The sequence below is a fragment of the Nerophis ophidion genome, linkage group LG23 (assembly GCF_033978795.1).
Source record: "Nerophis ophidion isolate RoL-2023_Sa linkage group LG23, RoL_Noph_v1.0, whole genome shotgun sequence".
NCBI lineage: Eukaryota > Metazoa > Chordata > Actinopteri > Syngnathiformes > Syngnathidae > Nerophis > Nerophis ophidion.
The window spans coordinates 37,824,712-37,885,659 of NC_084633.1; the positions used below are offsets into that span (position 1 = coordinate 37,824,712).

Sequence of the window (60,948 nt, forward strand, 5' to 3'; positions counted from 1 at the left end):
ACATCGCACCTTCAGCCGGCTTTCCTCCGCCCGCCAGTCATGTGACTCCGACTCCACAATGATGACGTCGTCTTGCTTGGGAGCCTCACCCCGCCGCCGTCTCAGCACCCGGCCCCCGCCATCGGGAGAGAGGGCGTCGCTGACGGCCCGCAACCTCCTGTTCACCTCGCTAACACGCCTACGTTAGTATTGTCTGTGTGTGTGTGTGTGTGTGTGTGTGTGTGTGTGTGTGTGTCACTCACTTGATCTTCTTCTGGAACTGTCGGGATTGTTTCTGCACAGGAATGTCTTCTGGGGGAGGAGACAGTGGGCGGGACCCTCCCCTAAAAGCACAGGTGAGAGTTTGTTTGTCTGTACTTCCTGTTTGAGTCAAACTGAGGTCTCAGTCTCCGCCCATCAAGATAATGATTGTGAACGGACAAGAAGAGGGCTCACTGTGTTCAGGTCATTCTGTGGTTATAGGCGCTCAGGTGAGAGTGAGACCTCGTTCTTCCTGTTTGAGTCAAACTAAGGTCTCAGTCTCCGCCCAACGAGACAAAGATTGTGAACGGCCGAGAAGAGGGCTCACTGTGTTCAGGTCATTCTACGGTTAAAGGCCCTCAGGTTGAGAGTGAGACTTCGTTTTTCCTGTTTTGAGTCAAACTAAGGTCTCAGTCTCCGCCCACCGAGACAAAGATTGTGAATGAGCGAGAAGAGGGCTCACTGTGTTCAGGTCATTCTAAGGTTAAAGGCTCTCAGGTTGAGAGTGAGACTTCGTTTTACCTGTTTTGAGTCAAACTAAGGTCTCAGTCTCCGCCCACCGAGACAAAGATTGTGAACGGGCAAGAAGAGGGCTCACTGTGTTCAGGTCATTCTGCGATTAAAGGCGTTCAGTTGAGAGTGAGACCTCGTTCTTCCTGTTTGAGTCAAACTGAGGTCTCAGTCTCCGCCCGCCGAGACAAAGATTGTGAACGGGCAAGAAGAGGGCTCACTGTGTTCAGGTCATTCTGTGGTTATAGGCGCTCAGGTGAGAGTGAGACCTCGTTCTTCCTGTTTGAGTCAAACTAAGGTCTCAGTCTCCGCCCAACGAGACAAAGATTGTGAACGGCCGAGAAGAGGGCTCACTGTGTTCAGGTCATTCTACGGTTAAAGGTCCTCAGGTTGAGAGTGAGACTTCGTTTTTCCTGTTTTGAGTCAAACTAAGGTCTCAGTCTCCACCCACCGAGACAAAGATTGTGAATGAGCGAGAAGAGGGCTCACTGTGTTCAGGTCATTCTGCGATTAAAGGCGCTCAGTTGAGAGTGAGACCTTGTTCTTCCTGTTTGAGTCAAACTAAGGTCTCAGTTTCCGCCCAACGAGACAAAGATTGTGAACGGCCGAGAAGAGGGCTCACTGTGTTCAGGTCATTCTGCGGTTATAGGCGCTCAGGTGAGAGTGAGACCTCGTTCTTCCTGTTTGAGTCAAACTGAGGTCTCAGTCTCCGCCCACCGAGACAAAGATTGTGAACGGGCAAGAAGAGGGCTCACTGTGTTCAGGTCATTCTGCGATTAAAGGCGCTCAGTTGAGAGTGAGACCTTGTTCTTCCTGTTTGAGTCAAACTAAGGTCTCAGTCTCCGCCCAACGAGACAAAGATTGTGAACGGCCGAGAAGAGGGCTCACTGTGTTCAGGTCATTCTACGGTTAAAGGTCCTCAGGTTGAGAGTGAGACTTCGTTTTTCCTGTTTTGAGTCAAACTAAGGTCTCAGTCTCCACCCACCGAGACAAAGATTGTGAATGAGCGAGAAGAGGGCTCACTGTGTTCAGGTCATTCTGCGATTAAAGGCGCTCAGTTGAGAGTGAGACCTTGTTCTTCCTGTTTGAGTCAAACTAAGGTCTCAGTTTCCGCCCAACGAGACAAAGATTGTGAACGGCCGAGAAGAGGGCTCACTGTGTTCAGGTCATTCTGCGGTTATAGGCGCTCAGGTGAGAGTGAGACCTCGTTCTTCCTGTTTGAGTCAAACTGAGGTCTCAGTCTCCGCCCACCGAGACAAAGATTGTGAACGGGCAAGAAGAGGGCTCACTGTGTTCAGGTCATTCTGCGATTAAAGGCGCTCAGTTGAGAGTGAGACCTTGTTCTTCCTGTTTGAGTCAAACTAAGGTCTCAGTCTCCGCCCAACGAGACAAAGATTGTGAACGGCCGAGAAGAGGGCTCACTGTGTTCAGGTCATTCTACGGTTAAAGGCCCTCAGGTTGAGAGTGAGACTTCGTTTTTCCTGTTTTGAGTCAAACTAAGGTCTCAGTCTCCACCCACCGAGACAAAGATTGTGAATGAGCGAGAAGAGGGCTCACTGTGTTCAGGTCATTCTGCGATTAAAGGCGCTCAGTTGAGAGTGAGACCTTGTTCTTCCTGTTTGAGTCAAACTAAGGTCTCAGTCTCCGCCCACCGAGACAAAGATTGTGAACGGCCGAGAAGAGGGCTCACTGTGTTCAGGTCATTCTACGGTTAAAGGTCCTCAGGTTGAGAGTGAGACTTCGTTTTTCCTGTTTTGAGTCAAACTAAGGTCTCAGTCTCCACCCACCGAGACAAAGATTGTGAATGAGCGAGAAGAGGGCTCACTGTGTTCAGGTCATTCTGCGATTAAAGGCGCTCAGTTGAGAGTGAGACCTTGTTCTTCCTGTTTGAGTCAAACTAAGGTCTCAGTCTCCGCCCACCGAGACAAAGATTGTGAACGGCCGAGAAGAGGGCTCACTGTGTTCAGGTCATTCTACGGTTAAAGGTCCTCAGGTTGAGAGTGAGACTTCGTTTTTCCTGTTTTGAGTCAAACTAAGGTCTCAGTCTCCACCCACCGAGACAAAGATTGTGAATGAGCGAGAAGAGGGCTCACTGTGTTCAGGTCATTCTGCGATTAAAGGTGCTCAGTTGAGAGTGAGACCTTGTTCTTCCTGTTTGAGTCAAACTAAGGTCTCAGTCTCCGCCCACCGAGACAAAGATTGTGAACGGCCGAGAAGAGGGCTCACTGTGTTCAGGTCATTCTACGGTTAAAGGTCCTCAGGTTGAGAGTGAGACTTCGTTTTTCCTGTTTTGAGTCAAACTAAGGTCTCAGTCTCCACCCACCGAGACAAAGATTGTGAATGAGCGAGAAGAGGGCTCACTGTGTTCAGGTCATTCTGCGATTAAAGGCGCTCAGTTGAGAGTGAGACCTTGTTCTTCCTGTTTGAGTAAAAACTAAGGTCTCAGTCTCCGCCCAACGAGACAAAGATTGTGAACGGCCGAGAAGAGGGCTCACTGTGTTCAGGTCATTCTGCGGTTATAGGCGCTCAGGTGAGAGTGAGACCTCGTTCTTCCTGTTTGAGTCAAACTGAGGTCTCAGTCTCCGCCCACCGAGACAAAGATTGTGAACGGGCAAGAAGAGGGCTCACTGTGTTCAGGTCATTCTGCGATTAAAGGCGCTCAGTTGAGAGTGAGACCTTGTTCTTCCTGTTTGAGTCAAACTAAGGTCTCAGTCTCCGCCCAACGAGACAAAGATTGTGAACGGCCGAGAAGAGGGCTCACTGTGTTCAGGTCATTCTGCGGTTAAAGGCTCTCAGGTGAGAGTGAGACCTGGTTACTGTCATGACAACCTGGTGGTGCATTCAGATCTTACTGGTCTGTGCCGTGGTCCACCAAAGGCACTTCCTGTTCGTCCTCAGAGTCGCTGAGTGTGAGCACGTCTGCTCGGGCGTGCTCTCGACAGGACATCTGGGACCACAGACTGTTCTGGTCTGCAGGGACAAACGGGTCACTTGGGGGAAGCTCCAGCTTCAGATGCAGACTGCTGTTGACCTGGGAACATCAAGGAGGTCACTACATGTCCCAGTGGACCCCCCCTCCCCCCCAGCTCACCTTGTTGGAGTAAACGGGCACAGGGACGATGGCAGAGGAGTCCAGGATGCGACGGCGTTTGGGCGGCGGCTTCGCCACACATACTGTGATGTCAGAGAGCTGGCGAGCATACGGGAAGTCAGCAATGCTGTCACAAATCTGCCTTGTCAAACGTGTTAGTCTGCCACCTAGTGGCTGTGGGCGCTAACAACATGACATCACTGTCTTCTGACAAAGCTTGGCGAGTTTTGGGTATTTAAACCTGCTCAAAATTTTAGTACATAAACTGAAATCTTTTAAACAAGTTTCATATGAAAAAAACCCCCACAAACAACACATTGAAAACTGCTCCCATTGTAGGAGAAACATTATTCTAAAAAAGCCAAAAGCAGTGAAGTAGTCAGGTTGTGTAAAAGGTAAATAAAAAGAGAATACAACAAATACTTTTCAACTTATATTCAATTGAATGGACTGCAAAGACAATATATTTCATCCCCACACTGACAAACTATTATTTTTTGCAAATATTAGCTCCTTAGGAATGTCATGCCTGCATCATGTTTAAAAAAAGCTGGCACAAGTGGCAAAAAAGAAAGAAAAACTTGAGAACGGCTAATCAAACACTTATTTGGAACATCCCACAGGTGAACAGGCTAATTGGGAACAGGTGGGTGCCATAATTGGCTAGATTACAATAAAATGCAGAAATATTACAAAAAAATGCACAAATAGTACAGTAAAACGCACAAATATTACAAACCCCGTTTCCATATGAGTTGGGAAATTGTGTTAGATGTAAATATAAACAGAATACAATGATTTGCAAATCTTTTTCAAGCCATATTCAGTTGAATGCGCTACAAAGACAACATATTTGATGTTAAAACTCATAAACTTTATTTTTTTTCAAATAATAATCAACTTAGAATTCCATGGCTGCAACACGTGCCAAAGTAGTTGGGAATGGGCATGTTCACCACTGTGTTACATCACCTTTTCTTTTAACAACACTCAATAAACGTTTGGGAACTGAGGAAACTAATTGTTGAAGCTTTGAAAGTGGAATTCTTTCCCATTCTTGTTTTATGTAGAGCTTCAGTCCTTCAACAGTCCGGGGTCTCCGCTGTCCTATTTTACGCTTCATAATGCGCCACACATTTTCCATGGGAGACAGGTCTGGACTGCAGGTGGGCCAGGAAAGTACCCGCACTCTTTTTTTACAAAGCCACGCTGTTGTAACACGTGGCTTGGCATTGTCTTGCTGAAATAAGCAGGGGCGTCCATGAGAACGTTGCTTGGATGAAAACATATGTTGCTCCAAAACCTGTATGTACCTTTCAGCATTAATGGTGCCTTCACAGATGTGTAAGTTACCCATGCCTTGGGCACTAATACACCCCCATACCATCACACATGCTGGCTTTTGAACTTTGCGCCTAAGACAATCCGGATGGTCATTTTCCTCTTTGTTCTGGAGGACGCCACATCCTCTGTTTCCAAATATAATTTGAAATGTGGACTCGTCAGACCACAGAACACCTTTCCACTTTGCATCAGTCCATCTTAGATGAGCTCGGGCCCAGCCAAGCCGGCGGCGTTTCAGGAAATTGCTGATAAATGGGTTTAGCTTTGCATAGTAGAGTTTTAACTTGCACTTACAGATGTAGCGACCAACTGTAGTTACTGACAGTGGTTTTATGAAGTGTTTCTGAGCCCAAGAGGTGATATCCTTTACACACTGTCGGTTTTTGATGCAGTACCGCCTGAGGGATCAAAGGTCCGTAATATCATCGCTTACGTGCAGTGATTTCTCCAGATTTTCTCTGAACTTTTTGATGATTTTACGGACCGTAGATGGTAAAATCCCTTAATTCCTTGCAATAGCTTGTTGAGAAATGTTGTTCTAAAACTGTTTGACGATTTGCTTACAAAGTGGTGACCCTCCCCCCATCCTTGTTTGTGAAAGACTGAGCATTTTTTGGGAAGCTGTTTTTATACCCAATCGTGGCACCCACCTGTTCCCAATTAGCCTGCACACCTGTGGTGTTTGATGAGCATACCTCAACTTTATCAGTATTTGTTGCCACCTTTCCCAACTTCTTTGTCACGTGTTGCTGGCATCAAATTCTAAAGTTAATGATTATTTGCAAAAAAAAATGTTTATGAGTTTGAACATCAAATATGTTGTCTTTGTAGCATATTCAACTGAATATGGGTTGAAAAGGATTTGCAAATTATTGTATTCTGTTTATATTTACATCTAACACAATTTCCCAACTCATATGGAAACTGGGTTTGTACAACAAAACGCACAAATATTACCATAAAGCGCACAAATATTACAATAAAACGCTCAAATAGTACAATAAAACACACAAAGTGCAATAAAACGCACAAATATCACAATAAAACGCACAAATAGTACAATAAAACTCACAAATATCACAATAAAACGCACAAATAGTACAATAAAACGCACAAATGTTGCAATAAAACACATAAATAGTACAATAAAACGCACAAACAGTACGATAAAACGCACAAACAGTACGATAAAACGCACAAATAGTACGATAAAACGCACAAATAGTACGATAAAACGCACAAATAGTACGATAAAACGCACAAATATCACGATAAAACGCACAAATATCACGATAAAACGCACAAATATCACGATAAAACGCACAAATATCACAATAAAACGCACAAATAGTACAATAAAACGCACAAATAGTACAATAAAACGCACAAATAGTACAATAAAACGCACAAACAGTACAATAAAACGCACAAATAGTACAATAAAACGCACAAACAGTACAACAAAACGCACAAATAGTACAACAAAACGCACAAATAGGACGATAAAACGCACAAATAGTACGATAAAACGCACAAATATCACAATAAAACGCACAAATAGTACAACAAAACGCACAAATAGTACAACAAAACGCACAAATAGTACAACAAAACGCACAAATAGTACAATAAAACGCACAAATAGTACAATAAAACGCACAAATATTGCAATAAAACGCACAAATAGTACAATAAAACGCACAAATATCACGATAAAACGCACAAATAATAAAATAAAACGCACAAATAGTACAATAAAACGCACAATTAGTGCGTAAAAGTGTACATTTGATCAAGCCAATTGAAAATGAGCGCAAGTTAGCGCACTAAGGCTGCAGATGTTAAACGTTTAATTTAAACACAGTTAATTATTCCCTCGCCGTGTAAATTGTTACATTTTTTACAAGATTAAATCTAAGAAGAATTGCAGTTTTAAAGCAATGATTTTGTGAGACTGCTAACACATTAGCTTTAGCTACCTACTTTTACCACATTGTCGAGGCGCACGTCGGAACAAACTACATTGATGCGTTTTGGCTGACAACACATTTAACGACAACATTTCACAGTTCCACATCTTTGGCAACTTTCTCAATTTTTATCCCGCAAAGCCGCAGATGTGTGAACTTACCGCGTCCGCCATGTTTGTTAGTGTGTCGCTGCTGCATTCAGGGACCATGGGATAAATGCACACTGTCCAGTACCACGACGCTGCCTTCAGGAACCATGGGATGGATGTAAACATTCTAGTACTATGTCCCATGTCGTTGCCTTCAGGGACCATTGGACATACTGGACATCAAGACCATCTCTTTCCCCAAACTGGGAGAAAGTATTGATGATGACTAACTGACTGAGAGAAAATATCGATGATGACTAACTGACTAAATAGTGTAGGTAAGTAAATAGTGCAAGTAAGAAAATAGTGCAGGTAAGTATAGTGCAAGTAATGAAATAGTACAAGTAAGTAAATAGTGCAGGTAATGAAATAGCACAGGTAAATAAGTAGTGCAGATAAGTAAATAGTACAAATAAATAAGTAATGCAGGTAAGTAAATAGTACAAGTAAGTAAGTACTGCGGGTAAGTAAATAGTACAAGCAAGTAAATAGTGCAAGTAAGTATAAAGTACAGGTAAGTATATTGTGCAGGTAAGTAAATAGTACAAGTAAGTAAATAGTGCAAGTACCATGAGTACATAGTACAGGTAAGTAAATAGTACAAGTAAGTAAGTACTGCAGGTAAGTAAATAATACAAGTAAATAAGTAATGCAGGTAAGTAAATAGTGCAGATAAGTAAATAGTATGAGTAAGTAAGTAAGTACTGCAGGTAAGTAAATAGTACAAATAAATAAGTAATGCAGGTCATTAAATAGTGCAGGTAAGTAAATAGTACAAGTAAGTAAATAGTGCAAGTAAGTATATAGTGCAGATAAGTATATTCTGCAGGTAAGTAAATAGTGCAAGTAAGTACATAGTACAGGTAAGTAAATAGTACAAGTAAGTAACTAAGTACTGCAAGTAAGTAAATAGTACAAGTAAGTAAGTACTGCAGGTAAGTAAATAGTGCAGGTAAGTAAATAGTAAAATTAAGTAAATAGTGCAAGTAAGTAAATAGTACAGGTAAGTAAATAGTACAAGTAAGTAACTAAGTACTGCAGGTAAGTAAATAGTACAAATAAGTAAGTACTGCAGGTAAGTAAATAGTGCAGGTAAGTAAATAGTAAAATTAAGTAAATAGTGCAAGTAAGTAAATAGTACAGGTAAGTAAATAGTACAAGTAAGTAACTAAGTACTGCAGGTAAGTAAATAGTACAAGTAAGTAAGTACTGCAGGTAAGTAAATAGTAAAATTAAGTAAATAGTGCAAGTAAGTAAATAGTACAGGTAAGTAAACAGTACAAGTAAGTACTGCAGGTTAGTAAATAGTGCAAGTAAGTAAATAGGACAAGTAAGTAAACAGTACAAGTAAGTACTGCAGGTTAGTAAATAGTGCAAGTAAGTAAATAGTACAGGTAAGTAAGAAGTGAAAGTAAGTAAATAGTGCAGGTAAGTAAATAGTGCAAGTAAGTAAAAAGTAAAGGTAAGTAAGTAGTGCAGGTAGGTAAATAGTACAGGTAAGTATGTCATCCAGGAAAGTAAATAGTACAAGTAAGTAATGCAGGTAAATAAATAGTGCAGGTAAGTAAATAGTACATGTAAGTAAATAGTACAGGTAAGTAAATAGTACAGGTAGGTAAATAGTACAGGTAAGTAAGTAGTACAGGTAGGTAAATAGGACAGGTAAGTATGTCATCCAGGAAAGTAAATAGTGCAGGCAAGTAAATAGTACAAGTAAGTAATGCAGGTAAATAAATAGTGCAGGTAAGTAAATAGTACAGTTAAGTAAGTAGTACAGGTAAGTAAATAGTACAGGTAAGTAAGTAGTGCAGGTAGGTAAATAGTACAGGTAAGTAAGTAGTACATGTAGGTAAATAGTACAGGTAAGTAAGTAGTGCAGGTAGGTAAATAGTACAGGTAAGTAAGTAGTACATGTAGGTAAATAGTACAGGTAAGTAAGTAGTGCTGGTAAGATGCAAACATGGTAAATACAAGTTTTAGTGATCTTGAAACAACTTTTCTTTTATTTCCTTTTGACACCAAAGCGAAACAAAAAAGGATCTTTGGGAATTAAGATGAGAAAAATCACATTTATTATTTTGTATGAAATACAACACCGCCGCCCCCAAAGGGACAAGCTGTAGAAAATGGATGGATGGATGAGATACACTTCACCTCTAACCACATCTTTGGACAGTCTCTCTCTCACACACACACACACACACACACACACACACACACACACACACAACACATCACTTCTTCTTGTTCTCCTTGCAGGCGACCACGTACCGCTGCGCCACGTTGAGGGGCGGTGAATAACCGTCAGCGTACGACGTGTCCTCGAACAGCACCGAGTAGTCGTCTTGTGGCTACACACACACACACACACAACCTTGTCAAGGTATGAACACATCACGCATGTATGTGTGTGTGTGTGTGTGAGTGTGCTCACCCGGTAGGGGCGTGTGTGTATGAGTGCGCGGTAGAAGCAGGTGGTCTGTGGGTAGAGGGCCAGCACCAGCTGGTCTTTGTTGAAGAGAGCCTCAGGGTCCGTCTCAGGGTTGGCCTTCCACTGAGGCAGAGGGATGATGCGGCGCCGGCTCAGTGTGTGTCGCCTGCACACACACACACACACACACACACACACACACACACACACACACAGGAAGTGACCTCAGCTATGCACACAGTTACTTCCTGCTGTGAAAGTACTCACTCTTTGCCTTCTTCATCGATGTCATCCACCTCGTACCTGTAACAGGTGACATACTGTAAGTGTGTGTGTGTGTGTGAGTAAGACACAAAGAAGCAAAGAAGGAAAAGTATCTTCCATATGAGGAGGTGTGAAGAAGTTAGGACATAAATCATGGTCCCAATAACATTGCATCTAATAGGAGCCAAATACTAGTGTCCGTGAACATTGCTCCAAAGTCTGGATTTTTTGTTGATTCAATGTGCATACTAAAGTAAACATTGACAGGTGCAAATGCATCAATATATGATAAAACAAGACGGCAGCTAAAGAAGGACTTCCCTATTTATCCCCGAAAAAACCCGCCGGGTGAACAGCTGATTTTACTGCTTCCGGTGCTGACGTAAGACAGGCCATACGTGACCATAGGATGAACAAATACACAACGCTACTAAGACTATAGCGGACATTAACAGTTAGCTTCTACAGCTGGGTTGCCCAAAGTGTGGCACACGGGCCACTCCTTTGTCATCGGCCTTAAGCACATTAAAAAAAAAAAAAAGAAAAAAAAAGAGATCTCATTAGTGGTGAAATCTACCAAAATGAGGGTGGTTCCAAAATGGAAGGATTTTTCAAATTGATTGTGTGTCGCTTTTAAAAGTGCTCCCCCTCTGGTCAACGTATGAAATAACAAGTGTGTGTCAAAATGTGAAGTGATCCCCCTCTGGTCAACATATGAAATAACAAGTGTGTGTCCAAATCTGAAGTGCTCCCCCTCTGTTCAACATATGAAATAACAAGTGTGTGTCAAAATGTGAAGTGCTCCCCCTATGGTCAACATATGAAATAACAAGTGTGTGTCCAAATCTGAAGTGCTCCCCCTCTGTTCAACATATGAAATAACAAGTGTGTGTCAAAATGTGAAGTGCTCCCCCTCTGGTCAACGTATGAAATAACAAGTGTGTGTCAAAATGTGAAGTGATCCCCCTCTGGTCAACATATGAAATAACAAGTGTGTGTCCAAATCTGAAGTGCTCCCCCTCTGTTCAACATATGAAATAACAAGTGTGTGTCAAAATGTGAAGTGCTCCCCCTCTGGTCAACATATGAAATAACAAGTGTGTGTCCAAATCTGAAGTGCTCCCCCTCTGTTCAACATATGAAATAACAAGTGTGTGTCAAAATGTGAAGTGCTCCCCCTCTGGTCAACATATGAAATAACAAGTGTGTGTCAAAATGTGAAGTGCTCCCCCTCTGGTCGACATATGAAATAACAAGTGTGTGTCAAAATGTGAAGTCCGTCCCTCTGTTCAAGATATGAAATGACAAGTGTGTGTCAAAATGTGAAGTGCTCCCCCTCTGTTCAAGATATGAAATAACAAGTGTGTGTCAAAATGTGAAGTGCTCCCCCTATGGTCAACATATGAAATAAGTGTGTGTCAAAATGTGAAGTGGTCCCCCTCTGTTCAAGATATGAAATAACAAGTGTGTGTCAAAATGTGAAGTGCTCCCCCTATGGTCAAGATATGAAATAACAAGTGTGTGTCAAAATGTGAAGTGCTCCCCCTATGGTCAACATATGAAATAAGTGTGTGTCAAAATGTGAAGTGCTCCCCCTATGGTCAACATATGAAATAACAAGTGTGTGTCCAAATCTGAAGTGCTCCCCCTCTGTTCAACATATGAAATAACAAGTGTGTGTCAAAATGTGAAGTGCTCCCCCTCTGGTCAACATATGAAATAACAAGTGTGTGTCAAAATGTGAAGTGCTCCCCCTCTGGTCGACATATGAAATAACAAGTGTGTGTCAAAATGTGAAGTCCGTCCCTCTGTTCAAGATATGAAATGACAAGTGTGTGTCAAAATGTGAAGTGCTCCCCCTCTGTTCAAGATATGAAATAACAAGTGTGTGTCAAAATGTGAAGTGCTCCCCCTATGGTCAACATATGAAATAAGTGTGTGTCAAAATGTGAAGTGCTCCCCCTATGGTCAACATATGAAATAAGTGTGTGTCAAAATGTGAAGTGCTCCCCCTATGGTCAACATATGAAATAAGTGTGTGTCAAAATGTGAAGTGCTCCCCCTCTGGTCAACATATGAAATAAGTGTGTGTCAAAATGTGAAGTGCTCCCCCTCTGCTCAAGATATGAAATAACAAAAGTGTGTCAAAATGTGATGTGCACCCCATCTGGTCAACATATGAAATAAGTGTGTGTCAAAATGTGAAGTGCTCCCCCTCTGTTCAAGATATGAAATAACAAAAGTGTGTCAAAATGTGATGTGCACCCCATCTGGTCAACATATGAAATAAGTGTGTGTCAAAATGTGAAGTGCTCCCCCTATGGTCAACATATGAAATAAGTGTGTGTCAAAATGTGAAGTGCTCCCACTCTGGTTAACATATGAAATAACAAGTGTGTGTCAAAATGTGAAGTGCTCCCCCTCTGCTCAAGATATGAAATAACAAGTGTGTGTCAAAATGTGAAGTGCTCCCCCTCCGGTCAACATATGAAATAACAAGTGTGTGTAAGAAGTTGAAATGCGCCCCCTTTGCCCAAAATTTATTTAAAAAAATTAATAAATATGTATATAGAGACATACTGTAATAACTTGAAGTAAATACAGAAGATTAAAAAACAATTACAAACAAAAAATAAACTAAAAGCTTACCTTTTTTATATGTGCATAGTATGTATATATTATCAATGTTGTAAATACACTTCTTTATATATCTAGAAAGGCTGCTCCTAAACAGGTAGGAAATACAAGTGTGTGTGTGCGTGTGTGTATGTGTGCGCCCACACGGGGTGAAAGGTGATATTCGTACTTGTTGGCGGCGTGGCTGTAGCTGACCACCTCGGCCAGGATCCATTGCTCGTCTCCGTCCACGGCCTTGACCCTGGCCGCCACCTTGTCGCCCTGCTTGGCCACGTAGTCGCCGCTGGCGGGCGTGGCCCCGCACAGAGGGGGAGGGCTGGACACGGCGAGGGAGAGGACGGGTGTTACAGTGTTTGGGACATTGCATCAAAGGGCGCCGTACCTTTCGCCGGGTTTGCCGATCCACAGAGGAAGCGTCATGGCCGACTGCTGGAGGAGCGTCATCAGAACGCCGCGCCTCATGGTCTTCCTGGGGGGGTCGCTGTCGTTGTACACGCCTGCCATCTTGGCGGCTGCAAGATACAATGTCGTCGGCGAGGAGTCACGGGGCAAGATGGCGGCAACGTGCGTACTCACCGATCCTTCGCTCCTCCAACAAGGACTTGATCTCAGCAATTTTATCCAGAGAGCGGCGCAGGATGCTGACAACACGTCACATGTTACTATGGCAACGAGATGTTTACAACACGCAGTTCGCATGTTACTATGTCAATGAGATGATTACAATACACTGTTAGCCTATTACTATGGCAACGTGATGTTTGCAACACACAATAAGCATGTTACTATAACAACGTGATGTTTACAACACGCAGTAAGCATGTTACTATGACAACGTGATGTTTACAATACGCAGTAAGCATGTTACTATGACAACGTGATGTTTACAACGCGCAATAAGCATGTTACTATGACAACGAGATGTTTACAACACGCAGTTCGCATGTTACTATGTCAATGAGATGTTTACAATACACGGTTAGCCTGTTACTATGACAACGTGATGTTTACAACGCGCAATAAGCATGTGACTATGACAACGAGATGTTTACAACACGCAGTTCGCATGTTACTATGTCAATGAGATGTTTACAATACACGGTTAGCCTGTTACTATGGCAATGTGATGTTTGCAACAGGCAGTAAGTATGTTACTATGACAACGTGATGTTTACAACACACAGTAAGCATGTTACTATGACATGGTGATGTTTACAACATACAATATGCATGTTGCTATGGCAACGTGACGTTTACAACGCACAGTTCGCATGTTACTATGTCATTGAGATGTTTACAATACACGGTTAGCCTGTTACTATGGCAACATGATGTTTGCAACACACAATAAGCATGTTACTATGACAACGTGATGTTTACAACACGCAGTAAGCATGTTAATATGACAACGTTGTGTTTACAACGCGCAATAAGCATGTTACTATGACAACGAGAAGTTTACAACACGCGGTAAGCATGTTACTATGACAACGTGATGTTTACAACACGCAATAAGCATGTTACTATGACAACGAGATGTTTACAACACGCAGTTCGCATGTTACTATGTCAATGAGATGTTTACAATACACGGTTAGCCTGTTACTATGGCAATGTGATGTTTGCAACAGGCAGTAAGTATATTACTATGACAACGTGATGTTTACAACACACAGTAAGCATGTTACTATGACATGGTGATGTTTACAACATACAATATGCATGTTACTATGGCAACGTGACGTTTACAACACGCAGTAAACATGTTACTATGACAACGTGAAGTTTACAACGCGCAATAAGCATGTTACTATGACAACGAGATGTTTACAACACGCAGTTCGCATGTTACTATGTCAATGAGATGTTTACAATACACGGTTAGCCTGTTACTATGGCAATGTGATGTTTGCAACAGGCAGTAAGTATGTTACTATGACAACGTGATGTTTACAACACACAGTAAGCATGTTACTATGACATGGTGATGTTTACAACATACAATATGCATGTTACTATGGCAACGTGACGTTTACCACACGCAGTAAACATGTGACTATGACAACGAGATGTTTACAACGCACAGTTCGGATGTTACTATGTCAATGAGATGTTTACAATACACGGTTAGCCTGTTACTATGGCAACGTGATGTTTGCAACACACAATAAGCATGTTACTATGACAATGTGATGTTTACAACACGCAGTAAGCATGTTACTATGACAACGTGATGTTTACAACGCGCAATAAGCATGTTACTATGACAACGAGATGTTTACAACACGCAGTTCGCATGTTACTATGTCAATGAGATGTTTACAATACACGGTTAGCCTGTTACTATGGCAATGTGATGTTTGCAACAGGCAGTAAGTATATTACTATGACAACGTGATGTTTACAACACACAGTAAGCATGTTACTATGACATGGTGAGGTTTACAACATACAATATGCATGTTACTATGGCAACGTGACGTTTACAACACGCAGTAAACATGTTACTATGACAACGTGAAGTTTACAACGCGCAATAAGCATGTTACTATGACAACGAGATGTTTACAACACGCAGTTCGCATGTTACTATGTCAATGAGATGTTTACAATACACGGTTAGCCTGTTACTATGGCAATGTGATGTTTGCAACAGGCAGTAAGTATGTTACTATGACAACGTGATGTTTACAACACACAGTAAGCATGTTACTATGACATGGTGATGTTTACAACATACAATATGCATGTTACTATGGCAACGTGACGTTTACCACACGCAGTAAGCATGTGACTATGACAACGTGATGTTTACAACGCACAGTTCGGATGTTACTATGTCAATGAGATGTTTACAATACACGGTTAGCCTGTTACTATGGCAACGTGATGTTTGCAACACACAATAAGCATGTTACTATGACAACGTGATGTTTACAACACGCAGTAAGCATGTTACTATGACAACGTGATGTTTACAACGCGCAATAAGCATGTTACTATGACAACGAGATGTTTACAACACGCAGTTCGCATGTTACTATGTCAATGAGATGTTTACAATACACGGTTAGCCTGTTACTATGGCAATGTGATGTTTGCAACAGGCAGTAAGTATGTTACTATGACAACGTGATGTTTACAACACACAGTAAGCATGTTACTATGACATGGTGATGTTTACAACATACAATATGCATGTTACTATGGCAACGTGACGTTTACAACACGCAGTAAACATGTTACTATGACAACGTGATGTTTACAACACACAGTAAGCATGTTACTATGGCATGGTGATGTTTACAACACACAATATGCACGTTACTATGGCAACATGACGTTTACAACACATAATAAGCATGTTACTATGACATGGTGATGTTTACAACACAGTCAGCATGCTACTATGACATGGTGATGTTTATAACAAGCAATAAGCATGTTGCTATGGTAACGTGATGTTTACAACAAACAGTAAGCATGTTACTATGTCAACGTGATGTTTACAACACACAGTAAGCATGTTACTACGACATGGTGATGTTTACAACACACAATATGCATGTTACTATGGCAACGAGACGTTTACAACACGCAGTAAGCATGTTACTATGACATGGTGATGTTACCGCGGCAACTTAATGTTTATAAATCTCACCCGCACTCGGCCTCTGCATCCGCCTTGGCGGTGGTGTACAGTCCTCTCAGCTTGGTGCGGTAGTACGGGGACGCTACAGACATCAAAGAGCACGCCAGTCACATGACCAATGCACGTAAACAAACATGGCCACTCACTTTTGTTTTCTGTCTGCATCCTTTCATGTGTCTTCTGGATGTTAAGCAGATTGTGTTCACTGCGAGACCTCTCCTCCTGCAGCGCACACACACGCACACAGTCATATGATGTCTATGCTGTCCGCGCACAGGTGTGCTCACCTGAGTCTGTTTGATGAGCTGATGGAGCTCAGTGAGCAGCTCAGCAATCTTTGTGTCTGCAGACATCAGCACCACCTGCTGGTAGAGGAGACAACACAATATTCACAATTAGATTTAATAAAAAAAAAAATGTTTGGAAAAAACAAAAACCCTCAAGAATATCGAACAAAGTCCATCCATCTTCTTCCGCTTATCCGAGGTTGGGTCGGGGGGGCAGCAGCCTAAGCAGGGAAGCCCAGACTTCCCTCTCCCCAGCCACTTCGTCTAGCTCTTCCCGGGGGATCCCGAGGCGTTCCCAGGCCAGCCGGGAGACATAGTCTTCCCAACGTGTCCTGGGTCTTCCCCGTGGCCTCCTACTACACATGTAGACTGGTTGGGCAAACTCCCATGCACCCTCAAGAACCCTGCCAAGAGTATAGAGCTGGTCCACAGTTCCACGACCAGGACGAACACAACACTGTTCCTCCTGAATCCGTGGTTCGACTATACGGCGTAGCCTCCTTTCCAGTACACTTGAATAAACCTTACCGGGAAGACTGAGGAGTGTGATCCCACCATAGTTGGAACACACCCTCCAGTCCTTCTTCTTAAAGAGAGGAACCACCACCCCGGTCTGCCAATCCAGAGGTACCGCCCCCGATGTCCACGCGATGCCGCAGAGTCTTGTCAACCAAGACAGACCCACAGCATCCAGAGCCTTAAGGAACTCCGGGCGGATCTTGTCCACCCCCGGGGCCTTGCCACCGAGGAGCTTTTTAACTACCTCAGCAACCTCAGCCCCAGAAATAGGAGAGCCCACCACAGATTCCCCAGGCACTGCTTCCTCATAAGAAGACGTGTTGGTGGGATTGAGGAGGTCTCCGTAGTATTCCTTCCACCTATCCACAACATCCGCAGTTGAGGTCAGCAGAACACCATCCGCACCATACACGGTGTTGATAGTGCACTGCTTCCACTTCCTGAGGCGGCGGATGGTGGTCCAGAATCGCTTCGAAGCCGTCCGGAAGTCGTTTTCCATGGCTTCCCCGAACTCCTCCAAAGTCCAAGATTTTGCCTCCGCGACCACTGAAGCTGCACACCGATTGGCCTGTCGGTACCTGTCCACTGCCTCCGGAGTCCTATGAGCCAAAAGAACCCGATAAGACTCCTTTTTCAGCTTGTTGGTATCCCTCACCGCTGGTGTCCACCAACGGGTTTTAGGATTACCGCCCCGACAGGCACCAGCTACCTTGCGGCCACAGCTCCAATCAGCCGTCTCGACAATACTGCAATTGCAACAAATGTTAGGGATTTCAACATCTACGCTCCATAATATCATCAAACGGTTCAGAAAATCTGGAGAAATCACTCCACGTAAGCAGCATGGCCGGAAACCAACATTGAATGACCGTGACCTTCCATCCCTCAGACGGCACTGTATCAAAAACCGACATCAATCTCTAAAAGATATCACCACATGGGCTCAGGAACACAGCAGAAAACCACTGTCACTAAATACAGTTTGTCGCTACATCTGTAAGTGCAAGTTAAAGCTCTATTATGCAAAGCGAAAGCCATTTATCAACAACATCTAGAAACACCGCCAGCTTCTCTGGGCCCGAGATCATCTAAGATGGACTGATGCAAAGTGGAAAAATGTTCTGTGGTCTGACAAGTCCACATTTCAAATTGTTTTTGGAAATATTCGACATCGTGTCATCCGGACCAAAGGGGAAGCGAACTATCCAGACTGTCATCGACGCAAAGTTGAAAAGCCAGCATGTGTGATGGTATGGGGGTGCATTAGTGCCCAAGGCATGGGTAACTTACACATCTGTGAAGGCACCATTAATGCTGAAAGGTACATACAGCTTTTGGAACAACATATGCTGCCATCTAAGCGCCGTCTTTTTCATGGATGCCCCTGCTTATTTCAGCAAGACAATGCCAAGTCACATTCAGCATGTGTTGAAACAGCGTGGCTTCGTAAAAAAAGAGTGCGGGTACTTTCCTTGCCCGCCTGCAGTCCAGACCTGTCTCCCATGGAATATGTGTGGCGCATTATAAAGTGTAAAATACGACAGCGGAGACCCCGGACTGTGGAACGACTGAAGCTCTACATAAAACAAGAATGGGAAAGAATTCCACTTTCAAAGCTTCAACAATTAGTTCCCTCAGTTCCCAAACGTTTATTGAATGTTGTTAAAAGAAAAGGTGATGTAACACAGTGGTGAACATGCCCTTTCCCAACTACTTTGGCACGTGTTGCAGCCATGAAATTCTAAGTTAATTATTATTTGCAAAAAAAACAAATAAAGTTTATGAGTTCGAACATCAAATATCTTGTCTTTGTAGCATATTCAACTGAATATGGGTTGAAAATTATTTGCAGATCATTGTATTCTGTTTATATTTACATCTAACACAATTTCTCAAGTAATATGCAAACGGCGTTTGTAATATATATGGTGTCAGTATGTAATATATGACTTTAGTATGTTTAATATGACGTCAGTATGAAATATGTGATGTCAGTATGTAATACATGACATTACTATGTAATTAATGACATTAGTATGTAATACATGACGTCAGTATGTAATACATTAGATCGGTATGTAATACATGACATTAGTATGTAATGCACGCCGTCAGTATGTACTACATGACGTCAGTATGTACTACATGACGTCAGTATGTACTACATGACGTCAGTATGTAATATATGTTGTCAATATGTAATACATGACGTTAGTATGTAATACATCACGTCAATATGTAATACATGACATTAGTATGTAATATATGACGTCAGTATGTAATATATATGGTGACGTTAGCACTATATATATATACATATTTGTATATATATATATATGTATTTTGCATTCATTAGCACTTTGTTATGCTAGCGAGTGTTAGCCGCGACCACACGTCCAACACTAAAAGCACGTGACCTCGTGAGACAGACGAGACACTACAGATGACACATTATTCATACATTATTCACACATTATTGACACATTATTGACGTTCACACGACATATTTCAGGCAACTTACGGAAAGAAGGGAGGTGTTGAAACAATCTACTTGCTAGCGGCTTAGCTTCTTCTTCTTCTTCTACGTCTCGTTGCTGCAGCGCACATTGTCGCCCCCTGGAGGCCGGAAGCAGCATGGAGGCAAACAACGACGGGCAGATATGGATTTCACCTGCCAATAATATCAACCTTTATTTAACATCACATCTTGCCAATAATATCAACCTTTATTTAACATCACATCTTGCCAATAATATCAACCTTTATTTAACATCACATCTTGCCAATAATATTAACACATCAACCTTTATTTAACATCATATCTTGGCAATAATATTCACACATCAACCTTTATTTAACATCACATCTTGGCAATAATATTCACACATCAACCTTTACATCACATGACTTTACACGACGACGATGCTTGACGTCATGCAGGGAGAAAAACGTAAGCAAAAATGGGTGACTACAGTCAACGGATAAAGGAAATAGTCAAGGAGAAATGACATGCCTTATTAATTGAAAACTTACAGAACAGAACAATATAAAGTTCAAAACAAAACATAAGACAGAAACATTTAAAGAATAATATGAAGTTCAAAACAAAACATAAGACAAAAACATTGAGAGAACAATATGAAGTAAAAAAAAAAACATAAGACAAAAAAATTAAAAAACAATATGAATATAAAACAAAACCTAAGACAAAAATATTGAGAGAAACATATGAAGTTAAAAAAAAAACATAGGATGAAAACTTGAGGGAACAATATGAAGTTCAAACAAAACATAAGACAAAAACATCGAGAGAACAATATGAATATAAAAAAACACAAGACAAAAACATTGAAAGAACAATATGAAGTTCAAAACAAAACATAAGACAAACGCATTTAGAACAATATCAATATAAAACAAAACATACGACAAAAACATTGAGAGAACAATATGAAATAAAAAAAAACATGAGACAAAAAAAATGAAAGAACAATATGAATATAAAACAAAACCTAAGACAAAAATATTGAGAGAAACATATGAAGTTCAAAACAAAACATAAGATGAAAACTTGAGGGAACAATATGAGGTTAAAACACAACATAAGACGAAAAAATCGAGAGAACAATATGAATATAAAAACACATAACACAAAAACATTGAAAGAACAATATGAAATTCAAAACAAAACATAAGACAAACACATTTAGAACAATATCAATATAAAACAAAACATACGACAAAAACATTGAGAGAACAATATGAAATTAAAAAAAACATGAGACAAAAAAAAATGAAAGAACAATATGAATATAAAACAAAACCTAAGACAAAAATATTGAGAGAAACATATGAAGTTAAAAAAAAAAAACATAAGATGAAAACTTGACGGAACAATATGAGGTTAAAACACAACATAAGACGAAAAAATCGAGAGAACAATAGGAATATAAAAACACATAACACAAAAACATTGAAAGAACAATATGAAGTTCAAAACAAAACATAAGACAAAAACATTGAGAACAATATCAATATAAAAAAACATAAGACAAAAACATTGACAGAACAATATGAATACTAAAACAAACCTAAAACAAAAACAATATGAATATAAAACAAAACCTAAGACAAAAACAAAATGAAGTTCAAACAAAACCTAAGATGGGACAAAAGAGAGAAGATGTACAAGATGTGTTGTAGAAGATACAACGTACTATAAAAGTAGTATGTGGATAATGTGTATTATATTATTGTAATGTTTAACAATCACAGCCATGGATCAACACCAAAGTCAACTTTTATCCTTACAAAGTTCTGTAACTTCATCCCAAAACTATCAAATTTGTTCTTTTCATCTGTTGTACATGTAACATTGTGGACAGTTGTGTGAATGTACTATTGTACATGTAACATTGTGGACAGTTGTGTGAATGTATTATTGTACATGTAGCATTGTGTACACTTTAGTTGATGTACTGTTGTACATGTAATATTGTGTACACTTGTGTGGATGTACTGCTGTACAGGTAATATTGTGTACACTTGTGTGTAGGGGTGTAACGGTACGTGTATTTGTATTGAACCATTTCGGTACGGGGGTTTCGGTTCGGTACGGGGGTGTACCGAACGAGTTTCTAAGCTAAAGTCTTAACAAGCTGCTTTGCTTCTTCTGCCTCTGTGTCAGCACCCAGCATTGTCCCACCCACACAACCATCTGATTGGTTACATTTATAGCGGTAACAGCCAATCAGCAGTGCGTATTCAGAGCGCATGTAGTCAATGCTTCAGCGTCGAGCAGATAGGTGTTTGGCAGGTGAGCACAAGGCAGCGTACTCTCCCCAAATGATAATAAACACCTCACAGTCAACTACTAGTAACATCAGTATGAGCCCGTTGACCTTCTAGAAACTTAAACTGCAGCTCAGCTCGCTAGCAGTTCTGGCTTGAGGTGAAGGCTAATTAGCTTTTAGCGTAACGTTAGCTCATTTTGCGGTGTGTGTGTGTGTTTTACGAACAGAAAAGCTTTGAATGGCAGGGTCCCTGCTATCACATGTTGATAAAAATATAAGATTTTCAGAGTAAAAGTCAACTACAGGCTTCCCAAATGCTGTAATAAATTAAGCATGATGAGTTGACTTGAAACTGTTTAATGTTGCACTTTTTATATGTAGAAGAAAAGTTTTGTCATTTTATTTAATCAAAGCAACAACTTGAGGCAGTTTAATGTGGATTAACGTGGGCAGAATTATTATAGTGTTCCCAATGTTAAAAGGATAAAGCCGTTGTTTACAAATTTGGTAAATAACCTAAAAATGTATATTTTGTTGTTTTCTTATTGTACCGAAAATGAACCGAACTGTGACCTCTAAACCGAGGTACGTACCGAACCCACATTTTTGTGTACCGTTACACCCCTAGATGTGTGGATGTACTGTTGTTCATGTAATATTGATCTTTGTGCTCAGTGTAAAGATCACCTTATCTTGTACCACCTTGTTCACACACACACACACACACACACATACACACACATGCAGACAAACACACACGCGCGCGCACACTTCAGTGCCAATGTCATTAATGCAAGAGTAACAAAGTGTCATGAGTGTAATGAGGTGACAAAGATAAGACCAGATAAGCTGAGAATGAGGTCGTGCGTGTTGACCTCGGTAAATGTAGGTCAGCTGGAAGGTCACGCTGACAGGAGCATGAGAAAACACATTTTTGGAACACAACACACTCCTTTATAAGAAGGATACGAACAGTGCGGTGAAAACAACACACTCCTTTACAACAAGGATATTTAGTGTCCGCATGAGAAGAGGAGGTTTGTGTGATGTGACTTTTGTGCAGACACACACTCTCCACACACTCTCCACCTGTCAGTGTTTGAATCTGCGAGTTCAGCACACAAATGGAGAACATTCTGCAAAGACGACTCTGCAGAATGAGGAAAATAGCATTTATTTCTCCAAATGTCAACAAAAGAAATGTAATGTGTGCAGAACACTAACACAATTAAATTTACACACACGCACACACACCCACACACACACACAGGTGCGCACACACACAAAAAATAGAAAAGCTGCCAAAAAAGAATTATATATATATATATCTATTTATATATAGATATATATATATATACATACTGATCGCTAATGCACTCATTTTTCATGAGTTAAATTCAAACATGTAAAACTTTGAATATATACACTGAAAAACCTCAAACATTGTACACAAATCTGTCTAAATCTGTGTTAGTGAGCATTTCTTCTTTGCCAAGATAATCCATCCCACCTCACAGATGTGGCATATCAAGATGCTGATTAAACAGCATGATTTTATATATATATATATATATATATATATATATATATATATATATATATACATACATATATATATATATATACATACATATATATATTTATATATATACACTCACATACATACATACATATATATGTTTGTATATATATATATATACATAAATATACATATTATATATGTACATAAAGATACAAATATACACATTACAAAACGTGATAAAACTGCACATTTCAGAGTATATATATATATATATATATATATATATATAATATACTATATAAATATACATTATATACTATATATGTATACATACATTATATAATGTATATATATATACATAAATATATATCCATCCATCTTCTTCCTCTTATCCGAGGCCGGGTCGCGGGGGCAGCAGCCTAAGCAGAGAAGCCCAGACTTCCTTCTCCCCAGCCACTTCGTCTAGCTCTTCCCGGGGGATCCCGGGGCGTTCCCAGGCCAGCCGGGAGACATAGTCTTCCCAACGTGTCCTGGGTCTTCCCTGTGGCCTCCTACCAATTATATATATATACATATATATATATATATATATATATACACATATACATATATATACATACATATACCTGTGTATATATATATATATATATATATATATATATATACACACAGGTATATGTACACATATACAGTATACATATATGTGTGTGTGTCTAACTAACTCATACATGTATTACACTAATTACTTCTACTGCATCACAAGTACTTTTACTTTCTTACATGTAGTTCTACTTTTTTACAAGTACTTTTCCTTCCTCACAAGTACTTGTACTTCCTTACAAGTACTTCTACTTTTGTACAAGTACTTTTGCTAACTTACAAGTACGTTTACTTCCTTACAGGCACTTTAACTTACTTACAAGTACTTTTACTTCCTCACAAGTAATTTTACTTCCTTTCAAGTACTTCAACTTCCTTACAAGTACTTGTACTTCTTCACAAGAACTACTTCCTTAAAAGTACTTCTACTTCCATAAAATGACTTGTACTTCCTCATAAGTACTTGTACTTTCTTAAAAGTACTTGTACTTCCTTACAAGTACTTGTACTTCCTTACAAGTACTTGTACTTCCTTACAAGTACTTGTACTTCCTTACAAGTACTTGTACTTCCTTACAAGTACTTGTACTTCCTTACAAGTACTTGTACTTCCTTACAAGTACTTGTACTTCCTTACAAGTACTTGTACTTCCTTACAAGTACTTGTACTTCCTTACAAGTACTTGTACTTCCTTACAAGTACTTGTACTTCCTTACAAGTACTTGTACTTCCTTACAAGTACTTGTACTTCCTTAAAAGTACTTTTACTTCCTTAAAAGTACTTTTACTTCCTTAAAAGTACTTTTACTTCCTTAAAAGTAATTGTACTTCATTACAAGTACTTGTACTTCTTCAAAAGTACTTGTGGTTCCTCACAAGTACTTGTACTTCCTCAAAAGTACTTATACTTACTGAAAAGTACTTGTACGTCCGTCCCAAGCTTTTTGGCAAGTGCAACTTTCTTGATGAGAATGAAAAGTGTGTGGAATAAAGTACACAAACAATACACGACGTGTACAGTCAAGTTCCAAGCAGTGCAGACAACAATTCGATAAAAAAAATTTATTTCATGCACTTCCTGTTTTGCTTCACGTAGTTAATTATCATCTTCGTCTTTCAAATCTTTTCGTTCCAAACTTTCTTCTTGCTTTCAAACTGGGCCTGCTGCAAATATTTGTTTAATGCAGGCAAACAGCAGAGATGATGCAAGAGCAGGGGGGAGGAGCCTGAGAAAAAAGAGACGTGTTGGGGGAGGAACCTGGGCAAAGGCGGACACATCGGGGGAGGAGCCTGGGAGAAGGCGGACACAACGGGGGAGGAGCCTGAGAGAAAGCAGACACAAGAGGGGAGGAGCCTGGGAGAAGAAGTACACAAGTGGGGAGGAGCTGGGAGAAGGCAGACACAATGGGGGAGGAGCCTGAGAGAAAGCAGACACAAGGGGGGGAGGAGACTGGGGGAAGGGGCACACGTCAGGGGGAGGAGCCTTGGAGAAGGACTGCACAAGTGGGGAGGAGCCTGGGAGAAGGACTACACAAGTGGGGAGGAGCCTGGGAGAAAGCAGACACAAGAGGGGAGGAGCTTTGAAGAAGGCGGACACAAGGGGGTAGGAGCCTGGGAGAAGGCAGACACGTCGGGGGAGGGGCCCGAGCGTTCCCTCAAAAGGCAGAGAGCGTTTCCCCCTGCAGCAGACGACACGTTGCAGTTGTTGGTGTTGACACAAGCGGCCATCATGAGTCACGTGGACGTGAAGAACCTGAAGCCCAGCAGCTTCGAGGACGAGTACTACGACCAGTACGACTACTACAGCGTCAGCGACAAGTACACAGGTGAGCGTGTGTGATTGTTGTTGTTGTGGTGGTGGTGCGTGACGGCGTGTTGTCGTGGCGACGCAGAGGGGGCGGCGCGCAAAGGCCGCACCAAGAAGGAGGCGAGCGCCAACACCAACAGGCCCAACCCCGGCGGGCACGAGCGCAAGATAGTGGAGAAGCTGCAGAACAGCGAGAAGAAGGACAAGGCGTGAACGCGCAGGTGATGTCAGGTGACGCCGCCGCCGCCGCCAGGTGCGGGCCCCCAGGTGACCTTTGTCTTCTCGCGCCAGGACCGCTCTGACGGCTCAACGGGAAATGACCTCGGCCTCGATGGCGCCCCGGCCGCACGTGCAGTGCAGGTGGGGGGCTCGGCGAGACCACCCTGCGGCGAGGGCGTGCACGTGATCACAACATGCACGTGCACTGTGATTGACGGGATTTGTTGACTCAAATAAAGTTTGTACTTTGTTCAGTACACTTCAATAAGTATACTGTCTACTCTCTACTAGCCTCCACTGTGTAGTACTGTCCCAAATAAACTACTGTCTTTGGAAGTACACACACTGTACATGACTTACTGTAAAGAACTGCAATATTACTGTAAATAACTACCAAAATACTGTAAATAACTACATTACAGCAAATAACTGCAATATTAATGTAAATAACTTCAATATTACTGTAAATAACTGCAATGTTACTGTAAAGAACTGCAATATTATTGTAGATAACTGCAATATTACTGTAAAGAACAGCCATATTACTGTAAATAACTACATTACTGTAAATAACTGCAATATTACTGTAAATAACTACATTGCTGTAAAAAACTGCAATGATACTGTAAAGAACTGCAATATTATTGTAGATAACTGCAATAATACTGTAAAAAACTAGAACATTACTGCAAATAACTGCAATAACACTGTAAATAATTAGAACATTACTGTAAATAATTACAATATTACTGCAAATAACTGCAAAATTACTGTAAATAACAGCAATATTACTGTAAATAACTAAAACATTACTGTAAATAACTAGAAAATTACTGTAAATAACAGCAATAATACTGTAAATAACTATATTACTGTAAATAATTACAATATTACTGTAAATAACTGCAGTATTACTGTAAATAACTAGAACATTACTGTAAAGAATTACAATATTACTGCAAATAACTGCAATATTACTGTAAATAACAGCAGTATTGCTGTAAATAACTATAACATTACTGCAAATAACTTCAATATCACTGTAAATAACTGCTATATTACTGTAAATAACTACAATATTACTGTAAATAACTGTAATATTACTGTAAAAAACGAAAATATTACTGTAACTACAATACTTTCGTAAATAACTGCAATGTTTCTGTAACTACACTATTACTGTAAATAACTACAATATTACTGCAAATGACTGCAACAATACTGTAAATAACTGCAATATTACTGTAAATAACTGTAGTATTGCTGTAAATAATTGCAATATTACTGCAAATAACTGCAACAATACTGTAAATAACTGCAATATTACTGTAAATAATGGTAGTATTACTGTAAATAATTGCAATATTACTGTGAGTAATTACAACATTACTGTAAATAACTACAATATTACTGTAACTACGATATTACTATAAATAACTGCAATATCACTGCAAATAACTACAACATTACTGGAAATAACCACAATTCTGGAAATAAATGCAATATTACTGTAAATAACTACAATATTACTGTAAAAACCTGCAATATTACTGTAAATAACTGTAATATTAATGTAAATAACATTACTGTAAATAATCGCGAAACTACTGCAGATGAATACAATATTACTGTAAATACCTAACAATACTGTAACTACATTACTGTAAAGAACTGCAATACTACTATAAATAACCACATTACTGTAAATAACGGCAATTTTACTGTAAATAACTGCAATATTACTGTGAGTAATTACAACATTACTTTAAATAACTACAATATTACTGTAAATAACTGCAATATTACTGTGAATAACCACATTACTGTAAATAACTGTAATATTACTGTAAATAACTACAAATGTTCTGTAAATAACTTCAATATTACTGTAACTACAATATTTCCATATAAATAACCACAATATTTATGTAACTACAATATTATTGTAAATGACTACAATATTACTGTGGATAACTGCAATATTACTGTAAATAACCACATTACTGTAAATAACTGCAATATTACTGTAAATAACTACAATATTACTGTAAATAACCGCAATATTACTGTAAATAACTGCAATATTACTGTAAATGACTGTAATTTTAATGTAAATAACAACATAACTGTAAATAACTGCAATATTACTGTTAATAATTGCAATATTACTGTAAATAATTACAACATTACTGTAAATAACTAATATTACTGTAACTACAATATTACTGTAGATAACTGAAATATTACTGTAAATAACCACATGACTGTAATATTATTGTTAATAACTAAAACATTTCTGCAAATAACTTCAATATTACTTTAACTACAATATTTCCGTAAATAACTGCAATATTTCTGTACCTACAATATTACTGTAAATAACTACAATATTACTGGGAATAACTGTAACATTACTGTAAATAACTGCAATATTACTGTAAATAATTGCAATATTACTGTTAGTAATTACAACATTACTGTAAATAACTACAATATTACTTCAACTACAATATTACTGTAAATAACTGCAATATTAGTGTAAATAACTGCAACATTACTGTAAATAACCACATTACTGTAAATAACTGCAATATTACTGTAAATAACTGCAACATTACTGTAAATAACTGAAATATTACTGTAAATAACTGAAATATTACTGTAAATAATTGCAATATTACTGTAAATAACCACATTACTGTAAATAACTGCAATATTGCTGTGAATAACTACAATATTACTGTAAATAACTGCAACATTACTGTAAATAACTGCAACATTACTGTGAATAACTGAAATATTACTGTAAATAATTGCAATATTACTGTAAATAACTGCAATATTACTGTGAATAACTACAATATTACTGTAAATAACTGCAACATTACTATAAATAACTGCAATATTACTGTAAATAATTGCAATATTACTGTTAGTAATTACAACATTACTGAAACTACAATATTACTTCAACTACAACATTACTGTAAATAACTGCAATATTAGTGTAAATAACTGCAACATTACTGTAAATAACTACAATATTACTCTAACTACAGTATTTCCGTAAATAACTGCAATATTTGTCTAACTACAATACTACTGTAAATAACTGCATTACTGTAAATGACTACAATATTACTGTAAATAACTGCAATATTTCTGTAACTACAATATTACTGTAAATAACTGTAATATTACTGTAAATTACTGCACCATTACTGTAAATAACCACATTACTGTAAATAACTGGAATATTACTGCAAATAACTAAAAAAATACTGTAAATAACTGCAATATTACTGTAAAAACTACAACATTACTGTAAATAACCACACTACTGTAAATAACTGCGAAATTACTGTAAATAACAAACATTACTGTAAATAACTTTAATATTACTGTAACAACAATATTTCCGTAAATAACTGCAATATTTCTGTGAATAACTGCAACATTACTGTAAATAACTGCAACATTACTTTAAATAACTTCAATATTACTGTAATTACAATATTTCCGTAAATAACTGCAATAATTCTGTAACTACAATATTTCAGTAAATAACTGCAACATTACTCTAAATGACTACAATATTACTGTAAATAACTAAAATATTACAGTAAATAACTGCAATTTCTGTAACTACATTACTGTAAATAATTGCAATATTACTGTAAATAACTACAACATTACTGTAAATAACTTCAATATTACTTTAACTACAATATTTTCGTAAATAACTGCAATATTTCTGTAACTACAACAATACTGTAAATAACTACGATATTACTGTAAATAACTACATTACTGTAAATAACTTCAATATTACTGTAACAATATTTCCGTAAATAACTTCAATATTAATGTAAATAACTGCAACATTACTGTAAATAACTACAATATTACTGTAAATAACTGCAAGATTACTGTAAATAACTGCAATATTACTGTAAATAACTGCAATTTCTGTAACTACAATATTACTGTAAATAACTGCAATATTACTGTAAATAACTACATTTCTGTAAATAACCAAATTACTGTAAATAACTTCAATATTACTGTAACTACAATATTTCCGTAAATAACTGCAATATTTCTGTAACTACAATAATAATGTAAATAACTGCAATATTACTGTAGATAACTGCAATATTACTGTAAATAACTACTATATTACTGTAAATAACTACAACATTACTGTAAATAAGCACAATATCACCTTCTGGACGGTACTGGTAAGTCCCGCCCCTCCTGCCATGTCGCCAAGATGGCGGCTCCTCAGTGGTTGTTCAGACTGGTACGTGTGAAGGAGATGACACAACAGCAAAAGATCAAACTCAATGTACTTATTGAGTGTTTAATGAATACGTGGGTGTGTATGCTACTATGTGTTGGAATGTAAAGCTACACTTGCAGGAATGAAAGTGTGTCAATACCCTAGCATGCGTCCAAGTCAAGAGGGACAAGGCAAGGAAGTCCGGGGTCCAAGCGGGGTCCTGGGGCAGGAGAGAGACCTCCAAAGTCCAAGCAGGGTGTCTGAGGATCAGGGGAGGCCCGGGAGACAATCTGGGTCCAGGGGGGACAGCATCGACCAAAGATCAGGACGAGACACGAGGACAACAGGTGGGAAGTCAGAGACGTGAGGAGGCTTACTGGGGACAGAAGAAGTCAGCGGCGAGGCTCTTTATCCTGTCGTCTGTAATCACTGCCAGGTGCGTTGATTGAAGATTTCCGCCAGCTGCGGCGGCGCGTGGGCGGGGTCTTCTGACTGTTCTGACTATGTAACATGAGACTATAGAGCAGGGGTAGGGAACCTATGGCTCGGGAGCCAGATGTGGCTCTTTTGATGACTGCATCTGGTTCTCGGATAAATCTTAGCTGACAATACTTAACACAATAAGTAATGGATAATTCCACTTGTAATTACAGTGTTAAAATGACGTTCAAAATATAAAACATTTTCATGCATTTTTAATCCAACCATCCGTTTTCTACCACACCTGTTCAAGAAATTGCGTTAATGGTAAGACGTTATTTATTTATTATTGGTTAGTGTGGGGCTTGCCCTCCTGGGGGTTCTTCAGACCACCAAGCACCGACATGTGAGCCTGTTTCAGGGTTACAATAGTGTTTAATTTCTCAATAAGTCTCTCAGTTGCTTTCCAGCAATGGTTTTTTTCTCTTTCGTTCTCGCTCTGGCTCTAGCTCCAACCCCATCTCTCCTCCTGGCTGCTGTTTATAACAGAGCGACAGGTGATTAGATAACAAGGCCCAGGTGGGCCGTCTACGCACCTGTCACTGATTACGAGCCCGATCCTGGCAACACCCCGCTTCGCTGCAGGCCCGCAGGCCACGCCCCCCTCCACAGTTAGCTTCAGAACAACAATGTTATTACAAAGAATACGAGACCTATTATACTCTTACTTAGAAATGCACGCGTTTTGTTGTGTTCAGTGTTAAAAAAAAAGTTATATGGCTCTCTCAGCCAAAAAGGTTCCTGACCCCTGCTAAGGAGCATGGGTGTCAAACTCTGGCCCGCGCCGTGTAATTTCATTTGGCCCTTGAGGTAATATCAAATAAACATTAGAGCTGAATAATACCGGCGGTGCCTCTGTAACACCGTATTCACCGCTGATACTCATACTTGTCAACCCTCACGATTTTCCCGGGAGACTCTCGAAGTTCAGTGCCGCTCCAGAAAATGGTTAAACAGCTCGCTCCCAATCAAAAGGGACTGGGTTCAAATCCCAGTCACATCGATCAGGTAACTAGGAAAGCTTCAGCTGGTGGAGTTAAGCTTTTATATCACAGTTTATGAGACAGGTTATCCTGCCTTCTTTAAGCACGCTTGTACACGAAGGCAGTAAGTTTAACACTTTCCGCTTATCAAAACTCTGAACACCAGGTTGACTGATGGAGGCCAGGTTTATTGACAACTGAAAGGGTGAAACTGTAGGACACAAATATTGTAAATGTCTGAATTAAATAAACTTAATAATGGCATATCACAGACCACAGATTATCAAGTATTCCATTTGAATTAAATATAAGTTTAACTTTGTCACACACTACTGTATGTGTTGTTATAATTATTAAATACCAGTGACAAATGAGAGTTCTGCTTTTTAGCGGTAAATTGTCTTAAGTAACAGTACAACAAACGTCCACTAGATGGAGGCAGATGACGACAAAAGAAAGTTAGCTGGCATGGACAAGTGATGTAATCAGAGATCGTCTAACATCGTTAAACACACACATTTCACAGCTAAATATGATTCATTGTGTACTATAAACATTAAAGATAGGTACATACCAACGATGCCATGAACAGCATAAGATGTAATAGTTGTTTGCTGAGAAACACGAGGTGTGGAGTTGTACGCACCAGTTTGAAATGCTTCCGGAGTGTAAACACGTGACCTACCTACGCGTTTCTTATAGGTGCAGCTCACTTAGCAGAACCAATTGAAATAACTTGGCAATAAACACACACTAAATAGAGTAATCTTATTAGCTAAGGCAGAACACAGGTTCTCAATTAAATATGTCATTGGGGCCCAAAATCTCCCTTTAAGAAGACCCGTAAATTCTTTTATCCCTCAGGTCTTCCATTCACGTTCACTGTTCACCTACAAGGCCACCAGATGTGTGCTCGCAAAGGATGCAAACACCCCATTCGGTTTTTAATTTGTTTTAGGAGCCTTTTTACATGTTTTAGGAGTCTTATTGTGTGTTTTAGGAGTCTTGTTACGTGTTTTAGGAGTAATTTATGTTTTAGATGTCCATGTGCATCTCTTAATAGTCATTTTATGTGTTTTAGAGTCATTTTTAACGTTTTAGAAGTTGGTTGTTGTGTTTTTAGATGTTTTACTAGTCATAAACAGCTATCTCCCATTTAAAGAGGACTGGGTTCAAATCCTAGTCAGGTTGAACGGTAACTAGGAAAGATCCAGTGGGAGGAGTTAAAGTTCACCCGGACAACAATAACGGGGGACGTGCGTTTAAGGCACTGCCTTTAGTCCTCTACAGCCTGTCGTCACGTCCGCTTTTCCGGCATACAAACAACGTGCCAGCACAGTCACATAATACATGCGGCTTTAACACACACAAGTGAATGCAAGGCATACTTGGTCAACAGCCATACAGGTCACACCGAGTGTGGCCGTATAAACAACTTTAACACTGTTACAAATATGCACCACACTGTGAACCCATACCAAACAAGAATGACAAACACATTTCGGGAGAACATCCGCACCGTAACAGAACATAAACACAACAGAAGAAATACCCAGAACCCCTTGCAGCACTAACTCTTCCGGGACGCTACAATATACACCAAACCCCAACCACCCCCAATTTTTATTTAAATTTATTTGATATGCCATTGAGATTTTTTAATTATTATAATTAGAATTTGAAACTCAATTTTGCATGTCACTATAAAGTTATATAAGGCTTGCTTGTTCAATATTCAATGCAAAACTTGTTTGGGTCCCTATTAAAAGGTTCATTTGTTCAACCTTGGCCCGCAACTTTGTTCAGTTTCAAATTTTGGCCCACTCTGTGTTTGAGTTTGACACCCCTGTTTTAAGATGTCAGCGGTTACTGATGAGACTCCTGAGGTACAAACCGGTTACAGAATATGTGCCAGTTTGCCGTAATTAAATGTAACGTGTTTATGTGTGCATTGCACGGAGGTTTTTTTCCCCACTCCAGACTAGGCCCCCCTTAGGAGCCTAATATAGATTGTATTTTTTTTTACTCACCTTCTTCCCCAGCGTTTTACCTTTCCCCCTCTTTTACAGGGCGCCTCGGGGCGACCCATCAGCGTTGCTGTTCTGTAACCCCTGTACACTGTTTGTTTGTCTCATCTTGAACGGGTTTGTGCTGTAAACATAAATTTTGTTGTACTTGTTGCAATGACAATAAAGACCTACCTACCTACTACCTACCTAATGTCTACGTCAAACTTGACAACGAAAAATCTTGGAAGATGCTAGTATCACTCCAAGATCTTGTTTGGTCAAAACACAGGGAGGAGCAGTGCTGCGGCGGAACAGACTTCATGTCCGGGCACAACCAATTCCTGAACCACCTGCGCACACCACTGAGAGTGGTGAGATGATTTCTCAATCACTGTCTGCCACCAGGGCAGCACGGTAGCAGGGTAATAGGGTACAGTACAGAAGACTAAGTTCCAGCGATGATCATTGGGTCCACTGGTCTAAATAAAGCTCGAACCCCATCAGTCCCAGGTGGGTTGATTGCTGATTCCCTACCACCTCCAAAGCCATGCACCTGGGGATAGGCCCCTCCCACCTCCAAAGACATGCACTTGGGGATAGGCTCCTCCCACCTACAAAGACATGCACCTGGGGATAGGCCCCTCCCGCCTCCAAAGACATGCACCTGGGGATATGCCCCTCCCACCTCCAAAGACATGCACTTGGGGATATGCCCATCCCACCTCCAAAGACATGCACCTGGGGATAGGCTCCTCCCACCTACAAAGACATGCACCTGGGGATAGGCCCCTCCCACCTCCAAAGACATGCACCTGGGGATAGGCTCCTCCCACCTACAAAGACATGCACCGGGGGATAGGCCCCTCCCACCTCCAAAGACATGCACTTGGGGATAGGCCCCTCCCACCTCCAAAGACATGCACCTGTGAATAGGCTCCTCCCACCTACAAAGACATGCACCTGGGGATAGGCCCCTCCCACCTCCAAAGTCAAGCACCTGGGGAAAGGCCCCTCCCACCTCCAAAGACATGCACTTGGGGATATGCCCATCCCACCTCCAAAGACATGCACCTGGGGATAGGCTCCTCCCACCTCCAAAAACATACGCCTGGGGATAGGCCCCTCCCACCTCCAAAGTCAAGCACCTGGGGATAGGCTCCTCCCACCTCCAAAAACATGCACCTGGGGATAGGCCACTCCCACCACCAAAGACAAGCACCTGGGGATAGGCCCCTCCCACCTCCAAAAACATGCACCTGGGGATAGGCCACTCCCACCACCAAAGAAAAGCACCTGGGGATAGGCCACCCCCACCTCCAAAAACATGCACCTGGTGATAGGTGGATTGGTAACACTAAATGATCCCGAGTGTGTGAATGTTGTCTATCTGTGTTGGCCCTGCGATGAGTTGGCGACTTGTCCAGGGTGTACGACGCCTTCCGCCCCAACACAGCTGAGATGGGCTACAGCACCCGCTCGCGACCCCAAAAGGGACAAGCGGTAGAAAACGGATGGATGGGATGTGTGCCAGTGTTCCAAAGGAGAGTTGCCCAAATAAAAGTGAGCTGGCGACCCCAACACAGAGACCAGGACATGTGTTGACCAGGTCTGGCTGTGTGAGTTTGCCAGCTGCTAAACTGGACTTGTAGTGAGAAGTGTTTTATCTGTTTCACGTTGGACATAGGGGTGACATACTGAAAAAAATAAACCAAAAAAAGCCACCAATGGAAAAAGAAGAGAGATGACACAACCATGTGTTCCCTTTGAGAGTGCACATTTGAGTTATGTTTACGGAAAATGTGTGTAACAGTTATGCAGCTTCTGATAATGTTGAGAAGATTAATTCCTGTGTTATTGTGAGAAAGGAAGTACACTTAGTTATTTGCAACTTAGACCTATTTTTTACAGATTTTAATTTAATGTTACACAGCTCACTTCCAGTTTGAAAATACTAAACAATGACGTGGCGTTAAAATTGTAATATTGTTAATTTCAATTCAGCAATTTTTACCTGTTAAGATACACTTTGTAGTTATTTGGGATATGTTGAAAAGGAGGCAGGTGTGAATACACATGTACACTAGATGGCAGCATTGCCCTGTTTAAGACTGTCACAACATTAGCGTTTATGGCAGACGAACTGCTTTACGGCAGACTAAAAATGTGACTGCTGTTGTTGTGTGTTGATACCGCGCTGGGAGGACGTTAATGAAAACGGCCTACAATAAACCCACATAAGAAACCAACAACTCGCCTTTTGATCATTCTACAGTGTTCAAACATCCATCCATCCATCTTTTTCTGCTTAACCAGGATGGGGTCGCGGGTGCAGCAGCCTAAGCAGGGAAACCCAGACTTCCCTTTCCCCAGCCACTTCGTCCAGCTCCTCCCGGGGGATCCCGAGGCGTTCCCAGGCCAGCAGGAGACATAGTCTTCCCAACGTGTCCTGGGTCTTCCCCGTGGCCTCCTACCGGTTGGATGTGCCCTAAACACCTCCCAAGGGAGGCATTCGGGTGGCATCCTGAGCAGATGCCCGAACCACCTCATCTGGCTCCTCTCGATGTGAAGGAGCAGCAGCTTTACTTTGAGTTCCTCCCGGATGGCAGAGCTTCTCACCCTATCTCTAAGGGAGAGACCCGCCACCCGGTGGAGGAAACTCATTTGGGCCGCTTGTACCCGTGATCTTATCCTTTCGGTCATGACCCAAAGCTCGTGACCATAGGTGAGGATGGGAACGTTGATCGACCGGTAAATTGAGAGCTTTGCCTTCCGGCTCAGCTCCTTCTTCACCACAACGGATCGATACAACGTCCGCATTACTGAAGACGCCGCACCGATCTGCCTGTCCATCTCACTATCCACTCTTCCCTCACTGGTTAACAAGACTCAGAAGTACTTAAACTCCTCCACTTGGAGCAGGGTCTCCTCCCCAACCCGGAGATGGCACTCAAACCTTTTCCGGGCGTGAACCATGGACTTGGACTTGGAGGTGCTGAATCTCATTCCGGTCGCTTCACACTCTGCTGCAAACTGATCCAGTGAGAGCTGAAGATCCCGGTCAGATGAAGCCATCAGGACCACATCATCTGCAAAAAGCAGAGACCTAATCCTGCAGCCACCAAACCTGATAACTTCAACGCCCTGACTGCGCCTAGAAATTCTGTCCATAAAAGTTATGAACTCAAAGTTATGTGCTCAAACATGACTTTTGTTTTTTCTTTCTAATTCGCAATATGCGCCCATAAAAGTACGTAGTCTGGTTCGCACTTTCTTGTATTCACGTACTTACCTTGGACTTCCAGCTACTTCTCCATATTTGTTGTATTCACGTACTTACCTTGGACTTCCAGCTACTTCTCCATATTTCTTGTATTCAAGTACTTACAGTGGACTTTCAGCTACTTCTGCGTATTTCTTGTATTCACGTACTTACCTTTGACTTCCAGCTCTTTCACCATATTTCTTGTATTCACAAATTTACCTTAGACTTCCGCTACTTCTCCATATTTGTTGTATTCACATACTTATGGTGGACTTCGAGCTACTTCTCCATATACAGCCCTTATATACAGACAGGTGTGTGTCCTTCCGAATCATGTCCAACCAACTGAATTTACCACTGGTGGACTCCAATAAAGCTGTGGAACACCTCAAGGAGGATCAGTTGAAACAGGATCCAGCTGAGATCACTTTTGGTCTTCATATTAAAGTCTGCCAACACTTATGTATAAGTCATTTATTACTTCTTATTTTTATTAACTGCAAAGATGTCTTTAAAAATACTTTTTCACGTCGTCATTATGGGATATTTTGTGTAGAATTTTGAGAACAAAAATTCATGTATTCCATTTAGGAACACAACTGTCCTCTCCGGGGTCACGACTGTCCTCCCTAGGGTCACCGCCGTCCTCTCAAGGGTCACAACTATCCTCTCAGGGGTCACGGCTGTCCTCTCAGGGGTCACGGCTGTCCTCTCTGCGGTCACAACTGTCCTCTCTGGGGTCACCGCCGTCCTCTCAAGGGTCACAACTGTCCTCTCTGGGGTCACCGCCGTCCTCTCAAGGGTCACAACTGTCCTCTCTGGGGTCACAACTGTCCTCTCTGGGGTCACAACTGTCCTCTCTGGGGTCACAACTGTCTTCTCTGGGGTCACAACTGTCCTCTCTGGGGTCAAAACTGTCCTCCCTGTGGTCACAACTGTCCTTTCTGGGGTAGCGGCTGTCCTCTCCAGGGTTACAACTGTCCTCTCCAGGGTCACAGCCGTGCTTTCATGGTCCACAACTGTCCTGTCATGGGTCACAGCAGTCCTTTCATGGCTCACTTCTGTCCTCTCGGGGGTCACGACTGTCCTCTCGGGGGTCACGACTGTCCTCTCGGGGGTCACGACTGTCCTCTCCGGGGTCACGACTGTCCTCTACGGGGTCACGACTGTCCTCTCTGGGGTCACCGCCGTCTTCTCAAGGGTCACACCTGTCGTCTCAGGGGTCACCGCCGTCGTCTCAGGGGTCACGGCTGTCCTCTCTGGGGTCACGGCCGTCCTCTCAGGGGTCACGGCCGTCCTCTAAGGGGTCACGGCCGTCCTCTCTGGGGTCACGGCCGTCCTCTCTGGGGTCACGGCCGTCCTCTCTGGGGTCACGGCCGTCCTCTCAGGGGTCACGGCCGTCCTCTCTGGGGTCACCGCCGTCCTCTCTGGGGTCACCGCCGTCCTCTCAAGGGTCACAACTGTCCTCTCTGGGGTCAAAACTGTCCTCCCTGTGGTCACAACTGTCCTTTCTGGGGTAACGGCTGTCCTTTCTGGGGTAACGGCTGTCCTCTCAAGGGTTACAACTGTCCTCTCCAGGGTCACAGCCGTCCTTTCATGGTCCACAACTGTCCTCTCATGGGTCACAGCAGTCCTTTCATGGCTCACTACTGTCCTCTCGGGGGTCACGACTGTCCTCTCGGGGGTCACGACTGTCCTCTCGGGGGTCACCGCCGTCTTCTCAAGGGTCACAACTGTCGTCTCAGGGGTCACCGCCGTCGTCTCAGGGGTCACGGCCGTCCTCTCAAGGGTCACAACTGTCCTCTCAGGGGTCACGGCTGTCCTCTCAGGGGTCACGGCTGTCCTCTCTGGGGTCACGGCTGTCCTCTCTGGGGTCACGGCTGTCCTCTCTGGGGTCACACCTGTCCTCTCTGGGGTCACACCTGTCCTCTCTGGGGTCACACCTGTCCTCTCTGGGGTCACACCTGTCCTCTCTGGGGTCACTGCCTTTATTTCATGGGTCACAACTGTCCTCTCTGCGGTCACAACTGTCCTCCCTGCGGTCAAAACTGTCCTCCCTGTGGTCACAACTGTCCTCCCTGTGGTCACAACTGTCCTTTCAGGGGTAACGGCTGTCCTCTCCAGGGTTACAACTGTCCTCTCATGGGTCACAGCAGTCCTTTCATGGCTCACTACTGTCCTCTCGGGGGTCACTACTGTTCTCTCCGGGGTCACGACTGTCCTCTCTGGGGTCACCGCCGTCCTCTCAAGGGTCACAACTGTCCTCTCAGAGGTCACCGCCGTCGTCTCAGGGGTCACGGCTGTCCTCTCTGGGGTCACCGCCGTCCTCTCAAGGGTCACAACTGTCCTCTCAGGGGTCACAACTGTCCTCCCTGCGGTCAAAACTGTCCTCCCTGTGGTCACAACTGTCCTTTCAGGGGTAACGGCTGTCCTCTCCGGGGTAACGGCTGTCCTCTCCGGGGTTACAACTGTCCTCTCCGGGGTTACAACTGTCCTCTCCATGGTCACAGCCGCCCTTTCATGGTCCAAAACTGTCCTCTCATGGGTCACAGCAGTCCTTTCATGGCTCACTACAGTCCTCTTGGGGGTCACTACTGTCCTGTCTGGGGTCACAACTGTCCTCTTTCATGAGTCACAACTGTCCTCTTAGGGGTCACAGCTGTCCCCTCTAGGGTCACAATTATCAACTCAGGGGTCACGGCTGTCGACTCAGAGGTCACGGCTGTCGACTCAGGGGTCACGGCTGTCGACTCAGGGGTCAAGGCCATCCTGTCAGGTCCGGCGTGGCCTTGACGGGGCGCAGGGTCGTGTGGGAGGAGGTCAGGTGTCAGAGAGGCGTGTGTGGTGGTGGGTGCGCCTGTGCTTCTTGAGCGTGTCGCCGTCACTGAAGGTGCGCTGGCAGAGCGGGCAGCAATATGGCCGCTCGCCCGTGTGGATGCGCACGTGTCGCCGCAGGTTTCCTTGCTGGCTGAAGCTCTTGGAGCAGAAGGAGCAGCGGTGCGGCCGCTCGCCCGTGTGCGTGCGCAGGTGTCGCCGCAGGTCGGCCGACTGCGCGAAGGACTTGCAGCACCAGTCGCAGGCGTACGTCTTGCGCTTCTGCTCCAGGTGGAGGCGGAGCCCGGCGGCCCGGTCGAAGGCCTCGCCGCAGCGAGGACACTCGTAAACGATGGTGCTCGCCGATGTGTCAGGAGAGGCTCCCGCAGGCCACTGAGCATCCGCGTGTGCCCTGACGTGCGACTCATCCACAGAGACCAGGTCGTGCGGCGGCGCGGATGTCACCTTGGACTCCTCATGCTCCGTCTTGATGGGAGGAGGGGGGGGCGCTCGCTGCACGTCCACGTGGAGCGTGAGGACGGCGGCGGGCGGCGCGGTAAGAGAGGCTTTGAAAGAGTCGTCGTCCACTCGCAGGACACCGGATGCCGCCTGCGCCGATGTGCCGGCTGGTGGCGCTCGCTGGGGTTGTGGAGCACGGGTGGGCCGGCGGTCGCCATGCTGCTCGGAGATCTTGTTGCTTCCTGAAAGGACAGAGGACAGCGCGTGAAACACCTGTGTCCTGCAGGGCAGAGCAATGATCGCTGCACTTTTTTACTACCATTTTTTGTAAGACAGGGACACATTTTTCCTTTTTTTGTGCATTCTAAGTCGTAAAATATGGCAAGTAGGAGGTGTCTAACCATGGGAGGACTATACTGCGCCCTTAAAGGGGAACATTATCACAATTTCAAAAGGGTTAAAAACAAAAAAAATCAGTTCCCAGTGGCTTGTTTTATTTTTAGAAGTTATTTTCAAAATTTTACACCTCCCAGATTATCCCTAAAAATAGCTTTATAGTTCTTGATTTTCGCTATTTGCGATGCGACTGTCCATTTCCCTGTGACGTCATACAGTGCTGCGAATACAAACAACATGGCGGTTACCACAGCAAGATATAGCGACATTAGCTCGGATTCAGACTCGGACTTCAGCGGCTTAAGCGATTCAACAGATTACGCATGTATTGAAACAGATGGTCGGAGTATGGAGGCAGATAGCGAAAACGAAATTGAAGAAAAAAACTGAAGCTATTGAGCGAATAGCTATTGACGCTATTCGGCCATAGCATGGATGTACCTAATGAAGTGGCCCATAGCATGGCTGCCTTATTAGCATCGCCGGTAAAATGTGCGGACCAAACGATCAGGACTTTCGCATCTTGTGACACTGGAGCAACTTAAATATGTCGATTGGTAAGTGTTTGTTTCGCATTAAATGTGGGTATCTAGTTTCAAATGTACATAAAGCTAGCGTAAATAGCATGTTAGCATCGATTAGCTGGCAGTCATGCCGTGACCAAATATGTCTGATTAGCACATAAGTCAACAACATCAACAAAACTCACCTTTGTGATTTTGTTGACTTAATCGTTGCAAATGCATCTGCAGGTTATCCATACATCTCTGTGCCATGTCTGTCTTAGCATCGCCGGTCAAATGTGAAGACACTCTGGCACATTCAATGGGGGTCCGGCGGCAGATTTCTTGCCACTTTGGCATCTTCGGGCCAGTGGTGCAACTTGAATCCCTTCCTGTTAGTGTTGTTACACCCTCCGACAACACACCCACCAGGCATGATGTCTCCAAGGTTCCAAAAAATAGTCGAAAAAACGAAAAATAACAGCGCTGAGACCCGGTGTTTGTAATGTGTTGAAAATGAAAATGGCGGGTGTATTACCTCGGTGACGTCACGTTCTGACGTCATCGCTACAAGACCGATAAACAGAAAGGTGTTTCATTCGCCAAAATTCACCCATTTAGAGTTTGGAAATCGGTTAAAAAAATACATGGTCTTTTTTCTGCAACATCAAGGTATATATTGACGCTTGCATAGGTTTGGTGATAATGTTCCCCTTTAAAGCCGTCTAAAAACCACCAACAATACTCCGTTCACATGTTGTGACCTGAATATTAACACATTGTTATTTTGAGTGCTAACGTAGAGGAGCGCCGTGATCACAGAGAGCTAACTACCTTATGCTGCTACATTGACATATTGAGTTGCTGCATCGCCTCAGAGTTGGTGAAAGTTATTTCTAGACAGTGGGAGACATGTTGCCCCTAACATATTGCCAAAAGTATTTGGCCACCCATCCAAATGTCCTAATCACAGGTGTATAAAATCCAGCACTTAGGCATGGAGACTGTTTCTACAAACAATTGTGAAAAAATGGGCCGCTTTCAGTGATTTCCAGAATGAAACTGTCATAAGATGCTACCTGTGCAACAAATCCGGTGGTGAAATTTCCTCGCTCCTACATATTTCAAAGTCAACTGTGGGCTTTATAATAAGAAAAGTGAAGAGTTTGGGAACAACAGCAACTCAGCCACCGAGTGGTAGGCCACGTAAACTGACAGAGAGGTCAGCATAGTGCAAAGACTATCTGCACAGTCAGTTGCTACAGAGTTCCAAACTTCATGTGACCTTCCAATTAGCCCACATGCAGAACGCAGAGAGCTTCATGGAATGGGTTTCCATGGCCAAGCAGCTGCATCTAAGCCATTCATCACCAAGTCCAACGCAAAGCGTGGGATGCAGTGGTGTAAAGCACGTCACCACTGGACTCTAGAGCAGTGGAGACGCCTTCTCTGGACTGATGAATCACGCTTTTCCATCTGGCAATCTGATGGACCAGTCTGGGTTTGGAGGTTGCAGAGAAAACGCTACATTTTGGACTGCATTGTGCAGAGTGTGAAATTTGGTGGAGGAGGAATTATGGTTTGGGGTTGTTTTTCAGGACTTGTGCTTGGCCCCCAGTTCCAGTGAAAGGAACTTTGAATGCTCCATGATCGCAAAACATTTTGGACAAATCCAGTTTGGAGCGGACCCCTTCCTCTTCCAACATGACTGTGCACCAGTGCACAAAACAAGGTCCATAAAGACATGGATGACAGAGTCTGGTTTGGATGAACTTGACTGGCCTGCACAGAGTCCTGACCTGAACCGGATAAAAAACCTTGGGATGAAATTAAAAGGGAGACTGAGAGCCAGGCCTCCTCCGCCAACATCAGTGTGTGACCTCACCAATGCGCTTTTGGAAGAATGGTGGAAAATGGCTATAAACACACTCCGCTACCTTGTGGACAGCCTTCCCAGAAGAGTTGATAATAGCTGCAAAAGGTCATATTGAACCCTATGGGTTAGGAATGGGATGGCAAGTTCATGTGTGAGTCAAGGCAGGTGGCCAAATACTTTTGGTGACATAGAATAACAAGGGAGGAATCACCCCCAAATCCTCCACACGACACCTCCGCTCTGGACAGGCTAACCTCCGAGGACAAAGTTACGAACAATGGGAGACCGGGCTTTCTGCTTCACTGCCATACTTGCCAACCCTCCCGATTTTCCAGGGAGACTCCCGAAAATCTCCCGGAGCAACCATTCTCCCGACTTTCTCCCAATTTCTCCCTGGACAACAATATTGGGGGTGTGCCTTAAAAGCACTGCCTTTAACGTCCTCTACAACCTGTCTTCACGTCCGCTTTTTCCTCCATACAAACAGCGTGCCAGCCCAGTCACATCATATATGTGGCTTTTACACACACACACAAGTGAATGCAAGGCATAATTAGTCAACAGCCATACAGGTCACACTGAGGGTGGGCGTGTAAACAACTTTAACACTGTTACAAATATGCGCCACACTGTCGAGCCGCACCAAACAAGAATGAAAAACACATTTCGGGAGAAGATCCGCACCGTAACCCAACATAAACACAACAGAACAAATACCCAGAACCCCTTGCAGCTGTAACTCTTTCGGGACGATACAATATACACCCCATCCCCGCCCACCTCATCTCCCGAATTCAAAGGTCTCAAAGTTGGCAAGTATGTCTGCTGCTCCCAGTCTGTGGAACACTCTCCCTGATCACCTGAGGGCACCACAGACTGTGGATGCTTTTAAAAAAGGCTTAAAACCCCTTTTTTTTTTTTTTTTTTTTAAACCCTTTTTTTTTTTTAAATATATGTGTGCTAGTTTTAGCTACTAGGCTGTTCTAGTTTATAATTTTATTTATGTTTATTATCTTTTTAATACGGGTAGCACAGTCGAAGAGGGGTTAGTGCCTCTAACTCACAATACGAAGGTCCTGGGCTTATCCCCAGGTGCATGTCGTTGGAGCTGGGAGGAGCCTATCTCCAGATTCCGATGTAACTAAACCCAAGTTCTGATCTAACAAAGGTCTGAACTCATTCTCTTTCTATGCCACATCAACGTGGAATGCACTCCCAACAGGTGTAAAAGTAAGTGCATCTCTATATTCCTTCAAAAGTGCTCTAAAACAACACCTCCAGGCAACTTCAATCCTTTACTAATACCCTCCTCCATTCACATCCCATCTCCCCGGATAGTAAATAACCTAATGTGAATAATCAAATGTACTTCTAATGTATTTACTTGCTCTTATGCTATCTGAACTCACTATGCTGGCGGTACATATCCTACTAAGTAAGACCTACACTGTTTTAATGTCCATTTCTCTGTTGATGCAATTGTTGATGACTGAAGTACTGATATCAACCAAAGCTCCTCATCCCACCCCCCGGATTGTAAATAATTCAATGTATATACTATGATGATTAACTTGTGTGATGACTGTATTATGCTGAGGGTATATATTTGTACCATGAATTGATTAACGTGGACACCGACTTAAACAAGATGAAAAACTTATTGGGGTGTTACCATTTAGTGGTCAATTGTACGGAATATGTACTGAACTGTGCAATCTACTAATAAAAGTATCAATCAATTAAAAAAGGCATGTTTTTGTCGGTGGGAGGGAGTCGGAGTACCCAGAGGGAACCCACGCAGTCACGGGGAGAACATGCAAACTCCACACAGAAAGATACCGAGCCCGGGATTGAACCCAGGACCACTCGGGACCTTCGTATTGTGAGGCACATGCACTAACCCCTGTTCCATTGTGCTGTCCTCACTGTGAAGTGCTTTTTATAAATAAGGTCTATTATTATTATCCATCCATTTTCTACCGCTTATTCCTTTTGGGGTTGCGGGGGGTGCTGGTGCCTATCTTAGCTACAATGGGGCAGAAGGCGGGGTACACCCTGGACAAGTCGTCACCTCATCGCAGGGCTATTATTATTATAATTATTAAAATATATTGCTCATCAACCTAAAAATGTCACGACCACCATGCAGTACCACCGCCGACCCCCTAGGGGTCGCGGACTCCCTGTTGAAGACCTGTGATGTAAACAATACTAACAATTGCAATATTAAACACACTTTGGCTGTTACAAAATGTGAAGGTGACTGCAAATCTACACTTGAAACATCGTCACATTCTCCTTTCAGTCGCGCTGTGACTTTACGAGCCTTCAAAAGATTACAAACGGCACGTTTAGAAGCTCGTTAGCTAACAAGCTAGCCGGGCCTTACTCGGACACTGAAGCCCGGCCTCCACCAGCCGGAAGTCCCGCAGTTGCCTCCGCAGGCTCTCGTTCTCCCGCCGGGCCCGGACCGTCTCTTCCCGGTACTCGCTGACCGTGTCTTCGACCACGTCCAGGATGTCCCTGACCAGCGCCGTCAGTCGCTCCGTCAGCAAGCCGCCCAGCAGCTCCAGTTTGGTCATTTTGGAAACGCACAGCGGAAACGCAACAAATCACACCGGAAGTGCTTGTCCTTCACAATAAGAGCGCGGAGTCCAAATCGCTTTTATTGCGGTGACGTAAGTTATTGTCCAAAGGTCCCAAAAAGAGACAAAAAAGAAGTTCTGTTCATCTTTAATCGTTCTTAAAAACATTCAAAACGATGTACGTGGTGGAATATGTTCTTTGTTTCCGCCGGTGGTTGCAGTTTGTCTTGTGTTAAAACGACGGATCTGCTGATAAAGCACCGAAAATAAAGAAAGCTTTATTGTAATTGATATTTTTTCTTTTTATGGGGAACGTTTGTCGACTTTCTCCCAAACGAGCAGGTTTGAAGGCATGAAGTCCAGACATGAGTGAAGGCAACAATGCAGCAACACGCAGGAAGTGAGCGTGCGTCCTGTCAAAATTAGAGCCGGCGAAATGTTTCCAAAGTAAAAGCTGACGCAAAGTGTGTGCTACTAATTGTGACTGTTTGAGATATTCACGAAATTAGTTTAGTATTTAGTGTTGAAATGTAATTAATCTTAAAGAACGTATTTAAGTTCATTCTGATTATATTTGTTATGTGTTTAGTTTAGGCGTTTCTTTTAGGCAGGAAGGCTGTCAGTGTGACCAAGTTTGAATGACGTCATTCTGCAACAGGAGAGGCAAAAATGTCATCATTTGTGGTTTGTGAAGTGAATGAATGAATGAACTCAATCATCAATCAATCAAAGTTGACTTACATAAAATCCTAAATTACCAGTGTCTCAAAGGGCTGCACAAACCACAACCACATCCTCGAGCCAGATCCTACATCAGGGCAAGGAAAAATTCAACCCAATAGGATAACAATGAGAAACCTTGGAGAGGACCGCAGATGTGGGGACTAACATAATAGTGAGAGTCTAGTCTGTAGTGGATCTAACATAATAGTGAGAGTCTAGTCCACAGTGGATCTAACATAATAGTGTGAGAGTCCAGTTCGTAGTGGATCTAACATAATAGTGAGAGTCTAGTCCATAGTGGATCTAACATAATAGTGAGAGTCCAGTCCATAGTGGATCTAACATAATAGTGTGAGAGTCCAGTCCATAGTGGATCTGACATAATAGTGTGAGAGTCCAGTCCATAGTGGATTTAACATAATAGTGTGAGAGTCCAGTCCATAGTGGATCTAACATAATAGTGAGAGTCCAGTCCATAGTGGATCTAACATAATAGTGTGAGAGTCCAGTCCATAGTGGATCTAACATAATAGTGAGAGTCCAGTCCATAGTGGCTCTAACATAATAGTGTGAGAGTCCAGTCCATAGTGGATCTAACATAATAGTGTGAGAGTCCAGTCCATAGTGGATCTGACATAATAGTGTGAGAGTCCAGTCCATAGTGGATCTAACATAATAGTGTGAGAGTCCAGTCCATAGTGGATCTAACATAAAATTGTGAGAGTCCAGTCCATAGTGGATCTAACATAATAGTGTGAGAGTCCAGTCCATAGTGGATCTAACATAATAGTGTGAGAGTCCAGTCCATAGTGGATCTAACACAATAGTGTGAGAGTCCAGTCCATAGTGGATCAAACATAATAGTGAGAGTCCAGTCCATAGTGGATCTAAAATAATAGTGTGAGAGTCCAGTCCATAGTGGATCTAACATAAAATTGTGAGAGTCCAGTCCATAGTGGATCTAACACAATAGTGTGAGAGTCCAGTCCATAGTGGATCCAACATAATCGTGAGAGTCCAGTCCATAGTGGATCTAACATAATAGTGTGAGAGTCCAGTCCATAGTGGATCTAACATAATAGTGTGAGAGTCCAGTTCATAGTGGATCTAACACAATAGTGAGAGTCCAGTCCATAGTGGATCTAACATAATAGTGTGAGAGTCCAGTCCATAGTGGATCTAACATAAAATTGTGAGAGTCCAGTCCATAGTGGATCTAACATAATAGTGAGAGTCCAGTCCATAGTGGATCTAACATAATAGTGTGAGAGTCCAGTTCATGGTGGATCTAACATAATAGTGTGAGAGTCCAGTCCATAGTGGATCTAACATAAAATTGTGAGAGTCCAGTCCATAGTGGATCTAACATAATAGTGAGAGTCCAGTCCATAGTGGATCTAACATAATAGTGTGAGAGTCCAGTTCATGGTGGATCTAACATAATAGTGTGAGAGTCCAGTCCATAGTGGATCTAACATAAAATTGTGAGAGTCCAGTCCATAGTGGATCTAACATAATAGTGAGAGTCCAGTCCATAGTGGATCTAACATAATAGTGAGAGTCCAGTCCATAGTGGATCTAACATAACAGTGTGAGAGTCCAGTCCATAGTGGATCTGACATAATAGTGTGAGAGTCCAGTCCATAGTGGATCTAACATAATAATGTGAGTCCAGTCCATAGTGGATCTAACATAATAGTGAGAGTCCAGTCCATAGTGGATCCAACATAATAGTGTGAGAGTCCAGTCCATAGTGGATCTGACATAATAGTGTGAGAGTCCAGTCCATAGTGGATCTAACATAATAGTGTGAGAGTCCAGTCTATAGTGGATCTAACATAATATTGTGAGAGTCCAGTCCATAGTGGATCTAACATAATAGTGTGAGAGTCCAGTCCATAGTGGATCTAACATAATAGTGTGAGAGTCCAGTCCATAGTGGATCTAACATAATAGTGTGAGTCCAGTCCATAGTGGATCTAACATAAAATTGTGAGAATCCAGTCCATAGTGGATCTAACATAATAGTGTGAGTCCAGTCCATAGTGGATCTAACATAATAGTGAGAGTCCAGTCCATAGTGGATCTAACATAATAATGTGAGAGTCCAGTCCATAGTGGATCTAACACAATAGTGTGAGAGTCCAGTCCATAGTGGATCTAACATAATAGTGAGAGTCCAGTCCATAGTGGATCTAACATAATAGTGAGAGTCCAGTCCATAGTGGATCTAACATAATAGTGTGAGAGTCCAGTCCATAGTGGATCCAACATAATAGTGAGAGTCCAGTCCATAGTGGATCTAACATAATAGTGTGAGAGTCCAGTCCATAGTGGATCTAACATAATAGTGAGAGTCCAGTCCATAGTGGATCTAACATAATAGTGTGAGAGTCCAGTCCATAGTGGATCTAACATAATAATGTGAGTCCAGTCCATAGTGGATCTAACATAACAGTGAGAGTCCAGTCCATAGTGGATCCAACATAATAGTGTGAGAGTCCAGTCCATAGTGGATCTGACATAATAGTGTGAGAGTCCAGTCCATAGTGGATCTAACATAAAATTGTGAGAGTCCAGTCCATAGTGGATCTAACATAATAGTGTGAGAGTCCAGTCCATAGTGGATCTAACATAATAGTGTGAGAGTCCAGTCCATAGTGGATCTAACATAAAATTGTGAGAGTCCAGTCCATAGTGGATCTAACATAAAATTGTGAGAGTCCAGTCCATAGTGGATCTAACATAATAGTGTGAGAGTCCAGTCCATAGTGGATCTAACATAATAGTGTGAGTCCAGTCCATAGTGGATCTAACATAATAGTGTGAGAGTCCAGTCCATAGTGAATCTAACACAATAGTGTGAGAGTCCAGTCCATAGTGGATCTAACATAATATTGTGAGAGTCCAGTCCATAGTGGATCTAACATAATATTGTGAGAGTCCAGTCCATAGTGGATCTAACATAATAGTGTGAGAGTCCAGTCCATAGTGGATCTAACATAATAGTGTGAGAGTCCAGTCCATAGTGGATCTAACATAATCGTGAAAGTCCAGTCCATAGTGGATCTAACATAATAGTGTGAGAGTCCAGTCCATAGTGGATCTAACATAATAGTGTGAGAGTCCAGTCCATAGTGGATCTAACATAATAGTGTGAGAGTCCAGTCCATAGTGGATCTAACATAATAGTGTGAGAGTCCAGTCCATAGTGGATCTAACATAATAGTGAGAGTCCAGTCCATAGTGGATCTAACATAATAGTGTGAGAGTCCAGTCCATAGTGGATCTAACATAATAGTGAGAGTCCAGTCCATAGTGGATCTAACATAATAGTGTGAGAGTCCAGTCCATAGTGGATCTAACATAATAGTGTGAGAGTCCAGTCCATAGTGGATCTAACATAATAGTGTGAGAGTCCAGTCCATAGGGGATCTAACATAATAGGGTGAGAGTCCAGTCCATAGTGGATCTAACATAATAGTGAGAGTCCAGTCCATAGTGGATCTAACATAATAGTGAGAGTCCAGTCCAGTCCATAGTGGATCCGACATATTATGTTCTACATTTGATGAATATTGATATTCGCCTTGGAGAAAGCAAACCACGAAGATTAAATAAATGTTGAAACTTAAGTCCTGACATTCCGTGCGTAGTGGGGCCCCTCAGTACATCACTGACTTGCTATGCTCCTACTCTTCAGAAAAGCGCTTTATAATTAAAATTTACTTATTTACTTACTTACTTACTTACTATTTCAGTTTGAGCACATATTAAGATCCGGCCCCTTAGTTTGATATCCGCAGGTGGATTGGATCACTTCTTGTAGGAAAGAGGCCCTCACTCGCCAATCCCAGTCTGTGGAACGCCCTTCCTGACCACCTGAGGGCACCACTGACTGTGGATGCTTTTAAAAAAGGCTTAAAAACCCCTTCTTTTATAATCAAATTCTTTTTTTTTAGATATATGTGTGCTAGTTCTAGCTATTAGGCTGTTCTAGCTTTTTTTTTTTTTTTTTACTATTTATTTTACTTAATGGGGGCAGCTGTTAGTGGTTTTAGCATTGTGTTTTTTTTAAATGTTTTTAAATGCACTGTAGCAATTTGAGTTTTTTTGCTCAAGGTAAAGTGCTTATGCAAAAAATCTATTATTATTATTATTATTATTATTATGGACTTTGGAATGCAAAAGTGATAGCCCTATCCTTGAGAAGAGACTACAGGGTCAGCACAACGACAACATTTAAGTCGTGACTTAGAGCAGTTGTTTTCCTGACACTTACACACAAACTTCTGCTTTTATGGTCAGGATGCGCTCTCCTGACTTAACACACACACACACACACACACACACACACACACACACACACACACACACAAACACACAAACACACACACACACACATGAAGGAGAGAGATAAAAACTGATGGTTTGGCTACTCCAAGTTAGGAGAGACACATTTTTTGACCGGACCTCCTCCAGGTACTGCAGTCCTGTATAATGACACTTGCTTGTGATAAAGCAACTTTTTGTTCAGCAAAGCGTCACCGGCGTCTCTTTTGACCGGGCCGCCCTGCCGTGTCGTCCTTCTGCCCGCGAGAGGGTGACAAGACAAGAAATACACATTTCTTTAAATAAATGAACCACTTTTGCACCAGTTTAAACATTTTGTTTTTGTAGCTTTGATTGGCTCTTTGTGCACTTTTTTAATCTTTTGACAAACAGCTCCCACAGTAACAACAAAACATTGGTGTTAGCATTAGCATCAGTCCCACGTTAAACGTTAAAGAAGGCACATATTTAGCACGTTACCTCCCTGCTTAGCACTCAGCATCAAGGGTTGGAATTGGGGGTTAAATCAGCAAAAGCTGCTCACTGCTCCCCTCATATCCTAGGGGGTGATCAAGGGTGATGGGTCAAATGCAGAGAATAATTTCTGTGTGTGTGTGTGTGTGTGTGTGTGTGAGTGTGTGTGTGTGTGTGTGTGTGTGTGTGTGTGTGTGTGTGTGTGTGTGTGTGTGTGTGTGTGTGCGTGTGTGTGTGTGTGTGACATTCATTGCTACTTTTATTTTTTAACTTTAACATTTCCAGTATTCTGCCATGTCAGGCTTTTATTTTGAAAACTGTAGAGTGGAACTAGAGTGGACTGTTAACCCATTGACAGAAACAATGAGAACACACACACACACACACACACACACACACACACACACACACACACACCCCGCACACACCCCTCCCTTGCAGTGGTTGCTGCAGCAGAGTCTTCATCATCTTCATCGTCATTCCACCATCTTGTCTGCTTCTTTCGGCGTCCTGCCGGACTTGATTGACATCTGACGGCTGCCCGGTGGACATGAACTTCACACTGCTGCTCCCACCTTAAAGCAGGTAAGAACATGTGTGTGTGTACGTGTGTATGGTGACTTCCTGTCCAGAAAAAGTCCAGAAGGTTCTCTCAGGAGCTTGAGGTTTTCACAATAAAAGGCTATGTTGCCAAAGTGAGCATGAAGAAGTGATGAAGGTTGTGTCAGGACACGCAGGAAGAGGAAGAGGAAGAGGAAGAGGAAGACGGGGGCCGAGCCTCACAGGGCTGAAGAGCAACATTGTCAGGTAGAAAGTCCAGCAGTTGCCATGGTAACCGCCGCCGCCGCCATCAATCCGCTGTCTTGTGTCTGATGTGTCGCAGCGAGACCCCCCCACCCCTGACCTCCACCCAGCGTCATGGCGGATGTGGAGCGCGGCGCCTTGACGAGGGAAGAACAACAAGCCCCGCCCCCAGCAGCAGACAGTAATTAGACTCCTCCTACTTTGGCTCCATTCAATCAAGAAAGAGAATAAACCCCCCCCCCCTCCTTCCTCCTCCTTCAGGTAACGGCGCCGGTACGGCGGCGACAACGGCCGCCTCAGGACCCCCCGCCGGCCATGCGGAGGTGAAAGGTGCCCACGCCAACGGTCAGGAGGGTCTGGGCAGCCAATCGGCTTTGATGGCGGGCGGCTCGCCACGGACTTCGCTCAGCCAGCAGCCCGGCGCCGTCACGGAGGGTCCGGAAGACGGATCCAAACCGCCGGACTACCTGATCCTCGCCATCTTGTCCTGCTTCTGTCTGCTGTGGCCGATCAACATCCCCGCCCTCGTCTTCTCCGTCATGGTATCGTCTCGCTACGCCTTTTTCACCTCATTCTAACACGGTAGCGTAGTAGGCCCAAGTATACCGACTCAGTGAGTTCAAACCCCGGCCGAGTCAAGACTATAAAAATGGAAGCCATTACCTCCCTGTATCGCACTCAGCATCGAGGGTTGGAATTGGGGGTTAAATAAGCAAAAATGATTCCCGGGCGCGGCCCCGCTGCTGCTCACTGCTCCCCTCACCTTCCAGGTGGTGATCAAGGGTGATGGGTCAAATGCAGAGAATAATCTCACCACACCTAGTGTGTGTGTGACAATCAATGCTACGTTAACTTTTAACTTCATTCATGGGGCGGCGTAGCTCGGTTGGTAGAGTGTCCGTGCCAGCAACTTGAGGGTTGCAGGTTCGATTCCCGCTTCCGCCATCCTAGTCACTGCCGTTGTGTCCTTGGGCAAGACACTTAACCCACCTGCTCCCAGTGCCACCCACACTGGTTTAAATGTAACTTAGATATTGGGTTTCACTATGTAAAGCGCTTTGAGTCACTAGAGAAAAAGCGCTATATAAATATAACCCCCCCCCCCCCCCCCCCCCCTTCATCAAAAACAGGGCAGGGGTTTTATTTTCCAAGTATATTTAATATTTTTGGCTCTGCAAGTACCACCATAATGGGCAACATTCAAACACCGCATCACAGTAGGCCTAAGTATTCATTAAAAACAAGTTTTTTTTTAACAAGTGTATTTCATACTTTTATTATTATATTAAATTTTATATTTTAATATGGCGCCAAGTACCCGAATCTATGATTATCATTATCAACTGCAAGCATACAACTTTAGCATGCTAACACTAGCATGGTAACAGGATAACAGCGAGCGTACTTCAAAGATGGCGCCGGGTAGCGAAGTCCGTGATAATTAGGTGCTTAAGTACAAAAGTAGCTAAAATCCTAGTGATAATTGTATGCATGCTAACATTAAAATGTTAAAAGAGAACAGCTAGCATATTTCTAGGATGGCACTTAGTATGGAATTCCATGATAATAAGGTGCTAAAGTACAAACGTAGCCAAAATGCTAGTGAAAAACCTAAACATGCTAACATTGAAATGTTAAAGGAGAGCAGCTAGCATATTTCCAGGAGAGCAGCTGGCATATTTCCAGGATGGCGCTAAGTAGCAAAGTCCATGATAATTAGGTGCTACAGTACAAAAGTAGCTAAAATCCTAGTGAAAATCGTAAACATGCTAACATTAAAATGTTAAAAGAGAACAGCTAGCATATTTCTAGGATGGCTCCTAGTATTAAAGTCCATGATAATAAGGTGCTAAAGTACAAACATAGCCAAAATGCTAGTGAAAAACCTAAACATGCTAACATTGAAATGTTAAAGGAGAGCAGCTAGCATATTTCCAGGATGGCGCTTAGTAGCAAAGTCAATGATAATTAGGTGCTACAGTACAAAAGTAGCTAAAATCCTAGTGAAAATCGTAAGCATGCTAACATTAAAATGTTAAAAGAGAACAGCTAGCATATTTCTAGGATAGCTCCTAGTATTAAAGTCCGTGATAATTAGGTGTTAAAGTACAAAAGTAGCCAAAATGCTAGTGAAAAACCTAAACATGCTAACATTGAAATGTTAAAGGAGAGCAGCTAGCATATTTCCAGGATGGCGCTTAGTAGCAAAGTCCATGATCATTAGGTGCTACAGTACAAAAGTAGCTAAAATCCTAGTGAAAATTGTAAGCATGCTAACATTAAAATGTTAAAAGAGAACAGCTAGCATATTTCTAGGATGGCACCTAGTATTAAAGTCCGTGATAATTAGGTGCTAAAGTACAAAAGTAGCCAAAATGCTAATGAAAAACATAAACATGCTAACATTGAAATGTTAAAGGAGAGCAGCTAGCATATTTCCAGGATGGCGCTTAGTAGCAAAGTCCATGATCATTAAGTGCTAAAGTACAAACGTAGCCAAAATGCTAGTGAAAAACCTAAACATGCTAACATTGAAATGTTAAAGAAGAGCAGCTAGCATATTTCCAGGATGGCGCTTAGTAGCAAAGTCAATGATAATTAGGTGCTACAGTACAAAAGTAGCTAAAATCCTAGTGAAAATCGTAAGCATGCTAACATTAAAATGTTAAAAGAGAACAGCTAGCATATTTCTAGGATGGCTCCTAGTATTAAAGTCCGTGATAATTAGGTGCTAAAGTACAAAAGTAGCCAAAATGCTAATGAAAAACCTAAACATGCTAACATTGAAATGTTAAAGGAGAGCAGCTAGCATATTTCCAGGATGGCGCTTAGTAGCAAAGTCCATGATCATTAGGTGCTACAGTACAAAAGTAGCTAAAATCCTATTGGAAATTGTAAGCATGCTAACATTAAAATGTTAAAAGAGAACAGCTAGCAGATTTCTAGGATGGTACCTAGTATGGAATTCCATGATAATAAGGTGCTAAAGTACAAACATAGCCAAAATGCTAGTGAAAAACATAAACATGCTAACATTGAAATGTTAAAGGAGAGCAGCTGGCATATTTCCAGGATGGCGCTTAGTAGCAAAGTCCATGATCATTAGGTGCTACAGTACAAAAGTAGCTAAAATCCTAGTGAAAATCGTAAGCATGCTAACATTGAAATATTAAAAGAGAACAGCTATCATATTTGTAGGATGGTACCTAGTATGGAATTACATGATAATAAGGTGCTAAAGTACAAACGTAGCCAAAATGCTAGTGAAAAACCTAAACATGCTAACATTGAAATGTTAAAGGAGAGCAGCTAGCATATTTCCAGGATGGCGCTTAGTAGCAAAGTCCATGATCATTAGGTGCTAAAGTACAAAAGTAGCTAAAATCCTAGTGAAAATCGTAAGCATGCTAACATTGAAATATTAAAAGAGAACAGCTATCATATTTCTAGGATGGTACCTAGTATGGAATTACATGATAATAAGGTGCTAAAGTACAAACGTAGCCAAAATGCTAGTGAAAAACCTAAACATGCTAACATTGAAATGTTAAAGGAGAGCAGCTAGCATATTTCCAGGATGGCGCTAAGTAGCAAAGTCCGTGATCATGAGGTGCTACGGTACAAAAGTAGCTAAAATCCTAGTGAAAATCGTAAGCATGCTAACATTAAAATGTTAAAAGAGAACAGCTAGCATATTTCTAGGATGGCACCTAGTATTAAAATCCGTGATAATTAGGTGCTAAAGTACAAAAGTAGCCAAAATGCTTATGAAAAACCTAAACATGCTAACATTGAAATGTTAAAGGAGAGCAGCTAGCATATTTCCAGGATGGCGCTAAGTAGCAAAGTCCGTGATCATGAGGTGCTACAGTACAAAAGTAGATAAAATCCTAGTGAAAATCGTAAGCATGCTAACATTAAAATGTTAAAAGAGAACAGCTAGCATATTTCTAGGATGGCACCTAGTATTAAAATCCGTGATAATTAGGTGCTAAAGTACAAAAGTAGCCAAATGCTAATGAAAAACCTAAACATGCTAACATTGAAATGTTAAAGGAGAGCAGCTACCATATTTCCAGGATGGCGCTTAGTAGCAAAGTCCATGATCATGAGGTGCTACAGTACAAAAGTAGCTAAAATCCTAGTGAAAATTGTAAGCATGCTAACATTAAAACGTTGAAAAAGAACAGCCAGCATTTTTCTAGGATGGCACCTCGTGTTAAAGGGGAACATTATCACAATTTCAGAAGGGTTAAAACCCATAAAAATCAGTTCCCAGTGGCTTATTTTATCCTTTGAAGTTTTTTTCAAAATTTTACCCATCCCGGAATATCCCTAATAAAAGCTTTAAAGTGCCTGATTTTCGCTATCTGTGAAGTCATCGTCCATTTTCCTGTGACGTCATCCAGTGATGCCAATATGGATAGCACAGCAAGATATAGCGACATTAGCTCGGATTCAGACTCGGATTTCAGCGGTTTAAGTGGTTCAACAGATTACGCATGTATTGAAACAGATGGTTGGAGTATGGAGGCAGATAGCGAGAACGAAATTGAAGAAGAAACTGAAGCTATTGACGCTATCCGGCCATGTTTGCCTTAGCATCGCCGGTAAAATGTGCACACCAATGATCGGAAGTTTCGCATCTTGTGACACTGGATGAACTTAAATCCTTCGATTGGTAAGTGTTTGTTTGGCATTAAATGTGGGTGGAGGGAAACGCTGGATGTAAATATAGTTTCAAATGTACATACAGCTAGCCTAAATAGCATGTTATCATCGATTAGCTGGCAGTCATGCTGCGACCAAATATGTCTGATTAGCACATAAGTCAACAACATCAACAAAACTCACCTTTGGGATTTTGTTGACTATCATTGCAAATGCATCTGCAGGTTATCCATACATCTCTGTGCCATGTCTGCCGTAAAATGTGAAGACACTTTGGTACATTCAATGAGGGTCTGGGGGAAGATTTCTTTGACTTTATCGTTGGATCTGCTTTGAGTGTCGCAGGATATCCACACATTCTTTCCGTCTCTGTCGTAGCATAGCTGTCGTCGGTAAAGTGTGCGGAACAAACAACTGACTATTTCGTCGGCTTTCCCCACTCTCGTATTTTGAACAAATTTCGTCCAATTTCTCGCCAATTTGGCATCTTCGGGCCAGTGTTGCAACTTGAATCCCTCCCTGTTAGTGTTGTTACACCCTCCGACAACACACCCACCAGGCATGATGTCTCCAAGGTAACAGAAAATAGTCGAAAAAACGGAAAATAACAGAGCTGAGACGCGGTGTTTGTAATGTGTTTGAGAAAATGGCAGCTTTATTACCTCGGTGACGTCACGTTCTGACGTCATCGCTACAAGACCGATAAATAGAAAGGCGTTTAATTCGCCAAAATTCACCGGAAATCGGTTAAAAAAATATATGGTCTTTTTCTGCAACATCAAAGTATATATTGATGGTGATAATAATTATGACGCGTGCGTTTGACATCAGCGGACATTATTTTCCAGCCCGATCCAAGCTATAAGTAGTCTGCTTTAATCGCATAATTCCACAGTATTCTGGACATCTGTGTTGCTGAATATTTTGCAATTTGTTCAATTAATAATGGAGAAGTCAAAGTAGAAAGATGGAGGTGGGAAGCTTTTAGCCTTTAGCCACACAAACACATGGTGATTCCTTGTTTAAAATTCCCGGAGATGAAGCTTTACGATGGATCAGAGCGGTCAAGCGGACATGGATCCCGACTAGTAAGAGGAGGACTAGTAAGACTAGTAAAGAATCTTCACTCAGGGTGGACTCAAACACCAAAGCGCTTTCAAAAGTAACACTCAAAGAAAACCTTTTTTTAGCCCTTATCGAAACTTTTGTTGCTCCATTGGCACTAAAGGGTGGGCGATACTTTGATACCAACACTGATAGCGATATGTTGATTGTCGATACCGATATCGATCCTTCTTTTACTTTCCCTATGCAAGCCTTTACAAGACCAATGAACCACCTTCCATTTCTATTTGGAACTTACTCCCGTAGCTAAAATGCCAGTTAAAAAAACCCAGTAAGATGGCCGCCAAATTGTTCCAATGCATAACATTATCCACTTAAAACAGGGGTAGGCAACCCATGGCTCTAGAGCCAGATGTGGCTCTTTTGATGACTGCATCTGGCTCTCAGATAAATCTTAGCTGACATTGCTTAACACGATAATTATGAATAATTTCGCTGGTAATCACAGTGCTAAAAATAACGTGCAAAATATAAAACATTCTCATGCATTTACATCCATCCATCCGTTTTCTACCGCACCTGTTCAAGAAGTCGCATTAATGGTAAGATGTATTTTATGTCACAATGGGGGGGTCCTTCTCCCAGGAAGGCAGACGGACTACTCGGGACATGGCATTTAGGTAACAACATGATTTAATATAAACTAAAAAAAGATACAAACAAAAATCGCTCACAGCGGAGACACAACTTGGGCTAAGGAACAAAGCTAACGCATAAACAGACTAAGAACATAAATCAAACAAAACTTACTTGGCATGGCATGAAGCACGAAACTATGGCAAGGCATGAAACAAGTCAGCACAGGACGACTGACTGGCAAAGACGAGCTTAAATACTGCCTTCTGATTAGTGCTCGGGAAGCAGGTGAGCGGGCATTTTGTCCACCAGAGACAGGTGGACAAAATGAGTAACCAATCAATCAATCAATCAATGTTTATTTATATAGCCCCAAATCACAAATGTCTCAAAGGACTGCACAAATCATTACGACTACAACATCCTCGGAAGAACCCACAAAAGGGCAAGGAAAACTCACACCCAGTGGGCAGGGAGAATTCACATTCAGTGGGACGCCAGCGACAATGCTGACTATGAGAAACCTTGGAGAGGACCTCAGATGTGGGCAACCCCCCCCCTCTAGGGGACCGAAAGCAATGGATGTCGAGCGGGTCTAACATGATACTGTGAAAGTTCAATCCATAGTGGCTCCAAGACAGCAGTGAGAGTCCCGTCCACAGGAAACCATCTCAAGCGGATCAGCAGCGTAGAGATGTCCCCAACCGATACAGGCGAGCGGTCCATCCTGGGTCCCGACGAGCGGTCCATCCTGGGTCTCGACTCTGGACAGTCAGTACTTCATCCATGGTCATCGGACCGGACCCCCTCCACAAGGGAGGGGGGGACATAGGAGAAAGAAAAGAAGCGGCAGATCAACTGGTCTAAAAAGGAGGTCTATTTAAAGGCTAGAGTATACAGATGAGTTTTAAGATGAGACTTAAATGCTTCTACTGAGGTAGCATCTCGAACTGTTACCGGGAGGGCATTCCAGAGTACTGGAGCCCGAACGGAAAACGCTCTATAGCCCGCGGACTTTTTTTGAGCTCTAGGAATCACTAATAAGCAAGGAAACAAAACAAGGGAGTGGAAAAAAAACAGGAACTTAAAGAGTCCAAAGGACAAACAGCACATGGCCAAACAAAAACATGATCAACAGACATGACATTTGATTTATTATTGGTTAGCTTCAGAATAACAATGTTATGAAAAAGAATAAGAGACTTATTATACTCTAAAAATGTTGGTCTTACTTAAAAATGCACACATTTAGTTGTATTCAGTGTTAAATAATATGATATGGCTCTCACGGAAATACATTTTGAAATATATGGCTCTCTCAGCCAAAAAGGTTCCCGAAAACAATTGTTGTAAGTCCACCTCTGCATGTCCCTGTCTTGCAGTCCCGCAACAGCCTGCAGCAAGGGAACGTGGACGGCGCCCGGCGCTTGGGCCGCAACGCCTTGGTGCTGTCGGTGATCGCCATCTTGGGGGGAACCGCCATCATCATCGCCGCCATCGCGCTCAACTGGGGGCGTAGGTGGCTTTCCCTCAGCTAGCTCGCCGCCACCACCACGGCGCCGCCATCACACACCTTTCCTTCTTTTTGTCCCGCCAGGGATTTTGAAGTCGGGATAGGACACGCCCCCCGCCGTCCCTGCACGACGAGCATGCGTGATGACCTTCTACCTCCGACAAGATGGCCGACCGGGGCTCCGTTGCCACGGCGACACGCCGGCGCTCACCCCGTCAGCCAGTCTGCATGCCAACTTTTTGCATGAGTAAAGTAGCGAACTAATGTTTACATCCGATCACTTGGAGACTATGCCGTAACCGTGGCGACCAGAGGAGTGCATGTTTACAAGGGGACGACTGTTAGCACTTTGTCATAATTAGGAGTGTTGACGTTTGACCACGCTATGAGGGCGGGGTCAGGAGGCCACGCCCCTTCTCCTATGTAGCATGCCTGTTTGCTAACCACAATATGCAAGTCCACGACGCTAACCTCCGCTAAAGTTAGCATCTCTAATGCACTACGGCTAACTGAATGCTAGCTCAATGCTAACCCGTTTGTTTTGATGACATTTATCTTGAAGATGATTGGTTAATATTTAGTCACATGTCACCTCGTCACCATGACAACATTTGCACTTAACCACGCCCTCCTTCTTTGAGTTCCACATTTTGGAAAGGTGATCTTTGTATTTGTATTCTCTTTTGTATTCTTCACCAGCCTGCTTGCGTCACCCGGCTTATTATGGGATGTCAGCATGTACTGTATGACATGTGCTTTGTAAGACTTGGAGACCAGAAAAGCACTTCTCTCTTTCCTCCTTTCACTTTCACTTGGCTCGTCCCGAGCAGGATGGACGTTGTCTTGGCAACCGTTGCTAAGCAGGAGGCAGGCTGCCTGGAAGGCTGACTTGCTCATCAATAATTCAGAGACGTCGGCAAAAATTTGGGACAGAAAGGAAGCCACGTGAGAACATGAGAGACCGCATGAGAACGTGAGACATTGTGAGGGCGTCGGACAGGATGAGACGAGATGAGAATATGAGACAGTATGAGAACATGAGACA

General features: G+C 42.3%; 5 protein-coding genes and 1 long non-coding RNA gene across 9 annotated transcripts in view; 2 read left to right on the top strand and 4 right to left on the bottom strand.

Annotated features, from left to right (window-relative positions):
- The window catches only part of nfatc2ip (nuclear factor of activated T cells 2 interacting protein), an 8,196-nt gene extending 731 nt beyond the window's left edge, over positions 1-7,465 (bottom strand). Inside the window, exons 1-5 of one of the 2 annotated variants that reach the window (XM_061884344.1) lie at positions 7,317-7,465; positions 3,842-3,940; positions 3,603-3,781; positions 243-323; positions 1-178 (exon numbers count right to left, since the gene is read on the bottom strand). The exon at positions 1-178 is cut by the window's left edge and continues 33 nt beyond it. In XM_061884344.1, coding sequence (XP_061740328.1) covers positions 1-178; positions 243-323; positions 3,603-3,781; positions 3,842-3,940; positions 7,317-7,448 — 669 coding nt within the window. In that variant the 5' untranslated portion in view covers positions 7,449-7,465. The remainder of the gene's footprint in view (positions 179-242; positions 324-3,602; positions 3,782-3,841; positions 3,941-7,316) is intronic. The other variant, XM_061884345.1, reaches the window with a different exon arrangement.
- A 1,888-nt stretch (positions 7,466-9,353) lies between these two features.
- sgf29 (SAGA complex associated factor 29) lies at positions 9,354-19,756 on the bottom strand. Of its 2 annotated transcripts, none has more exons than XM_061884347.1 (10): positions 19,616-19,756; positions 16,576-16,653; positions 16,435-16,510; positions 16,298-16,370; positions 13,213-13,277; positions 13,019-13,148; positions 12,806-12,952; positions 10,003-10,038; positions 9,739-9,901; positions 9,354-9,655 (listed from the first exon to the last, which is right to left on the bottom strand). In XM_061884347.1, the coding sequence occupies exons 2-10, from the start codon at positions 16,639-16,641 to the stop codon at positions 9,539-9,541; spliced, it is 873 nt and encodes a 290-aa protein (XP_061740331.1). In that variant the 5' UTR covers positions 16,642-16,653; positions 19,616-19,756; the 3' UTR covers positions 9,354-9,538. The 2 variants fall into 2 exon arrangements, with proteins under 2 accessions (XP_061740331.1, XP_061740332.1); XM_061884348.1 differs by having other exon boundaries at positions 16,576-16,650; positions 19,616-19,706.
- Positions 19,757-25,625: 5,869 nt separating this feature from the next.
- Positions 25,626-26,304, top strand: nupr1b (nuclear protein 1b). The gene is made up of 3 exons (XM_061885091.1): positions 25,626-25,836; positions 25,903-26,038; positions 26,109-26,304. The coding sequence occupies exons 1-2, from the start codon at positions 25,740-25,742 to the stop codon at positions 26,028-26,030; spliced, it is 225 nt and encodes a 74-aa protein (XP_061741075.1). The 5' UTR covers positions 25,626-25,739; the 3' UTR covers positions 26,031-26,038; positions 26,109-26,304.
- A 3,802-nt stretch (positions 26,305-30,106) lies between these two features.
- On the bottom strand, positions 30,107-31,332 carry LOC133541658 (uncharacterized). The gene is made up of 3 exons (XR_009803943.1): positions 30,696-31,332; positions 30,479-30,608; positions 30,107-30,336 (listed from the first exon to the last, which is right to left on the bottom strand). It is a non-coding gene; the product is annotated as an uncharacterized LOC133541658 (long non-coding RNA).
- Positions 31,333-39,715: 8,383 nt separating this feature from the next.
- Positions 39,716-45,727, bottom strand: LOC133541203 (zinc finger protein 271-like). The gene is made up of 2 exons (XM_061884349.1): positions 45,490-45,727; positions 39,716-40,567 (listed from the first exon to the last, which is right to left on the bottom strand). The coding sequence occupies exons 1-2, from the start codon at positions 45,680-45,682 to the stop codon at positions 39,873-39,875; spliced, it is 888 nt and encodes a 295-aa protein (XP_061740333.1). The 5' UTR covers positions 45,683-45,727; the 3' UTR covers positions 39,716-39,872.
- A 5,913-nt stretch (positions 45,728-51,640) lies between these two features.
- On the top strand, positions 51,641-60,684 carry LOC133541204 (proline-rich transmembrane protein 2). 2 transcript variants are annotated; one of them, XM_061884350.1, is made up of 6 exons: positions 51,641-51,799; positions 51,943-52,021; positions 52,098-52,199; positions 52,280-52,560; positions 59,773-59,905; positions 59,988-60,684. In XM_061884350.1, the coding sequence occupies exons 3-6, from the start codon at positions 52,133-52,135 to the stop codon at positions 60,005-60,007; spliced, it is 501 nt and encodes a 166-aa protein (XP_061740334.1). In that variant the 5' UTR covers positions 51,641-51,799; positions 51,943-52,021; positions 52,098-52,132; the 3' UTR covers positions 60,008-60,684. The 2 variants fall into 2 exon arrangements, with proteins under 2 accessions (XP_061740334.1, XP_061740335.1); XM_061884351.1 differs by having other exon boundaries at positions 51,653-51,799; positions 51,952-52,021.
- Positions 60,685-60,948: the final 264 nt, after the last annotated feature.

Excerpts from the sequence above, each read along its gene's own strand:
- sgf29 (XM_061884347.1), bottom strand. The coding sequence starts at position 16,641 with ATGTCTGCAGACACAAAGATTGCTGAGCTGCTCACTGAGCTCCATCAG. Across the intron at positions 16,371-16,434 it reads GATGCAGACAGAAAACAAAA|CGTCCCCGTACTACCGCACC; the intron begins GTGAGTGGCCAT and ends TGATGTCTGTAG. Across the intron at positions 12,953-13,018 it reads ATCGGCAAACCCGGCGAAAG|CCCTCCCCCTCTGTGCGGGG; the intron begins GTACGGCGCCCT and ends CGCCGTGTCCAG.
- nupr1b (XM_061885091.1), top strand. The coding sequence starts at position 25,740 with ATGAGTCACGTGGACGTGAAGAACCTGAAGCCCAGCAGCTTCGAGGAC. Across the intron at positions 25,837-25,902 it reads CGTCAGCGACAAGTACACAG|AGGGGGCGGCGCGCAAAGGC; the intron begins GTGAGCGTGTGT and ends GTGGCGACGCAG.
- LOC133541203 (XM_061884349.1), bottom strand. The coding sequence starts at position 45,682 with ATGACCAAACTGGAGCTGCTGGGCGGCTTGCTGACGGAGCGACTGACG. Across the intron at positions 40,568-45,489 it reads GGCCGGGCTTCAGTGTCCGA|GAAGCAACAAGATCTCCGAG; the intron begins GTAAGGCCCGGC and ends CTGTCCTTTCAG.
- LOC133541204 (XM_061884350.1), top strand. The coding sequence starts at position 52,133 with ATGGCGGATGTGGAGCGCGGCGCCTTGACGAGGGAAGAACAACAAGCC. Across the intron at positions 52,200-52,279 it reads CCCGCCCCCAGCAGCAGACA|GTAACGGCGCCGGTACGGCG; the intron begins GTAATTAGACTC and ends CTCCTCCTTCAG. Across the intron at positions 52,561-59,772 it reads CCCTCGTCTTCTCCGTCATG|TCCCGCAACAGCCTGCAGCA; the intron begins GTATCGTCTCGC and ends CCTGTCTTGCAG.